Source organism: Vicia villosa, unplaced genomic scaffold (genome assembly GCF_029867415.1).
Source record: "Vicia villosa cultivar HV-30 ecotype Madison, WI unplaced genomic scaffold, Vvil1.0 ctg.001714F_1_1, whole genome shotgun sequence".
NCBI lineage: Eukaryota > Viridiplantae > Streptophyta > Magnoliopsida > Fabales > Fabaceae > Vicia > Vicia villosa.
Genome location: NW_026705708.1, coordinates 75,325 through 142,500, shown reverse-complemented (window position 1 = coordinate 142,500; position 67,176 = coordinate 75,325). Strand labels below are relative to the sequence as shown.

General features: G+C 36.7%; 2 protein-coding genes across 2 annotated transcripts; one reads left to right on the top strand and one right to left on the bottom strand.

Annotated features, from left to right (window-relative positions):
* Window positions 1–15,840: 15,840 nt before the first annotated feature.
* LOC131636407 (uncharacterized) lies at window positions 15,841–18,717 on the bottom strand. The gene is made up of 3 exons (XM_058907011.1): window positions 17,183–18,717; window positions 16,198–16,906; window positions 15,841–16,119 (listed from the first exon to the last, which is right to left on the bottom strand). Exons 1-3 carry the CDS (start codon window positions 18,715–18,717, stop codon window positions 15,841–15,843), a joined length of 2,523 nt encoding a protein of 840 aa, XP_058762994.1.
* A 32,934-nt stretch (window positions 18,718–51,651) lies between these two features.
* Window positions 51,652–54,408, top strand: LOC131636406 (probable prolyl 4-hydroxylase 8). The gene is made up of 10 exons (XM_058907010.1): window positions 51,652–51,655; window positions 51,738–51,766; window positions 52,067–52,213; window positions 52,417–52,477; window positions 52,563–52,695; window positions 53,104–53,136; window positions 53,219–53,270; window positions 53,390–53,479; window positions 53,957–54,049; window positions 54,156–54,408. The coding sequence occupies exons 1-10, from the start codon at window positions 51,652–51,654 to the stop codon at window positions 54,258–54,260; spliced, it is 747 nt and encodes a 248-aa protein (XP_058762993.1). The 3' UTR covers window positions 54,261–54,408.
* The last annotated feature ends 12,768 nt before the right edge of the window (window positions 54,409–67,176 follow it).

The window sequence follows — 67,176 nt, the reverse complement described above, 5'->3', positions numbered from 1 at the left end:
AGCCATAGCTACAAGTTCCTGAAACGTGATTTCTTTAGCTTTAATAACCTCTAAAGTTTCAGAATTGTCCAACATGGACTCATCAAACTTTCTCCAATTTCCTGCCCATGAATTATCCAAATGAAAAACAAAAGTGGGTATTGATAACAATATATGAATTATCCAAATGAAAAACACATTGTCAAAGAGAAGTGGGGATCGATGGCAATATATAAGATTTTAAAAGCTTGTCCAACATATTTGTACACCCAATGTTATAGATATACTTATACATAGAGGTAGAATTAATCAATCTAAGTAGTGTGTCTCACTCCTGATAAAAGTTAACATTAATAGAAAAACGTAAGCAAGATAAGAATACCTCTCCATATTATGTGAGGATCGATGGCAAGACTAGCGGGGCCACAGTAATTTCGTATTTTTGGAAAAAAAATTAATTTTCCGTTTTTTAAAAAACACTCAATTTTCGAAATAGAACTTGATTTAAAATTAGTTGATAAAAATTAATAATGAAACTAGAAAAAAAAAAGACTCACAAACAAACCATTATATATATATATATATATACTTGGTTAAATGTAACTCTGTGGTATAATGATACCAGATGATGGTCCTTGGAACTGGTACTCTCGATGATATAATTATGAAAATCCTGAATGGTGTTTTCAGTAGCCGGAAATGCATCAATTCTGACTCCAATACATCGAGCCATAGCTACAAGTTCCTGAAACGTGATTTCTTTAGCTTTAATAACCTCTAAAGTTTCAGAATTGTCCAACATGGACTCATCAAACTTTCTCCAATTTCCTGCCCATGAATTATCCAAATGAAAAACAAAAGTGGGTATTGATAACAATATATGAATTATCCAAATGAAAAACACATTGTCAAAGAGAAGTGGGGATCGATGGCAATATATAAGATTTTTAAAGCTTGTCCAACATATTTGCATACCCAATATTATAGATAGAGATAGAATTAATCAATCTAAGTAGTGTGTCTCACTCCTGATAAAAGTAAATATTAATAAGAAAAAAGTAAGCAAGATAAGAATACCTCTCCATATTATGTGGGGATCGATGCAAGACTAGCGGGGCCACAATAATTTCGTATTTTTGGAAAAAAAATAAATTTTACGCTTTTTAAAAAACACTCAATTTTCGAAATAAAACTTGATTTAAAATTAGTTGATTAAAATGAATAATGAAACTAGAAAACAATAAGACTCACAAACAAACCATTATATATACTTGGTTAAATGTAACTCTCTGGTAAAATGATACCAGATGACGGTCCTTGGAACTGTTACTCTCGATGATATAACTATGAAAATCGTGAATGGTGCTTTCAGTAGCCTGAAATGCATCAACTGTGACTCCAATACATCGAGCCATAACTACAAGTTCCTGAAACGTGATTTCTTTAGTTTTAATAACCTCTAAAGTTTCAGAATTGTCCAACATGCACTCATCAAACCATCTCCAATTTCCTGCACATGAATTATCCAAATGAAAAAGGAAAGTGGGTATTGATAACAATATATGAATTATCCAAATGAATAACACATTGTCAAAGAGAAGTGGGGATCAATGGCAATATATAAGATTTTAAAAGCTAGTCCAACATATTTGTACACCCAACATTATAGATAGAGGTAGAATTAATCAATCTAAGTAGTGTGTCTCACTCCTGAAAAAAGTAAATATTAATAGAAAAATGTAAGCAAGATATGAATACCTCTCCATATTATGTTAGGATCGATGGCAAGACTAGCGGGGCCACAGTAATTTCGTATTTTTGTAAAAATAAAATTAATTTTCCGTTTTTTAAAAAACACTCAATTTTCAAAATAAAACTTGATTTTGTTCTATTCGATAAAAATACGATTTTCGTATTCCCGTTCGTGTTTCGAAAACAACTCGATTTTTTACGAATTTAGAAATGAAATTGATTTTTTTTTGTGTTTTCAAAAAAAAAATTAACTTTTGTATTTTTGAAAAATGATTTTTTTCGTATTTAAAAAAAAAATCAATTTTTTGTATTTCCGAAAAGTAAATATTAATAAGAAAAAAGTAAATATTAATAAGAAAAAAGTAAGCAAGATAAGAATACCTCTCCATATTATGTGGGGATCGATATCAAGACTAGCGGGGCCACAATAATTTCGTATTTCTGGAAAAAAAATTTTTTTTCCGTTTTTTAAAAAACACTCAATTTTCGAAATAAAACTTGATTTAAAATTAGTTGATAAAAATGAATAATGAAACTAGAAAACAAAAAGACTCACAAAGAAACCATTATATATACTTGGTTAAATGTAACTCTGTGGTATGATGATACCAGATGATGGTCCTTGGAACTGGTACTCTCGATGATATAACTATGAAAATCGTGAATGGTGCTTTCAATAGCCTGAAATGCATCAACTCTGACTCCAATACATCGAGCCATAACTACAAGTTCCGGAAACGTGATTACTTTAGCTTTAATAACCTATAAAGTTTCAAAATTGTCCAACATGGACTCATCAAACCATCTCCAATTTCGTGCACATGAATTATCCAAATGAAAAACAGAAGTGGGTATTGATAACAATATATGAATTATCCAAATGAAAAACACATTGTCAAAGTGAAGTGGGGATCGATGGCAATATATAAGATTTTAAAAGCTTGTCCAACATATTTGTACACCCAATATTATAGATAAACTTATACATAGAGGTAGAATTAATCAATCTAAGTAGTGTGTCTCACTCCTGATAAAAGTTAATATTAATAGAAAAACGTAAGCAAGATAAGAATACCTCTCCATATTATGTGAGGATCGATGGCAAGACTAGCGGGGCGACAGTAATTTCGTATTTTTGGAAAAAAAAATTAATTTTCCGTTTTTTAAAAAACACTCAATTTTCGAAATAGAACTTGATTTAAAATTAGTTGATAAAAATGAATAATGAAACTAGAAAACAAAAAGACTCACAAACAAACCATTATATATATATATATATATATTTGGCTAAATGTAACTCTGTGGTATAATGTGTAATTCCCGGTATCATACTTAATTCAATAATTGTTATTAGTTATCTTGTACAAATATTGGATAAGAATAATACATATTACTATAATTGACTTGCTTTTGGGTTAAAGAGTCAATTAGTAATAGAGAAGGGGCATTATGGTTTTATCACCACTTAATTGGACTTAGGACTTGTTTGGTCCCTCACTCTTTTACTTGGCCAATTCAGAATTGTGGAATAGAAGTGAAAGAGAGAGAAGCGTGGAATAGAAGGAGAAGAGGGGGAAGCCATCATCATCTTCAAGCTTTGCATGAACCAAGACCCAACCTCAACCTCTGATTTTCGTCTTCATTCCTGCTCCAGCTTCATCATCTTCATCTAAGGTGAGTCCCTAGATAGAAAATGGGGTTTTGATTCAATTGGGAGCTTTTGGGGTTTAAGGGTTTTGAGAGATTATGCCCAAATTCTTGCTAATAACATGTTTTAATGTTGTTTATCACTTGTTTATACCATGTGCTGGATGGATATGTATTTAATTCGTGCATGCAGGTGGATTTTAGGGGTTAGGGTACCCCAGGACATAATTGATGAGTTCTGCGTTTTTCTGCATCTGCTATGGTCCGCTGAGCGGACTAAGGCCGCTGAGCGGATGCTGAGCATTTTTCCAGAAATTCGCAATCCCGCTGAGCGGACCCACCCAGGCCGCTAAGCGGAGGATGCTGTTTGTAGAAAATTATTATCGCGAGCCCGCTAAGCGACACGAGGCCGCTAAGCGGAGGAACAGTTGAGGTTCGCCACTAGAAAGCCCACTTACAGCCCGCTAAGCGGCCAGTGCTGAACAGAATTTTATTTTTCTTTCCCTGAGAGCAGTTTTGGGTTCCTAATGGTAACCAAGCTCCTCCTTAACCATTAGTACAATTATGTATGTTTAATGTGTGTTGTTTTATGACACGCATTGCCTTTATTTCCATTCGACTGCTTACGTGGAATGTTATGCGTAATAGTGAATATGTTTATTCTATAGTTCTTGTCTATTCAATTGTGATTAACTCTGAATACTATGATGAGAACAAGTATGGAAATATGTTGATATCCAAATGTTTTGGTTAAACATTCGGATTGGTTTGGTGTATGACCTTACGCTTGTTGTATGTACGTATGCTTGAATCGAAGTGGCCGGTGGCTATATTGGGATATACCTCTTACTATGAAGTCAATGTATTTTCCCGGGCCATGGAGTCCGTAGAATAGTCCGATGATGTGATCAAAGGTCGCGCACCTGAGCTACCGTTGCAGTGTGCTCGTGAGTTTCCGTACGGGGTTTTACTCACTTGGCGTTAACACACTTGCGTGCTCGGTATGGTGGGATTATGTGGCCACGTAGGCCAATACATTTTCGGTAACTCACCTCTAGTGAAGTCATGTAGACTACTACTAGGCTTTCGCCCGGTGGGCTCATGCGTCAAGATGGAGGTTCGGTACTTGGTGTGAACACACGAGCGTACAGGTAGTTACCGGGACAATGACGCCATTTAGGCTAATGTCATCTCGCGGCCAAATAGGCTTGTGCGAACCTGCTTAACTACTCTTGCAGTGTGCTTGTACGAGTCACTTGACAATATGCATGGGTGAACTCATCGAGGGTGCGTTCATTCTATAATCTAGCCGAGGTTTGTGACACTTCTGGATTCCCCGTACATGGGTATGGGTTTTGGCATACTTGTTTGTTGATATACTTGTGTATTTGTATAAGATGAGTCCAATGGTGGATGAATCACTTGTTTACTCCGTACTTGTACCGGATGTGAGGATAAACCCTGAATCAATGGTGGATTCGGTTTTGATGCATGTACCCATTAGATCCGAGTGGACTAATAGGATAGGTGGACTCACTGAGATTTAGTAATCTCATCCCATTCCAATTCTATCTTTTTCAGGTGGTTCAAGGCAAGATCGTGGCAAAGGCAAGGCGGATTAGTCCTTTGGAGTTGTTGCTAGACATCATCTTTTGTTCGCATTTTATGCTTTTGTAGTACCTTTTTGGATACTGTACTATTTTGGATGTATTATCATTTTGGCCATGATACATTCGGCTTTTGTACTTCGTGCTTGTGATGTTTTTATTATCTTTCCGCTGCGACATTATGTAATCGTTGTCTTTATGAAACCATATTTAATACTTTATGCATATTAATCTAGATAAATATGTGTGGGGTGTTACAGTTGGTATCAGAGCAAGTCGGTTCTTGGCTTTGCTAAAGACACATCATAATGCAGTACAATTCTGCCTCATATGTGTATAGCCGGCATGATTCCGTATGTCTTACCTATGGCATTGAGCCTGATCAACTTAATTCCGTGTGTAGGACAGACAGGGAGATGGCTGAGCAACGCAGAGGTCCCGGAAGGCCTAGAACTAGGAATGTGGAACCCGAGCAAGGAGCTGGGAGTGCAGGCGTACCTTGGCAACAGATAATGCAATAGATGCAACAGCAGAATCAGATGATGATGCAGATGATGCAAGGTATGCAGGGACAACAACCTCCTGCTCCAGTTCCTGTTCCACAAGCTGCAACAGGGCCAGATTTTCGTGCTTTCTTCCGAATGGATCCTCCAGAGTTTGCAGGCGGCTTAGACCCGGTGGTAGATCATGATTGGTTGGCTAGTATGGAAAGGATATTCCAGGAAATCCAGTGTAACGAAGAGGAGAAAGTGACCTTTGCTACACAAAAGATGAAAGGACCAGCTCTTAGGTGGTGGAATACCGCATCTACCTATTTCACTACCCAAGAGATCCCTAAGGACTGGCATCATTTCAAGGCGGCATTTCTGGAGAAGTATTTTCCTAACAGTGTTCGGACCCAGAGAGAAAGAGAATTCCAGAACTTTAAGCAAGGCAACTTGTCTGTTTCTGAGTATGCTGAGAAGTTTGAAGACATGGCTGATTACTCGCGGCAGGCTGTTTATGCTCCTGATGAGTTATGGAAGATTGATTAATTCTTGATGGGATTGAGGGCCGACATTGCTCATAGTGTGTCCCAGAGGGAGTTCACTACTTATGCTGAATGTTTGAGGCAGTGCTATGTTGCCGAAAACAGCTTGAAGAGAGTTCAAGAAGAAAGGAACCAAAACAGGACTAACTTTAGAGACCAAGGAAGATCTACCCAACACTTGAAGCCCCGCATTTCTCCATCAAAGAAGAAACAAGGCCCTGGTGACCAATCCTCTCGACCTCCTTTTTGTGACAAGTGTAGGAGGAGGCATACCGGAGATTGCAGGTTCACTCCAGTTACTTGTTTCGAATGCGGCGAGCAGGGTCACATCTCTCCGCGTTGTCCTAGAAAGAAGAAGGCTCCTGAGACGACTACAGGACGTGTGTACACCTTAGATGCGAGGAAGGCTAAGGGGAACAACAATCTCATCGCAGGTACTTGTTATGTAAACAATCAACCCTTGTGTGTTTTAGTTGATTGTGGAGCTACTCATTCCTTTGTTTCAACCGAATGTGTTTGTCGACTTGGTTTGGAAGTTACTACATTACCCTATCCTATGGTCATTTCTTCGGCGACCGATGATACGGTGGAAGCCCGACTGATTTGTAAGGATTGTTCGGTATCTTTTAATGGTCGTGACTTTCCGATTGATCTAATTTGCTTACCCCTCAAGAGACTTGACGTCATTCTTGGAATGGATTGGTTATCTCTTAATTCGGTGTATATTGGTTGTAAGGAAAAGGCCATATTCATTCCGGCAGAAGAGACTTCCTCCGATGATGCAATTACCAAGTTGATAGAAGGTACGATCAACGCGGTTAACTATCTCTTTTCCCAAGAAAGATCTTTTCTTTTAGTTCTTTCCAAGGAACCATCTGTAAGAATGGCATTGTCAGAGATTCCAGTGGTGTGCGAATTTCCTGATGTGTTTCCTGAGGATATCACTTCTCTTCCTCCGGAAAGGGAAGCGGAATTCTCCATTGATCTTGTTCCTGGTACTTCCCCAGTTTCCATCACTCCATATAGGATGTCTCCTATTGAACTCAGAGAACTGAAGAACCAGTTAGAAGAACTTTTAGCTAAGCATTTTATTCAGCCCAGTGTTTCTCCATGGGGAGCTCCTGTTCTTTTGGTAAAGAAGAAAGACGGAAGTATGCGCTTGTGCATCGATTATCGTCAGCTGAATAAAGTTACCATAAAGAACAAATACCCCTTACCACGAATTGATGACCTCCTAGATCACTTGAAAGGAGCCAGTGTGTTCTCGAAGATTGATCTCAGGTTAGGGTATCATCAGATTCGGGTAAAGAGCTCAGATGTGCCTAAGACTGCATTCAGGACTCAGTATGGACATTACGAGTTTTTGGTTATGCCTTTCGGTGTGACTAATGCTCCGGCGGTTTTCATGGATTATATGAATCGAATCTTTCAACCATACTTGGATCAGTTTGTGGTGATCTTCATCGATGATATCTTGGTATATTCTCGTTCTCCCGAGGAACATGAAGAGCATTTGCGGATTGTGTTGTCTACTCTTCGAGAGAAACGATTGTACGCAAAGTTCAGTAAGTGTGAATTTTGGCTATCCGAAGTAAGTTTTCTTGGTCACGTCATCTCTGGGGGAGGCGTGGCAGTGGACCCTTCTAAAGTAGAAGCGGTGGTGAATTGGGATCGACCAAAGAGTGTGACAGAAGCCAGAAGCTTCCTAGGGTTGGCAGGCTATTATCGGAGATTTATTATGGGATTTGCTAAGTTAGCACTACCATTGACAAAGCTCACTCGAAAGGAAGTTGCCTTTGAATGGGATTCCGAATGTGAACAGAGTTTTCAGAAGCTTAAGAGGAAGTTGACTACTGCACCCGTGTTAGTAATTCCAGACCCAAACCGATCTTATGAAGTATTCTGTGATGCTTCTAAGAAGGGCTTGGGTGGGGTATTGATGCAAGACGGTCAAGTTGTGGCTTATGCATATCGACAATTGAGACCTCACGAAGAAAACTATCCTACCCATGATCTGGAACTTGCTGCAATAGTCTTTGCACTCAAGGTATGGCGTCACTACTTGTATGGAGTTCACTTTGAGATGTTCAGTGATCATAAAAGCTTGAAGTACCTTTTTGATCAGAAAGAGTTGAACATGCGACAAAGGAGATGGATGGAGTATCTTAAAGATTATGATTTCGAATTGAAATACCATCCAGGAAAGGCTAATAAAGTAGCAGATGCCTTAAGTAGGAAGGAATTTCGGATTGCAGAGTTGATGATGTTAGAGTATGGATTATTAGAGAAGTTTCGAAATCTCAACCTCCAGTTCGATTGGACACCCAATGGTGTACTAATTAGTAACTTGAGTATTCAGAACGAACTGCGAGAGAGGATTCAAGTGGCTCAAGGATATGACGAGCAATTGCAAACAAGTGAGAACATGCCTGACTTCACTAGAGCACCCGACAGAATCCATATTTTAAGAAAAGGATGTGTATACCAAATGATTTAGAACTGAAGCGTTTGATTCTCGATGAAGCCCACAAGAGTAAATTTTCTATTCATCCTGGATCGACCAAAATGTATCAAGATTTGAAGAAACACTTTTGGTGGCCAGGAATGAAGAAGGAGATTGCAGAATATGTGGCACAGTGTCCTATCTGCCAACAGGTTAAGATTGAACATCAGCGACCAGGCGGAATGTTGCAGCCGTTGGAGATACCTGTGTGGAAGTGGGATTCTATCTCCATGGACTTCATTGTGGGATTACCTCGTGCTCGAGGAGGATATGATTCTATATGGGTAATAGTGGACAGGTTGACTAAGTCTGCTCACTTTTTGCCTGTAAAGACGACTCACAAGGTGATACATCTCGCGAGACTTTTCATAGCGGAGATTGTGCGGTTACATGGTGTGCCATCCAGTATAGTGTCTGATCGAGATCCAAAGTTCACTTCAAGATTCTGGAAGGCGTTCCATAAGGAAATGGGGACTAGACTGGATATGAGTACTTCTAATCATCCTCAAACTGACGGACAAACGGAAAGAACCATTCAGACGATTGAAGATATGTTAAGAGCTTGTATTCTGGAAGAAGGTGGGAGTTGGAAGGATCATTTACCCTTGGTAGAGTTCGCATATAATAACAGTTACCATGCCAGTATGGGTATGGCTCCCTATGAGGCTCTACATGGGAGAAAGTGTCGATCTCCTGTGTGTTGGGCTGAAGTGGGAGAAAAGAGCATTCTTGGACCGGAGATTATACAAGAGACCACTGAGAAGGTCAAAGTGATTCAAGATAACCTTAAGAAAGCTCAAGACCGACAGAAAAATTATGCGGACAAGCGAAGGAGGCCTTTGGAATTCGATGTTGGAGACCATGTGTATTTGAAGGTTACCCCGAGATTAAGATTGGGAGGACCGTTCAAAATGCGCAAGCTTAGTCCGAGATATGTGAGACCATACCAGATTTTGAATCGGGTGGGCGAAGTGGCTTATCAGTTGGCATTGCCACCTTCACTATCCGGGCTGCATGATGTGTTCCATGTATCTCAGCTCCGAAGGTTCGTGCCTAACGCTTTTCACCCTATCCTCCCGGATTCTGTTGAAGTAGAACCAGATCTCTCCTATGATCCCCAACCTTGCGGTATTTTGGAGTATGCTAGCAAGTCTCTAAGAAACAAAGAGATACCTCTCGTAAAAGTGTTGTGGGATGAGACGCGTCCTGAGGAAGCTACGTGGGAGCTTGAGTCAGAGATGCGGGAATCCTACCCTCACTTGTTCTGGTAAGTTCGAATTCGACGACGAATTCTAATTAAGGGGGGGGAGAATGTGATGCCCGGTATCATACTTAATTCAATAATTGTTATTAGTTATCTTGTACAAATATTGGATAAGAATAATACATATTACTATAATTGGCTTGCTTTTGGGTTAAAGAGTCAATTAGTAATAGAGAAGGGGCATTATGGTCTTATCACCACTTAATTAGACTTAGGACTTGTTTGGTCCCTCACTCTTTTACTTGGCCAATTCAGAATTGTGGAACAGAAGTGAAAGAGAGAGGAGCGTGGAATAGAAGGAGAAGAGGGGGGAAGCCATCATCATCTTCAAGCTTTGCATGAACCAAGACCCAACCTCAACCTCTGATTTTCGTCTTCATTCCTGCTCCAGCTTCATCGTCTTCATCTAAGGTGAGTCCCTAGATAGAAAATGGAATTTTGATTCAATTGGGAGCTTTTGGGGTTTAAGGGTTTTGAGAGATTATGCCCAAATTCTTGCTAATAACATGTTTTAATGTTGTTTATCACTTGTTTATACCATATGCTGGCTGGATATGTATTTAATTCGTGCATGCAGGTGGATTTAAGGGGTTAGGGTACCCCAGGACAGAACTGATGAGTTCTGCGTTTTTCTGCATCTGCTATGGTCCGCTGAGCAGACTAAGGCCGCTGAGCGGATGCTGAGCATTTTTCCAGAAATTCGCAATCCCGCTGAGCGGACCCACCCAGGCCGCTAAGCGGAGGATGCTGTTTGTAGAAAATTATTATCGCGAGCCAGCTAAGCGACGCGAGGCCGCTAAGCGGAGGAACAGTTGAGGTTCGACACTGGAAAGCCCGCTTACAGCCCGCTAAGCGGCCAGTGCTGAACAGAATTTTATTTTTCTTTCCCTGAGAGCAGTTTTGGGTTCCTAATGGTAACCAAGATCCTCCTTAACCATTAGTACAATTATGTATGTTTAATGTGTGTTGTTTTATGACACGCATTGCCTTTATTTCCATTCGACTGCTTACGTGGAATGTTATGCGTAATAGTGAATATGTTTATTCTATAGTTCTTGTCTATTCAATTGTGATTAATTCTGAATACTATGATGAGAACAAGTATGGAAATATGTTGATATCCAAATGTTTTGGTTAAACATTTGGATTGGTTTGGTTTATGACCTTACGCTTGTTGTATGTACGTATGCTGGAATCGAAGTGGCCGGTGGCTAGATTGGGATATACCTCTTACTATGAAGTCAAGGTATTTTCCCGGGCCATGGAGTCCGTAGAATAGTCCGATGATGTGATCAAAGGTCGCGCACCTGAGCTACCGTTGCAGTGTGCTCGTGAGTTTCCGTACGGGGTTTTACTCACTTGGCGTTAACACACTTGCGTGCTCGGTATGGTGGGATTATGTGGCCACGTAGGCCAATACATTTTCGGTAACTCACCTCTAGTGAAGTCATGTAGACTACTACTAGGCTTTCGCCCGGTGGGCTCATGCGTCAAGATGGCGGTTCGGTACTTGGTGTGAACACACGAGCGTACAGGTAGTTACCGGGACAATGACGCCATTTAGGCTAATGTCATCTCGCGGCCAAATAGGCTTGTGCGAACCTGCTTAACTACTCTTGCAGTGTGCTTGTACGAGTCACTTGACAATATGCATGGGTGAACTCATCGAGGGTGCGTTCATTCTATAATCTAGCCGAGGTTTGTGACACTTCTGGATTCCCCGTACATGGGTATGGGTTTTGGCATACTTGTTTGTTGATATACTTGTGTATTTGTATAAGATGAGTCCAATGGTGGATGAATCACTTGTTTACTCCGTACTTGTACCGGATGTGAGGATAAACCCTGAATCAATGGTGGATTCGGTTTTGATGCATGTACCCATTAGATCCGAGTGGACTAATAGGATAGGTGGACTCACTGAGATTTAGTAATCTCATCCCATTCCAATTCTATCTTTTTCAGGTGGTTCAAGGCAAGATCGTGGCAAAGGCAAGGCGGATTAGTCCTTTGGCGTTGTTGCTAGACATCATCTTTTGTTTGCATTTTATGCTTTTGTAGTACCTTTTTGGATACCGTACTATTTTGGATGTATTATCATTTTGGCCATGATACATTCGGCTTTTGTACTTCGTGCTTGTGATGTTTTTATTATCTTTCCGCTGCGACATTATGTAATCGTTGTCTTTATGAAACCATATTTAATACTTTATGCATATTAATCTAGATAAATATGTGTGGGGTGTTACATAATGATACCAGATGATGGTCCTTGGAACTGGTACTCTCGATGATATAATTATGAAAATCGTGAATGGTGTTTTCAGTAGCCGGAAATGCATCAATTCTGACTCCAATACATCGAGCCATAGCTACAAGTTCCTGAAACATGATTTCTTTAGCTTTAATAACCTCTAAAGTTTCAGAATTGTCCAACATGGACTCAACAAACTTTCTCCAATTTCCTGCCCATGAATTATTGTAACACCCCATACATACATTGCCTAGGATATACGTATATGGCATTAAAATGGTACTCGAAAATCATAAACATAAGCAGCGGAATAGATAATGTATGAGTACAAGTACAAAAGCCTAAACTGTCATGGCCAAAATACATGAGTTCCAACTGGTACAAATACATATCCATAGTACAAAAGGTGGAGATACAAGAGATCATAAACTATGACAAAACGCATCGCCAAGAAACATCAACTCGAAGCTAAGCCATCTTACCCTTGCCTCGATCCTTCCTCGAACCACCTGTAAAAAGAATAATTGGAATGGGGTGAGATTACTAAATCTCAGTGAGTCTCCCTATCTTACGGGTTCACTCAGTTCTACAGGGAACATGCAATCAACGGATCCACCGAGGATCCGGGTTACCTCACGGCCAGGTATAAATACAAACAAGGGTACACCATCGATGGAAGTCCCATAACTATCCAAGATGGCATCAACAACAACGGGCTCAACGCCACCACAAACAAGTGTGCAGACCCGTACCCATGTACGAGGAATCCAGGAGAAGAATCTGCCTGTCTACCTAGGTTGCCAAACCACACCCTCGGTGAGTTACTCCTGTACATCGCATCAAGAGACTCGCACAAGACCACCGCACTATGAGTCAGATGAATCCCATGTGAATTACACCTACTTGGCTACACAATCTCATCTGTGATGAGTTACCGTAATGACTTCCTAAGTGGTGTCACTACCCCATCAATCATGTATATACGCAGGTGGTTATCCAAATGCGAAGACGCCTACATGACAGTACAAGCCCACCGGGCGAAAGCCTAGTGATTATCTATGTGACATCACTAGAGGTGAGTCTGAAGTGATGTAGCCTACGTGGCATCACGACCCCACCATACCAAGCACGCCAATATGTTACATCAAGGTGGGAAACGCCTTTCAAGACCCTCACCTTCATATTGCAATGGTAGCTCAGGTGCATAAACATACCGAGCACGCATGTGTGTCACATCAAGGTGGGAAACGCCATTCAAGACCCTCACCTTCACACCGCAACGGTAAATGATGGACTAAGTCCATAAACAGGACTTACCACCTAGTAGCTTAGGCTTACTCCGATTCAAGCACACACACAGTATCAGCCATCACACAGGCAATCACATCCAAGTGTTCAACCGGAACAAGTGGAAACATCAATAATTATGCCACAATATAATCCACACAATTTGTATTTCACAACATACAAGCATATTCAAGGGATTACGGTCATATCATGGTCTTATACAAATAAAACACTTATCAGAATGTTATACAAGTCATAAGAGGCCTTCGATTCCGATACGAAGCGAAACTGCACTCATATGGGAGAATTATTAATTATGTATCAAACTAGTTCGCTACAGCGAACTCAAACAGAAGCTAAACTTCTCTAAATCCAGGTCAGTTCGCTACAGCGAACTCCAGCGAAGCCCCGATTCGCTACAGCGAAGGAAAGTTCGCTACAGCGAATAAATCAATTCAACTCCCAAGTTTATTCGCTACACAGTTCGCTACAGCGAATCATTCGCTACAGCGAATGAAAGTTCGCTGCAGCGAACTCTGCAAAATCAGCAAAAATGCAGAACGCGTTTGGGGTCCCCAAACCCCAAAATCTCACATGCAATCATTCCTAATGGAGTAATAAGGCATGGTAATTGTACATACACGAATTACTACTAGAATAGAGGCTAAAAACATGCATGAGTAAGAATTATAGAACACATACTCTCAATCCCTTAATCCCTCACATTGACATAAACCCCAAAAGTTTCCCCAAAGTCTCTATCTATGAGACTCACCTTGAAATCAGAGTAGAAGAAGCTGCTAACAGGTTGCTTGAAGATGGATTAGAGCTGAGATGATGATCTTCTAAACATGCAAGGTGAATGATGAAGTTTTGATTTGGGTTCTCTTCTTCCTTCTTCCTTGTTTCACGTTCTCTTCTTCTCCCTCCACAAAATTCTGTTTTGTTCAAAGTGGTTAGAAATGTTTCAAGCCAAACAATCCCTTATGAACTCCATATCTAGTGCATTGTCTTAAGTGCCCTTCAACTAAACTTCAATTACCAAAGTGCCACTTAGTCATAATCCAACTATATAGAATTTCTTTAATAGTAATCTCTTGAAATAAACGTTGGGATATTACATTCTCCCCCCTTAAATAGAATTCGTCCTCGAATTCGAAAACTTACCAGAATAAGTGAGGATACAACTCCCGCATCTCTGATTCGAGCTCCCAAGTAGCTTCGTCAGGTCGCGACTCTTTCCACAACACCTTGACAAGAGGTATCTCCTTGCTCCTCAAAGACTTACTAGCATACTCCAGAATACGACACAGTTTCGGTTGGTATGAAAGATCTGGTTCTACTTCAATCGTATCTGGTAGGATAGGATGAAACGAATTCGGCACGAACTTCCGCAGCTGAGACACATGGAATACGTCATGCAGCCCGGATAGTGAAGGAGGCAACGCTAACTGGTATGCGACTTCACCTATCCGTCTCATGATCTGGTAAGGTCCCACGTATCTCGGGCTAAGTTTGCGTGTCCTAAACGGTCCTTTCAACCTCCATCAAACTCATGATCTCCTACATCAAACTCCAACGGTATTCTTCGTTTGTCCGCATAACTCTTCTGTCGATCTTGAGCTTGTTTCATCTTATCTCGGATCATCTTAACCTTCTCTGTGGTTTCTTGAATTATCTCGGGTCCAAGGATTCCCTTCTCACCAACTTCAGACCAACACAACGGTGATCGACACTTCCTTCCATATAAGGCTTCGTATGGGGCCATACCGATACTCGCATGATAACTGTTGTTATACGCGAATTCTATCAAAGGTAAGTTATCTTTCCAACTTCCACCAGTTTCTAAGATACATGCCCTCAGCATATCCTCAATGGTCTGAATGGTCCTTTCTGTTTGTCCATCTGTCTGAGGGTGGTTAGAAGTGCTCAAATTCAGATTGGTACCCATCTCTTGATGAAAAGCTTTCCAAAATCGGGAAGTGAACTTCGGATCTCTATCCGACACAATGCTAGAAGGTACACCGTGCAATCTCACAATCTCCACTACAAAAAGCCTCGCAAGGTGAGAAACCTTGTGAGTCGTCTTAACCGGTAAGAAATGCGCGGACTTAGTCAAACGGTTCACTATCACCCATATCGAGTCATGCCCACCTAATACCCGTGGTAGTCCCACAATGAAGTCCATGGATATACTGTCCCATTTCCAAATAGGAATATCCAATGGTTGCAACATACCACCGGGCCTTTGGTGCTCTATCTTCACTTGTTGGCAAATCACGCACTGCTCTACATAATCAGCTACATCTCTCTTCATACCAGGCCACCAAAAATTCCCTTTCAAGTCTTGGTACATCTTGGTTGATCCGGGATGAATGGTGAATTTGCTCTTGTGAGCCCCGTCCAGAATTAACCTCCTTAACTCCGTGTCATTTGGCACACACATCCTCCGTCCAAAAAGAATGAGTCCATCAGATGTACGAACGAAATCTGGAAGGTTTGCTTTAGCTTGCAATTCTACATCATTCCACTGTGCTTGACGGATCTTTCCCGCAACTCATTCTCAATACACAAGTTACTTATCAACACACCCGTTGGTGCCCACTCAAATTGCAAATCCAAATTTATGAACTTCTCCATAAGGCCAAATTCTAACATCATCAGCTCTGCAACCTTAATCTCCTTTCTACTCAAGGCATTTGCTACCTTATTAGCTTTACCGGGATGGTACTTTAAATCAAAGTCAAAGTCCTTCAAGTACTCCATCCATCTCCTCTGACGCATGTTGAGTTCCTTCTGATCAAAGAGATACTTCAAGCTCTTATGATCGCTAAACATCTCAAAGTGAACTCCATACAAATAATGTCGCCACACCTTGAGTGCGAAGACAATTGCAGCGAGTTCAAGGTCATGAGTAGGATAATTCTCTTCATGGGGTCTCAACTGTCTAGATGCATAAGCTACAACCTGTCCATCTTGCATCAACACTCCACCCAAACCTTTCTTAGAAGCATCACAAAACACTTCGTAGGATCGGTTTGGATCTGGGATCACCAACACTAGAGCTGTAGTTAATTTCTCCTTGAGTTTCTGAAAACTCTTCTCACATTCTGAATTCCAACTAAACGAAACCTCCTTCCTTGTAAGCCTGGTCAAAGGTAATGCAAGCTTGGAAAATCCCATGATGAACCTCCGATAGTAACCTGCCAAGCCTAGGAAACTACGGACCTCAGTTGCATTCTTGGGTCGTTCCCAATTTATCACTGCTTCTACCTTTGAAGGGTCTACAGCTACGCCGTCGCAAGATATGACATGTCCAAGAAACTTAAATTCGGACATCCAGAACTCACACTTACTAAACTTCGCAAACAACTGCTTTTCTCTAAGAACCGACAACACAATCCTCAAATGCTCCATGTGCTCTTCAATAGTCCGAGAGTAGATCAAGATGTCATTTATGAAGATCACCACGAACTGATCCAAATATGGTTGAAACACCCGGTTCATGTAATCCATAAAGACAGCAGGAGCATTGGTTACCCCGAATGGCATAACCAAGAACTCATAATGACCGTATCTCGTCCTAAAAGCAGTCTTAGATACATTCGAACTCTTAACCCGAATTTGATGATATCCCGACCCGAGGTCAATCTTCGAGAACACACATGCTCCTTTCAATTGATCCAGGAGGTCATCAATCCGTGGTAGAGGATACTTGTTCTTTATGGTTACCTTGTTCAGCTGACGATAGTCGATGTACAAACGCATACTACCATCCTTCTTCTTCACTAACAAGACTGGGGCTCCCCATGGAGAAACACTAGGACGAATGAAGTGTTTCGCCAACAACTCTTCTAACTGGCTCTTCAACTCTCTTAGCTCTGCAGGAGACATCCTATAAGGGGAAACTGAAACTGGAGCGGTACCCGAAACAAGATCAATAGAGAATTCAACTTCCCTCTCCGGCGGAAGAGAAGTAACATCCTCCAGAAATACATCAGAAAATTCACACACAACCGGAATCTCCAAAATACTCCTCTTATCTTTGGAGTCCGACGTAAGAACCAAAAGGAAAGACTTCTCTTGAGCAAAAAGGTAATTGATCATGTTAACTGTACCTTCAAGAAGACGTTCAATGGCATCGGTTGATGTAGTCTCCTTAACAGGAATGAAAATAGCCTTCTCTTTACAACCGATGTACACCGAGTTAGCTGACAACCAGTCCATACCAAGTACTACATCGATCTTCTTAAGAGGTAGACAAATGATATCAATCACGAATTTACGACCATTGAAGGTAATAGAACACTCCTTGCAAAATTCTCGAGCTTCTACTACATCATCCATAGCCGTCGAGATAATCATAGGATTAGGAAGAAGACTCGTCTCAAAACCAAGCCTCCGTACACAAGGATAAGAAATAAAGGAATGTGTTGCTCCACAATCAACTAGCACAAACAAAGGTTGGTTATTGACATAGCACGTACTAGCAACAAGATTAGTGTTCCCTTGGGCCTTCCTAGCGTCCAAGGTGTAAACACGACCTGGAGTCCTTTCGGGAGCATCTCGCACAGGACAATCCTTCCTAAAATGACCGAACTCTTGACACTTGTAGCATTTCACCGAGGCTGTCTTACAATCTCCATAATGCTTCCTGTTACACTTGCCACACCAAGGAGGTTGAGTAGAGCGATCACCATGAACTTGTTTCTTCATAGGCGGAAAATTGCGAGTTTTTAGATTCTGCCCCGACCTTCCTTGTTCCCTACGAACCGGCTTATTCTGTTCTCTTTCATCTTGGACTCTCTTCAATGTGTTCTCGGCAACATAGCATTGCCTCAAACACTCAGCATAGGTGGTAAACTCCCTTTGAGACACACTGCGCACAATATCAACATTCAGCCCCATGAGGAACTGATCAATCTTCCACAACTCATCTGGTGCATAAGCTGCTTGTCTGGAATAGGCAACCATGTCCTCAAACTTCTCAGCATATTCAGATACCGACATGTTGCCTTGTTTGAAGGACTGAAACTCACGCTCCTTCAAAGCACGCACACTGTTGGGGTAGTACTTCTCCAAGAAAGCTGTCTTGAAATGTTGCCAATCCTTTGGAATTCCCCGGTTAGTGAAATACGTAGACTCCGTATTCCACCATCTACCTGCTGGTCCCTTCATTTTCTGAGCAGCAAAGATCACCTTCTCTTCTTCTGTGCACTGAATAGCCTGGAATATCATCTCCATAGCATATAGCCAATCATGCGCAATCACAGGGTCTAAGCCACCCAATAACTCTGGCGGATCCATCCGAAAGAAGGCACGAAAGTCAGGCCCTGCTGCAGCCTGAGGAGTAGGAGCAGGAGCGGTTGGTTGTTGCCCTTGCATGCCTTGCATCATTTGCATCATCATCTGATTCTGTTGTTGCATCTGTTGCATTATCTGCACCCAAGGCACACCCGCATTCTCGGTTTCAGGCTCAGTCTCCACATTCCTCGTCCTGGGCCTTCCGGGACCTCTGCGTTGTTCAGCCATCTTCCTGTTTGTCCTACACACGGAATCAAGTTGATCAGGCTTAACGCCATAAGTAAGACATAAGGAATCATGCCGACACTACACATATGAGGCAGAATTATGCTGACCTATGATGTTTCGTGGCAAAGCCGAGGTTCGACCTGCTCTGATACCAACTGTAACACCCCATACATACATTGCCTAGGATATACGTATATGGCATTAAAATGGTACTCGAAAATCATAAACATAAGCAGCGGAATAGATAATGTATGAGTACAAGTACAAAAGCCCAAACTGTCATGGCCAAAATACATGAGTTCCAACTGGTACAAATACATATCCATAGTACAAAAGGTGGAGATACAAGAGATCATAAACTATGACAAAACGCATCGCCAAGAAACATCAACTCGAAGCTAAGCCATCTTACCCTTGCCTCGATCCTTCCTCGAACCACCTGTAAAAAGAATAATTGGAATGGGGTGAGATTACTAAATCTCAGTGAGTTTCCCTATCTTACGGGTTCACTCAGTTCTACAGGGAACATGCAATCAACGGATCCACCGAGGATCCGGGTTACCTCACGGCCAGGTACAAATACAAATAAGGGTACACCATCGATGGAAGTCCCATAACTATCCAAGATGGCATCAACAACAACGGGCTCAACGCCACCACAAACAAGTGTGCAGACCCGTACCCATGTACGAGGAATCCAGGAGTAGAATCTGCCTGTCTACCTAGGTTACCAAACCACACCCTCGGTGAGTTACTCCTGTACATCGCATCAAGAGACTCGTACAAGACCACCGCACTATGAGTCAGATGAATCCCATGTGAATTACACCTACTTGGCTACACAATCTCATCTGTGATGAGTTACCGTAATGACTTCTTAAGTGGTGTCACTACCCCATCAATCATGTATATACGCAGGTGGTTATCCAAATGCGAAGACGCCTACATGACAGTACAAGCCCACCGGGCGAAAGCCTAGTGATTATCTACGTGACATCACTAGAGGTGAGTCTGAAGTGATGTAGCCTACGTGGCATCACGACCCCACCATACCAAGCACGCCAATATGTTACATCAAGGTGGGAAACGCCTTTCAAGACCCTCCTCACCTTCATATTGCAATGGTAGCTTAGGTGCATAAACATACCGAGCACGCATGTGTGTCACATCAAGGTGGGAAACGCCAGTCAAGACCCTCACCTTCACACCGCAACGGTAAATGATGGACTAAGTCCATAAACAGGACTTACCACCTAGTAGCTTAGGCTTACTCCGATTCAAGCACACACACAGTATCAGCCATCACACAGGCAATCACATCCAAGTGTTCAACCGGAACAAGTGGAAACATCAATAATTATGCCACAATATAATCCACACAATTTGTATTTCACAACATACAAGCATATTCAAGGGATTACGGTCATATCATGGTCTTATACAAATAAAACACTTATCAGAATGTTATACAAGTCATAAGAGGCCTTCGATTCCGATACGAAGCGAAACTGCACTCATATGGGAGAATTATTAATTCTGTATCAGACTAGTTCGCTACAGCGAATTTCTGTTCGCTACAGCGAACTCAAACAGAAGCTAAACTTCTCTAAATCCAGGTCAGTTCGCTACAGCGAACTCCAGCGAAGCCCCGATTCGCTACAGCGAAGGAAAGTTCGCTACAGCGAATAAATCAATTCAACTCCCAAATTTATTCGCTACACAGTTCGCTACAGCGAATCATTCGCTACAGCGAATGAAAGTTCGCTGCAGCGAACTCTGCAAAATCAGCAAAAATGCAGAACGCGTTTGGGGTCCCCAAACCCCAAAATCTCACATGCAATCATTCCTAATGGAGTAATAAGGCATGGTAATTGTACATACACGAATTACTACTAGAATAGAGGCTAAAAACATGCATGAGTAAGAATTATAGAACACATACTCTCAATCCCTTAATCCCTCACATTGACATAAGCCCCAAAAGTTTCCCCAAAGTCTCTATCTATGAGACTCACCTTGAAATCAGAGTAGAAGAAGCTGCTAACAGGTTGCTTGAAGATGGATTAGAGCTGAGATGATGATCTTCTAAACATGCAAGGTGAATGATGAAGTTTTGATTTGGGTTCTCTTCTTCCTTCTTCCTTGTTTCACGTTCTCTTCTTCTCCCTCCACAAAATTCTGTTTTGTTCAAAGTGGTTAGAAATGTTTCAAGCCAAACAATCCCTTATGAACTCCATATCTAGTGCATTGTCTTAAGTGCCCTTCAACTAAACTTCAATTACCAAAGTGCCACTTAGTCATAATCCAACTATACAGAATTTCTTTAATTTTCTGTACTTAAAAAAGAAATTGTTTTTTAAAATTTTGGTAGTGTGTCTTACTCCTGATAAAAGTAAATATTAATAGAAAAATGTAAGCAAGATAAGAATACCTCTCCATATTATGTGGGGATCGATAGCAAGACTAGCGGGGCCACAATAATTTCGTATTTCTGGAATACAAAATAAATTTTCCGTTTTTTAAAAAACACCCAATATTCGAAATAAAACTTGATTTAAAATTAGTTGATAAAAATGAATAATGAAACTAGAAAACAAAAAGACTCACAAACAAACCATTATATATACTTGGTTAAATGTAACTCTGTGGTACGATGATACCAGATGATGGTCCTTGGAACTGGTACTCTCGATGATATAACTATGAAAATCGTGAATGGTGCTTTCAGTAGCCTGAAATACATCAACTCTGACTCCAATACATCGAGCCATAACTACAAGTTCCTGAAACGTGATTACTTTAGCTTTAATAACCTATAAAGTTTCAAAATTGTCCAATATGGACTCATCAAACCATCTCCAATTTCGTGCACATGAATTATCCAAATGAAAAACAGAAGTGGGTATTGATAACAATATATGAATTATCCAAATGAAAAACACATTGTCAAAGAGAAGTGGGGATCGATGACAATATATATGATTTTAAAAGTTTGTCCAACATATTTGTACACCCAATATTATAGATAAACTTATACATAGAGGTAGAATTAATCAATCTAAGTAGTGTGTCTCACTCCTGATAAAAGTTAATATTAATAGAAAAACGTAAGCAAGATAAGAATACCTCTCCATATTATGTGAGGATCGATAGCAAGACTAGCGGGGCCACAATAATTTCGTATTTCTGGAATACAAAATAAATTTTCCGTTTTTTAAAAAACACCCAATATTCGAAATAAAACTTGATTTAAAATTAGTTGATAAAAATGAATAATGAAACTAGAAAACAAAAAGACTCACAAACAAACCATTATATATACTTGGTTAAATGTAACTCTGTGGTACGATGATACCAGATGATGGTCCTTGGAACTGGTACTCTCGATGATATAACTATGAAAATCGTGAATGGTGCTTTCAGTAGCCTGAAATACATCAACTCTGACTCCAATACATCGAGCCATAACTACAAGTTCCTGAAACGTGATTTCTTTAGTTTTAATAACCTCTAAAGTTTCAGAATTGTCCAACATGGACTCATCAAACCATTTCCAATTTCCTGCACATGAATTATCCAAATGAAAAAGGAAAGTGGGTATTGATAACAATATATGAATTATCCAAATGAATAACACATTGTCAAAGAGAAGTGGGGATCAATGGCAATATATAAGATTTTAAAAGCTTGTCCAACATATTTGTACACCCAACATTATAGATAGAGGTAGAATTAATCAATTTAAGTAGTGTGTCTCACTCCTGAAAAAAGTAAATATTAATAGAAAAATGTAAGCAAGATATGAATACCTCTCCATATTATGTTAGGATCGATGGCAAGACTAGCGGGGCCACAGTAATTTCGTATTTTTGGAAAAAAAAATTAATTTTCCGTTTTTTAAAAAACACTCAATTTTCGAAATAAAACTTGATTTTGTTCTATTCGATAAAATACGATTTTCGTATTCCCGTTCGTGTTTCGAAAACAACTCGATTGTTTACGAATTTAGAAATGAAATTGATTTTTTTTTTGTATTTTCAAAAAAAAAAAATTAACTTTTGTATTTTTGAAAAATGATTTTTTTCGTATTTAAAAAAAATCAATTTTTTGTAATTCCGAAAAAATTGACGTTTCATATTTCCAAAAAAAACATCGATAAAAATCGATTTTTAATATTTTCGGAAAAACTCGATTTTTTTGTATTTCCTAAAAAAATTAATTTTCTGTACTTAAAAAAGAAATTGTTTTTTAAAATTTTGGTAGTGTGTCTCACTCCTGATAAAAGTAAATATTAATAGAAAAATGTAAGCAAGATAAGAATACCTCTCCATATTATGTGGGGATCGATAGCAAGACTAGCGGGGCCACAATAATTTTGTATTTCCGGAATAAATAAATAAATTTTCCGTTTTTTAAAAAACACTCAATTTTCAAAATAAAACTTGATTTAAAATTTGTTGATAAAAATGAATAATGAAACTAGAAAACAAAAAGACTCACAAACAAACCATTATATATACTTGGTTAAATGTAACTCTGTGGTATGATGATACCTGATGATGGTCCTTGGAACTGGTACTCTCGATGATATAACTATGAAAATCGTGAATGGTGCTTTCAGTAGCCTGAAATGCATCAACTCTGACTCCAATACATCGAGCCATAACTACAAGTTCCTGAAACGTGATTACTTTAGCTTTAATAACCTATAAAGTTTCAAAATTGTCCATGGACTCAGCTAACCATCTCCAATTTCGTGCACATGAATTATCCAAATGAAAAACAGAAGTGGGTATTGATAACAATATATGAATTATCCAAATGAAAAACACATTGTCAAAGAGAAGTGGGGATCGATGGCAATATATAAGATTTTAAAAGCTTGTCCAACATATTTGTACACCCAATATTATAGATAAACTTATACATAGAGGTAGAATTAATCAATCTAAGTAGTGTGTCTCACTCCTGATAAAAGTTAATATTAATAGAAAAACGTAAGCAAGATAAGAATACCTCTCCATATTATGTGAGGATCGATGGCAACACTAGCTGGGCGACAGTAATTTCGTATTTTTGGAAAAAAAAAATTAATTTTCCGTTTTTTAAAAAACACTCAATTTTTGAAATAGAACTTGATTTAAAATTAGTTGATAAAAATGAATAATGAAACTAGAAAACAAAAAGACTCACAAACAAACCATTATATATATATATATATATATATATATATATATATATACTTGGCTAAATGTAACTCTGTGGTATAATGATACCAGATGATGGTCCTTGGAACTCGTACTCTCGATGATATAATTATGAAAATCGTGAATGGTGTTTTCAGTAGCCGGAAAAGCATCAATTCTGACACCAATACATCGAGCCATAGCTACAAGTTCCTGAAACGTGATTTCTTTAGCTTTAATAACCTCTAAAGTTTCAGAATTGTCCAACATGGACTCATCAAACCATCTCCAATTTCCTGCACATGAATTATCCGAATGAAAAAGGAAAGTGGGTATTGATAACAATATATGAATTATCTAAATGAATAACACATTGTCAAAGAGAAGTGGGGATCAATGGCAATATATAAGATTTTATAAGCTTGTCCAACATATTTGTACACCCAACATTATAGATAGAGGTAGAATTAATCAATCTAAGTAGTGTGTCTCACTCCTAAAAAAAGTAAATATTAATAGAAAAATGTAAGCAAGATATGAATACCTCTCCATATTATGTTAGGATCGATGGCAAGACTAGCGGGGCCACAGTAATTTCGTATTTTTGGAAAAAAAATTAATTTTCCGTTTTTTAAAAAACACTCCATTTTCGAAATAAAACTTGATTTTGTTCTATTCGATAAAATACGATTTTCGTATTCCCGTTCGTGTTTCGAAAACAACTCGATTTTTTACGAGTTTAGAAATGAAATTGATTTTTTTTTTGTATTTAAAAAAAAAATATTAACTTTTGTATTTTTGAAAAATGATTTTTTTCGTATTTAAAAAAAATCAATTTTTTGTATTTCCGAAAAAATTGACGTTTCATTTTTCCAAAAAAAACATCGATAAAAATTGATTTTTAATATTTTCAGAAAAACTCGATTTTTTTGTATTTCCTAAAAAAATTAATTTTCTGTACTTAAAAAAGAAATTGTTTTTTTAAATTTTGGTAGTGTGTCTCACTCCTGATAAAAGTAAATATTAATAGAAAAATGTAAGCAAGATAAGAATACCTCTCCATATTATGTGGGGATCGATAGCAAGACTAGCGGGGTCACAATAATTTCGTATTTCTGGAATAAAAAAATAAATTTTCCGTTTTTTAAAAAACACTCAATTTTCGAAATAAAACTTGATTTAAAATTAGTTGATAAAAATGAATAATGAAACTAGAAAACAAAAAGACTCACAAACAAACCATTATATATTTTTGGTTAAATGTAACTCTGTGGTATGATGATACCAGATAATGGTCCTTGGAACTGGTACTCTCGATGATATAACTATGAAAATCGTGAATGGTGCTTTCAGTAGTCTGAAATGCATCAACTCTGACTCCAATACATCGAGCCATAACTACAAGTTCCTGAAACGTGATTACTTTAGCTTTAATAACCTATAAAGTTTCAAAATTGTCCAACATGGACTCATCAAACCATCTCCAATTTCGTGCACATGAATTATCCAAATGAAAAACAGAAGTGGGTATTGATAACAATATATGAATTATCCAAATGAAAAACACATTGTCAAAGAGAAGTGGGGATCGATGGCAATATATAAGATTTTAAAAGCTTGTCCAACATATTTGTACACCCAATATTATAGATAAAGTTATACATAGAGGTAGAATTAATCAATCTAAGTAGTGTATCTCACTCCTGATAAAAGTTAATATTAATAGAAAAACGTAAGCAAGATAAGAATACCTCTCCATATTATGTGAGGATCGATGGCAAGACTAGCGGGGCGACAGTAATTTTGTACTTTTGGAAAAAAAAATTAATTTTCCGTTTTTTAAAAAACACTCAATTTTCGTAATAGAACTTGATTTAAAATTAGTTGATAAAAATGAATAATGAAACTAGAAAACAAAAAGACTCACAAACAAACCATTATATATATATATATATATATATATATATATATATATATATATATATATATATATATATATATATATATATATATATATATATATATATATATATATATATATATATATATATATATATATATATATATATATATATATATATATATATATACTTGGTTAAATGTAACTCTGTGGTATAATGATACCGGATGATGGTCCTTGGAACTGGTACTCTCGATGATATAATTATGAAAATCGTGAATGGTGTTTTCAGTAGCCGGAAATGCATCAATTCTGACTCCAATACATCGAGCCATAGCTACAAGTTCCTGAAACGTGATTTCTTTAGCTTTAATAACCTCTAAAGTTTCAGAATTGTCCAACATAGACTCATCAAACTTTCTCCAATTTCCTGCACATGAATTATCCAAATGATAAACAAAAGTGGGTATTGATAACAATATATGAATTATCCAATTGAAAAACACATTGTCAAAGAGAACTGGGGATCGATGGCAATATATAAGATTTTTAAAGCTTGTCCAACATATTTGTATACCCAATATTATAGATAGACTTATAGATAGAGATAGAATTATAGATAGAGATAGAATTAATCAATCTAAGTAGTGTGTCTCACTCCTGATAAAAGTAAATATTAATAAGAAAAAAGTAAGCAAGATAAGAATACCTCTTCATATTATGTGGGAATCGATGCAAGACTAGCGGGGCCACAATAATTTCGTATTTTTGAAAAAAAATAAATTTTACGTTTTTTTAAAAAAAAACTCAATTTTCGAAATAAAACTTGATTTAAAATTAGTTGATAAAAATGAATAATGAAACTAGAAAACAAAAAGACTCACAAACAAACCATTATATATATATATATATATATATATATATATATATATATATATATATATATATATATATATATATATATATATATATATATATATATATATATATATATATATATATATTTGGTTAAATGTAACTCTGTGGTATAATGATACCGGATGATGGTCCTTGGAACTGGTACTCTCGATGATATAATTATGAAAATCGTGAATGGTGCTTTCAGTAGCCTGAAATGCATCAACTGTGACTCCAATACATCGAGCCATTGCTACAAGTTCCTGAAACGTGATTTCTTTAGCTTTAATAACCTCTAAAGTTTCAGAATTGTCCAACACGGACTCATCAAACCATCTCCAATTTCCTGCACATGAATTATCCGAATGAAAAAGGAAAGTGGGTATTGATAACAATATATGAATTATCTAAATGAATAACACATTGTCAAAGAGAAGTGGGGATCAATGGCAATATATAAGATTTTAAAAGCTTGTCCAACATATTTGTACATCCAACATTATAGATAGAAGTAGAATTAATCAATCTAAGTAGTGTGTCTCACTCCTGAAAAAAAAGTAAATATTAATAGAAAAATGTAAGCAAGATATGAATACTTCTCAATATTATGTTAGGATCGATGGCAAGACTAGCGGGGCCACAATAATTTCGTATTTTTGGAAAAAAAAAATTAATTTTCCGTTTTTTAAAAAACACTCCATTTTCGAAATAAAACTTGATTTTGTTCTATTCGATAAAATACGATTTTCGTATTCCCGTTCGTGTTTCGAAAACAACTCGATTTTTTACGAATTTTGAAATGAAATTGATTTTTTTTTGTATTTTCAAAAAAAAAAATTAACTTTTGTATTTTTGAAAAATGTTTTTTTTCGTATTTAAAAAAAATCAATTTTTTGTATTTCCGAAAAAATTGACGTTTCATATTTCCAAAAAAAAACATCGATAAAAATCGATTTTTAATATTTTCGAAAAAACTTGATTTTTTTGTATTTCCTAAAAAAATTAATTTTCTGTACTTAAAAAAGAAATTGTTTTTTAAAATTTTGGTAGTGTGTCTCACTCCTGATAAAAGTAAATATTAATAGAAAAATGTAAGCAAGATAAGAATAACTCTCCATATTATGTGGGGATCGATAGCTAGACTAGCGGGGCCACAATAATTTCGTATTTTTGGAAAAAAAATTTTCCGTTTTTTAAAAAACACTCAATTTTCGAAATAAAACTTGATTTAAAATTAGTTGATAAAAATGAATAATAAAACTAGAAAACAATAAGACTCACAAACAAACCATTATATATATATACTTCGTTAAATGTAACTCTGTGGTATAATGATATCAAATGATGGTCCTTGGAAGTGGTCCTTGGAAATGGTGCTTTCAGTAGCTTGAAATGCATCAATTCTGACTCCAATACATCGAGCCATAGCTACAAGTTCCTGAAACGTGATTTCTTTAACTTTAATAAGCTCTTAAATTTCAGAATTGTCCAACCTGCACTCATCAAACCATCTCCAATTTCCTGCACATGAATTATCCAAATGAAAAAGAGAAGTGGCTATTGATAACAATATATGAATTATCCAAATGAAAAAGAGAAGTGGCTATTGATAACAATATATGAATTATCCAAATGAAAAACACATTGTCAAAGAGAATTGGGGATCGATGTCAATATATAAGATTTTAAAAGCTTGTCCAACATATTTGTACACCCAACATTATCGATAGACTTATAGATAGAGGTAGAATTAATCAATCTAAGTAGTGTGTCTCACTCCTGATAAAAGTTAATATTAATAGAAAAACGTAAGCAAGATAAGAATACCTCTCCATATTATGTGAGGATCGATGGCAAGACTAGCGGGGCCACAATAGTTTCGTATTTTTGGAAAAAAAATTAATTTTCCGTTTTTTTAAAAACACTCAATTTTCGAAATAAAACTTGATTTTGTTCTATTCGATAAAATATGATTTTCGTCTTTATTTGAAAAATTCAATTTTTTCGTATTTCCGTTTGTATTTCGAAAACAACTCAATTTTTTACGAATTTAGAAATGAAATTGATTTTTTTTTGTATTTTCAAAAAAAAAAGTTAACTTTTGTATTTTTGAAAAATGATTTTTTCCGTATTTAAAAAAAATAAATTTTTTTGTATTTCCGAAAAAGTTGACGTTTCATATTTCCAAAAAAAAACATCGATAAAAATCGATTTTTAATATTTTCGGAAAAACTCGATTTTTCGTTTTTTTTAAAAAAACTCGATTTTTTTGTATTTCCTAAAAAAATTAATTTTCTGTACTTAAAAAAGAAATTCTTTTTTAAAATTTTGGTAGTGTGGCTCACTCCTGATAAAAGTAAATATTAATAGAAAAATATAAGCAAGATAAGAATACCTCTCCATATTCTGTGAGGATCGATGACAAGACTAGCAGGGCCACAATAATTTGGTTCAATTTGGGTTTAGAAATAAGGAATCAAGCTAAAAAAACCCTTCCATTGTTCCCTTTAGAAGGGCTTCCACAAAAAGTTGTTGTTGACATTAAAACTTGCCCAGTTTGAACAACATAGGCCCTTCATAAGCCATAAGGTGATGCAAAAAGAAGGGAATAAAACAACGGAATAACGTATCTATACTTTAAGTTTTAAATTTAATTTGTCTAATTATTGACTTGCTAATTCTGTATTTGAAATTGAACCTTTAACCTCTAAGTGTATCAATTTATTACCCGGTCCAATTCTACCTTGCTTGTTATACACACTCCTAATTCTAATAAATTTATCATGATTAAAGAACCAACTATTTGTTACACACTCCTAATTCTAATAAATTTATCATGATTAAAGAACCAACTATAAAATAATAATTTTTTTGAACCAACTATAAAATAGGTGGTTCTCCCTACCAAATCTAGTGCCAATCACCAGTAAACCAACTAACGGTTGGTATAAAATAACAATTTTAATCACAAAGGACACTTCAGTCATCTATACTCCAATTAAATGACATTATAGGTCTAATTAAGAGTAATGGACCATGTTTAAAGAGATATTTAAGTATGAAGTTATGGAAACGTGGATAACTGTTAAACCCCAAAATGAATATATATAATGTAAATGATGAAATAGCACTTGCTCTGAGTGCAATTTTGGCACAATACACTTATAAAATGTATATTTAAATTAGACGTCTACCTGTGCGATGGACGGTAAATTCTATTAAATTTTTATTTATAATTATTATAATTTAAAGACATTGTGTCGAATATATTGCTATAAATATTTTCAAGAATAATTATACTTTTGATTAGAATATAAAATAATTGTTTTGAAGTTTATAAATTTTATATAATATTTGTCACACTTTTGATTGAAAGGTAAATGAAATAAAATAGAGGTAAGTAAATGTAAATAAATAATTGTAATATACCACTAATACCTATTTTATATTTTGAAATACTTCTTTATAAATGGTAAATTTAAGTAGTGTTTATATCTCGACATTTATTCTTAGTTATCAATAATTTTAAATTATTTTTTATGTAATTTTTGAAATTACAACATATAATTGTGCATGTGAGAAAATAAATTGCGCAAGATAAATAAATTGTGTTGGTTCATTCCACCACAAATTGCTCTAATGACCACCCTTAAAAAATTGGATAAAGTGCAAGGAAGTCTAAACTATTTGTGCACATATTCAAAATCATTAAGGGTTGACTTCAGAAAATATCTTCAACCATTTCTTTACCAAAATGTACGGTTTGTGATAACTTAAAAATTGTACCTACAAAAAAAATATGATAAAAATTAACAAACAACAATAAAATTAAGAATTGAAGAAATAAGAAATCAAATTTCTTTATCAAAAAGTACCGTATGTGATAACTTAAAATTTGTGCCTAAAAAAAATTAGCAAACAACAATAAAATAAAAAATAGAAGGAATAAGGAATTAAAAATATAGACAAATCACAATAATAATAATAAAGAAGAGAAATAATGAAGAATAAAATTCAACAAAGAAAAACATAATAATGTTATAAATAACATATTGTAAGCTATATAAGATAGTACAAATTTGTTAGTTGTGTTGAAAATACTAATTGAATAATCAAAGAAAGGAAATAATGAAGAATACATATGCAAAAAGAAAATTGTGTGGACAACTCTCATACGAGAAAATAATGAATAGTGAATTTGCACACAAAAAATTGTGTGAACAACTCTCATACGAGAAAAATAATGAATAATGAATTTGCACAAAGAAAATTGTGTGAACAACTCCCATTGAGATGAATTAGAATCGTTTTCCGAATAGAGAAACAATCAATCAACTAGAATCATTTTCTGAATATGGTAATGAATTAGTAAAAAGTAAAAGCAATAGACTAGAACAAGAGAAATGGAAATTAATACAAAAGTGAGAATCACTTTCACAGTGGTCTAGTGGTGGAGCTTGGGCCTCAAGGGCGTGCTTCCCTTGAGGTCCTGAGTTTGAAGGAGCCCGGGGCCAACTTTCGGAGGCTACGTGGGGGAGCTTAAAAAACTCCTCTCGGGTGGATTAGATGGCAGGGAAGGAAAATAAATCAACACTGCAACTATGGTGCTAAGGAGATCAATGAACAAGGTTCCAAAAATGTTAAAAACAGGTCTACCCACCACTGGCCCGAAGAAACGATTCCGATTTTGCAAGAATGAAAAAACACAAGATGTAATGCAACAATGGTGTTGAAAAATAAAAGATCAAACAAATTTTGTTGTTGAAAAATAAAATATCAAACAAAATTTGTTGTTGAAAGATAAAAGATGAAACAAATTTTGTTCAAGTAGCAATACCGTTCAGAGCTTGTATTTGAGAAAAAGAATTTTCTCTGAGAAAATTGTTGGTGACAAAATTTGTGGAACGAAAATCTATTATACGTGAAATGCAATATGAACAGTGATAATGATTACAGTACTACTTCCTCCGTCCCACAATGAGTGATCCATTTGGAATAAAATGGTGTCCCAAAATGAATGACCCATTTCAATTTCCAACACACTTTTTCCAATTCTACCCTCTAATTATTAAAAAGTTCACCATTTTCAATACAAAATAAGGGTACTATAGTAAAAACAATATTATCTCTCTTACTTTTTCACACTTTTCTTAATCTGTGTGAAATGGTGTGATGGGTCACTCATTGTGGGACGGAGGGAGTATTATCTTTTTCCCATTAAATTACCAAAAAAAACCCAGCCTCATTACTATTTAAGTATGAAAGAAATGCACAGCCTCGCTTCAAAATCAAAATTCAGCTTGCCTCAAACTTTCAATTTTAAAAACATTGTACGAATGAAAAAAATTGAAACTTGTTATTTTATTTGTAATCATATTAAAATTTTGGATAGACTAATAACAAACTTTACATAAAATAATTATGTAGCTCTACACATTTTCAATTTTGCACAACTTATAAAATAATTATGTAGCTCTACACATTTTCAATTTTTCACAACTTATTACGTGCCAATAATTTTTTTTACTATTTGATTCTTAATAAAGTTGACTTTTATAGTGAATATATATTTTTCATTTTGAATATGATACTTCACGTATGATTTATTGTTATTTTATAGAATGATTTTTGTGTGCAATATATCAAGTTAAACTTATTTGAAATATGTGTGAATTAATAAGATTTTTTAATGAAAATTATTGAGACAAAGTGTAGTGTGTATACATGCAAAATTCTAAGTCACTTATTTTTCAACACCAAATAGCACTGTAGAATGACTGCGCATGAGGATCTGAAAAAGGGTCCCGCCTCGTTGGAAAGTTTTTCCTTTTTCGACATCATTAGAGAATGAGGCGCGTGTTGTGTGTTGTTGTGTGTGATATTTTGTGCAACGAGTATATTATATGAAATCGATGAGAGAGAAACATACAAAATCTTGAGCAGCAAACAAACACCACCACTCTCCTTCGAAATCTGCGATTTTTTTCCTGTAATGCCACAGCCATGAAAATAATTTTCCTCAATGCCACAGTTTGGAAAATAATTCCCAGTATGCCACGGAATGGAATCATGTCGCCAAATGGAGTGGCGTAAACCTTTTTTTTTGTTTTTTTAATTTAAATACTTTTTTATTAATATATTTATAACTTATAAATCAAATAAATATTTTTAATTATTACAAATTAGTTTTAATTAGTTTTAAATAATAAAAAATAAAATAATTTTTTAAAAATATAATATAAATAATAAAAAAACAAAATACTAATTTAAAAAAATATATTATTATACATAATATTAATACAACTTAATATTTGTAGTAGACAACAATGCTTAACTAGTTAGAGGTTCTGCAGTATTTGGTCGATGCGGACATTTTTTGCGTATATATTTTTCTTGACAGATTCCACAACGTCTTTTTATTTTTTCAACTGTGTCCATTTAAGTCCTAATGCGAGTGTTGTTCGGGGGATCTTCTTTAGGAATATCGGTGAAGCTCTGTTCGTATTAGGGCTGAAATAGACACCTTTGAGAAAATAAAAAGACGATGTGGAATATGTCAAGGAAAATGTAGATGCGCTAAAAATATTCGCATCGGCCAAATGCAACAGGCAGTTTTTTAAAAACCAGACCGGACATCAAACCGGTGAGGGTACTGAGTCATTGGTTCATTGGTTGAACCACTGGGTCAGTGGTAGAACCGCATGAATAAATCGGATTAAACTGAATAACTCGGTTAAATAAATCGGTCTCTATACAATACTATATATTTATTAAATTGATCGAACCGGGTGACTTAGTCTCTAAAAAATATCACAACACCTACAAAATTTTAAAATCTTAAAATATCATAATTTCATATATTTATTCTTTACATTCAAATTCAAAATATAATCATTACTCCCAATAAAATAATATAAAATATAAATAAATTTTAAATCAGGTTTTATTACAAACAGAAAAAAATTTGTTTCAAATAAGGTTTGAATAAAAGTCTAATTATATTTTAATTATATATATTTTTTTAAAAAAAAATATGAAAACGACATCGTTTTGTACGGAAAAAAAAAAACATGCATTTGAACCACCAGTTTTTTAAAATCGCCGGTTCACCGGTTTTTCTAGTTTTGAGTGGTTTTGGCCGGTTCAATAGCATACCTGATCCAACAATCAGACTAGACCGGTGATTCCTCCAGTTCCAGATCTGACCGGTCCGACCGACCGATCTGGCCCAATTTTTAAAATACTGGTTGCATGTCCTTCTAACTAGTTACGCATTGTTGTCTGCTACAAATATTAAATTGTATTAATACCATGTTTAATAATTTTTTAAAAAAATTAATATTTTGTTTTTATTATTTATATTAAATTTTAAAAAAATTATTTTATTTTATTATTATTTAAAATTAATTAAAACTAATTTGTAGTCAATTAAAAATATTTATTAAATTTATAAGATATAAATATATTAATCAAAAATCATTTAAATAGAAGAAAAAAAAAAGCCTTACGCTACACCATTTGGCGACATTATTCAATTCTGTGGCATATTGGGAATTTTTTTCCAAACTGTGGCATTGAGGGAAATTGTTTTCATGGCTGTGGCATTGGAGGAAAAAATTCGAAATCTGCACCAACAACATCGAAGATGGTAAAAAAGAAAAAAAAAACAACAACAATTAAATTAACAAAGTAGTAATGTGCATGGATAAATAAATTAATTCTCCTCATGTTAACCTATACAAGAACACATCAATCAAGTGGTATCGTTTTCTGAATATAATAATGAAATAAAAAGTAAAAGGAATAGAAAAACAATCGGAAATTTCTTTACCCACCTCCCTACTTTCTTGGTCACCTCTGGCGAAAAACCCAAAATACCCCTTATTTCGGAAATGCATTTCCAAGAAAATGATGTCTTCGGAGATGCATCTTCGAAAACGCCTTTTTTTAAAAAAAAAATTGTCTTATTATGCATTTTCGAAAACAACATTTCGGAAGTGCATTTCCGGAAGTGCATTTCGACAATAGTCTTCGTCTCTTGGTGAACCTTCTTATTCTTGGCGTACTACTTGATGTTCCCTTCTCAAATGAGTATCTCAATCGCATCTTTCAGATGGATGCAGTCTCCCATGTTGTGCCCGTGGCTCTTGTGGAACCGACATAACTTGGATTTATCCATGTTGGGTCGAGCAAGCATTTTCTTAGGGAAGTGTACCCATACTGTCTTGAATTCTGAATTGACACACTCTGTCAGAATGCGCTCACGGGATGGGTTTAGCGGGGTTAGTCTCAAAACTTTCCTAGAGAACCTTTGTAATCCTGGGTGTTATGGTTGTGTCCTCTCTCTTCTTCTCGGATACTCGACGGGACCCATCTTCTTGTTTTTCGCTCTTGGTATTCTCCTAGTGCCTAGAGTCTCGAGCTGCGTAGGCAACCTCCTTCTCTTCGTATTGAATATAAGTTAAAGCTTTGAGGAAGAAAGCGCCAAGCGTGGCAGGCGTCTTCATGCCCACAGCTTTAACAAAATCAGAACGGGGTCGATGTCCTTGCTCCAGCAAACACTTCTTCATATCAACAGCGGTTGACACTAGCACGACCTCTTTGTTGAATCTTTCAATGTAGGCCTGTTAGGAGTAAATTAATGGTAAATTCATGTGTTAAAATAAGTAAATTTTGGTTTAAACTAATGCAAATTGTGATAGATCCATAGGTTTTTATGAAGAATTGAACTGAATAAGTTTAGTTCGTGTATAAAGCAAATCGAATCACTTGTGGGTGTTATTGTTGCAGGTTTAGAGCTGAACTGGAGCTTTATGAGAACATGAAGAGGAAAAGAAGCTAGAAGTATCAAAGGCAAAGCAAAAAGATGAAGTTTGACAAGGGCGCGCCGCGGGAGTTCTAGCCAGCGCCGCGCCAAAGTTTCTGTTTTGAAGCGCGCCACGCCAATCCGATGCCGCGCCGCGGCCTCGGCGTTAAAAGCCCAAAACTTCTATTTAAGAAGCCCTAGCTTCCAAGAGAAAAAACAACTTGGTAGAGATCTTTTGTGAGCGAAATTCAGAGAGCAATCCTAATCCAGAACAGCAGACAACATCCGACGGAGAATTCAACATCAATTGAAGATATTCCCTTGATGAAGATGAATCCATCCATGAAACCTTGTGTGTTCTTCATGTCTATGGAGAGCTAAATCCCTCTTGTTGAGTTTAAGGTAGTAGTTAACCTATGAATATACAACACCATTGATTCTTTCCTATGAACAATTGTTTGAATTTTATTATCAATAAGAAACCTTGCTTTTAATTTACATCATTGTTGAATCCTTGATCGAAAGAGAGGATTTTTACTTTTGCCCTAGGTTACTATATTGATTCAATTGCAATTTGCAGAGATGGAATTGTGATTGGGTTTTCATAATTATCGTTCCTAATTACTATTATCGTTATTGATATTTGGAGAGATCGAATCTCATACCGGTAAAAGTTATCTAATTTGGTTTGCAGACATGGAATCATATTTGAGGATAAGTGAAGATAATAGTTCAAATGATTGTTCAATTGTGAATTAATCCATAAGTTGTATAGGAATAGGTTGATGAACCCTAACGCTCAACATATTTCCTTAATCGTTAACAAATTCTCATTATTTGCATTCTTATTGTTATTTATATTTTACAATATTAGAATCATAACACAAATCCAATTACTTTTTCTAACTCAAAATAATTAACTATAGAACGGCAGTGATATTAACCAATCCCTGTGGATACGATATATTACCGAAAATATTTACCCACAAATACTTTCAACAAATTGGCGCCGTTGCCGGGGATTGGTGTCAATATTGCACGCATTGCAATAGTTCTTATTTTGAGTTTTAAGTTTTATTTTCTCTATTTGGTTGTTTCACGTGTTTGCTAGTTTTTGCAGAAGATTGTGTATGCGCAGCAAAGTTTCTAGCGATCAACTTCTTTTTGATCCCGAGATCGAAAGGACTGCTAGGAGGCTAAATAGCAAAGCACGAAGAAGAGCAAACATAGCAAAAGCAAGAGACAACGCAACCGCGACATCGTCACAACAACTGGAAACCATTGACGAATCGCAAGAAGGATTCTTCTTTCACGAACTATTCACGGAGGAAGAACCGGAAGTTTTTATACAACCTACTATGGTCAACATGGCTGCTAATGGTCCATGTGCTAATAGTCCAAGACTCAATCCTCAGTTCGCTAGAACTGCCGCCAACGGGCGACCGACAGAACTGAAGACCGGTATCATACAATTGATTTGTGCAAGTCCTTTCGCCGGATTGGACCATGAAGACCCGTACACGCATCTTACTCGATTCTATGAGTTAGCAGGTACTACGGGTGTCGCTCAAGCTGATGAGGAAGCATTATTCAAGAGGTTGTTCCCACACTCTTTGTTATCTAAGGCAAAAGATTGGTATCTGGATCAACCCGAAGCAGTGATGACTAATTGGAACACATTGGAAGAAAAATTTCTGGAAAGGTTTTACTCTCAAAACCGATTCTTTGAAGCAAAAACAGCAATAACAGTATTTTCTCAAGGTAGTAATGAATCTTTAAATGAAGCATGGGAAAGGTATAAAGCTATGTTGAGAAAGTGCAAAGGACACGGCTTTACAGACGTCGATCAAATCCATATGTTCCGTAACGGTCTCACAGCCACAAACAAGACACTTTTGGACGCCACAGCTGGTGGCTCTCTCATGTCCAAAACACCTGAAGAAGCTACTCAGATAATAGAGCGAATGGCTCTAAATGATCGTCAAGGCAATCATGATCGAACAGTAAGAGATAAGAAACCCGGAATGTTAGAGTTGAACAACAGTGATGCTCTACTTGCTCAGAACAAATTGCTAACTTCACAAGTGGAACTTTTGACACAACAAATGTCTAAATTACCACAACAGATCAAGGAGCTGAACGGGGTATCTAATTCATATCAAGTTGCTAGGTGCGAATTGTGCAAGGGAGATCATCAAACAGGATTCTGTCCACCAGTGCAAGAAGAAGAAGTGAATTACATGAATAATAACCAAGGACAAAGGCAGAATCAATATCAGAATCAGCCATACCAACAAGGTTATCCACCAAGATACAACAACCAAGGGTACCAACAAAGACCACCGAATCAAGGGTATCAACAACAAGCATTCCAACCATACACTCAACCACCACAACAACAGCAAGGAGGACAATCCAAGTTGGAGGAGACAGTGAATCAGTTCATTCAAACATCAGTGATAAATCAAAAGAATCAAGAAGCAGCTATAAAGAGTTTAGAGACTCAAGTGGGCCAACTTGCTAAGCAGATTGCAACTAATCAATCAAATGCAACTTTCTCGGCCAACACTCAAGAGAACCCAAGGGAACATTGCAAAGCAGTGGTAACAAGGTCTGGACAAAAAGGTGGCAAGGATGAGACGGAAACTAATGAGGTCGAAGACGATAAAGAAAAGGAAGATGAAAAACATGATGGAGAAGATGAAGAATACGAAATTATTAACAAGGGGGCTGAAGAGGAAGATATGAGTAGAGAAGTCAAGAAGGAGAAATTAAAAAGAAGGAGTGCTAAAGATAAGATGGCGAACAACACGATTCCAAGTCAACATCTGCCATATCCTCATGCTCCTTCAAAGAAAGACAACGCTAGACAATATGCCAGGTTTATGGAAATTTTTAAGCAGCTACAAATTAATATTCCATTCTCTGAAGCTATTGCCCAAATGCCAAAATACGCGAAATTTATGAAAGATATCTTGACAAAGAAGAAAAGACCGGAAGAAGAAGAGGTTGTTATACTTGATGCACAATGTAGTGCTATCATATCACGCCTCCCTCAAAAGGCGAGAGATCCTGGAAGAGTTACTTTACCGGTCACAATAGGAAATCAAAATATTGGGAATGGATTGATTGATCTCGGATCAAGCATAAATTTAATTCCTTTATCAATAGTAAAGCGGCTGGGAAATATTGAGATGAAAGCAACAAGAATGACTTTGCAACTAGCAGACAAGTCTACCACTCTCCCATATGGAATTGCACAAGACATGTTAGTAAAAGTTGACAAATTTTTGTTTCCGGTAGATTTTGTGGTGATTGATATGGAAGAAGATAAAGATTCACCTATCATTCTTGGAAGACCATTCATGAAAACAGCCCGGATGATGATTGACATCGACGACGGTATAATGAAGCTAAGAGTCCAAGATGAAGAGGTATGTTTTAACCTTTTTGATGCTATGAAACAACCCAAAGACAAGAATGATTGTTTTCGCATGGATGTAACTGAAGCAAGTGTCGAAGGAGTGGCGAGCCAAATTCATCTCTCTAACCCTTTAGAGAGGTCTCTTGTTGATTCAGTTAATGTACTCACTCAAGAAGAAGAAAAAGAAATTGAGTTGTTTCTAAAAGAATTAGAGAAAGGTGGCAACATATCCAACAAAGAAGACAAAGTGGAGGATTTGGAGCTAAAAAAAGAAGTCAAAGAATCAAAGCTAGAATTAAAATTGCTCCCAACTCATTTGAAATATGTATTTTTAGATGAAGAGGGAAGTAAGCCGGTCATTATTAGCTCAAAGTTAAATGTTACAGAAGAGGCAAGACTTATACAAATCCTTCAAAAGAATAAAGCAGCAATCGGATGGGTATTGGCAGATTTGAAAGGTATCAGCCCTGCATATTGCATGCACAATATTATGTTAGAAGAAGACTTCAAACCAGTGGCCCAACCACAAAGAAGGCTAAATCCAACAATGAAAGAGGTAGTAAGGAAAGAGGTGATCAAACTCCTAGAAGCAGGAATGATTTACCCAATTTCTGATAGTGCATGGGTAAGTCCAGTACAAGTTGTTCCAAAGAAGGGAGGCATGACGGTAATCCGGAATGACAAGAATGAACTCATACCAACTAGAACTGTGACCGGGTGGCGCATGTGCATAGATTACCGGAGACTCAACAAAGCAACGAGAAAAGACCACTTTCCATTACCATTCATGGATCAAATGCTTGAGAGATTATCGGGGCAGAACTACTATTGCTTTCTGGATGGATATTCCGGATACAATCAAATCGTAGTCAACCCAGAGGATCATGAGAAGACAGCATTTACATGTCCATTTGGAATCTTTGCATATAGGAGGATGCCATTTGGACTATGCAATGCCCCAGCAACCTTTCAACGATGCATGCAAGCCATATTTTCGGACCTTATTGAAAAGAGTATTGAGGTATTCATGGATGACTTTTCAGTGTTCGGAAAGACGTTTGATACATGCTTGAACAATCTGGACGTGGCACTTGAAAGGTGTATTGAGACCAATTTGATACTTAATTGGGAGAAGTGTCATTTTATGGTAACAGAAGGAATTGTACTCGGACACAAAGTATCTTCAAGAGGACTTGAAGTAGACCAAGCCAAGGTGGAGGTAATTTCAAAGCTACCACCTCCAATAAATGTCAAAGGAGTACGAAGCTTTTTAGGTCATGCAGGATTTTACAGAAGGTTTGTTAAAGATTTTTCCAAGATTGCCAAGCCTTTGAGTAATTTACTCAATCAAGGTACGTGTTTTAATTTTGATGAATCTTGTGTTAAAGCCTTCAATGACCTGAAAGAACGGCTAGCTACCGCACCTGTGATAGTAGCACCAGATTGGAACAACCATTTTGAACTAATGTGTGATGCTAGCGACTATGCCATAGGTGCGGTGTTAGGCCAACGGAAAGGAAAAGTTTTTCATGTCATACACTATGCAAGCAAGGTATTAAATGACGCTCAAGTCAATTATGCTACCACAGAAAAAGAATTTTTAGCTATAGTGTATGCTCTTGAAAAATTCAGATCCTATCTCATTGGGTCAAAAGTGGTGAGTTATACTGACCATGCAGCAATAAAATATTTGCTTACCAAACCGGATTCGAAGCAAAGACTCATTCGTTGGGTCCTTCTTTTACAAGAATTTGACATAGAAATCCGGGATAAAAAAGGGTCAGAAAATGTAGTAGCAGATCATTTATCCCGGTTGGTCAATGTAAATGTCACCAACCAAGAAGCTGAAATAAATGAGACATTCCCGGATGAACAACTTTTTGAAATACAAACAAGACCTTGGTTCGCCGACTTAGCGAATCATAAAGCAACCGGTATGATACCGGAGGACTTTGACTGGAACAAAAAGAAAAAGTTGTTAGCAGATGCAAAGTACTATGTGTGGGACGATCCATACTTGTTCAAGATAGGTAAGGATGGAATTCTAAGAAGATGTGTGACCGAAGAAGAAGCCCAACAAATCTTGTGGCATTGTCATAATTCACCAAGTGGTGGTCATTTTAATGGATGGAGGACGGCAACAAAGGTCCTCCAATCCGGATTTTTCTGGCCAACAATTTTCAAAGACGCCCATCACCATGCAAAGAGTTGTGACAAATGTCAAAGAGTTGGTGGGATAAGTAAACGGGATGAGATGCCACTTCAAACCATCATTGAAGTAGAAGTTTTTGATTGTTGGGGGATCGATTTTATGGGACCATTTCTTCCTTCTTTTACTAACGAATATATTTTAGTGGCAGTGGATTATGTTTCCAAGTGGGTTGAAGCCATCGCTACACCAAAGGCGGATGCCAAAACGGTGCTAAAATTTTTAAACCGTAACATATTCACACGTTTTGGCATGCCTAGAGTGATCATAAGCGATGGTGGATCTCATTTTGTCAATGAACAGGTGGCAAAGGTGTTGGACAAATATCATATCAACCACAAGATAGCTTCACCTTATCATCCCCAAACCAACGGGCAAGCAGAAATTTCAAACCGGGCAATCAAGAATATTCTCGAGAAGACGGTGTCAGAGTCCCGTAAAGACTGGTCGGTAAGGATAGACGATGCCTTGTGGGCATATAGGACAGCATACAAAGCACCAACTGGTGCATCACCTTTTCAAATGGTTTATGGTAAGGCATGTCATTTACCGGTGGAGGTGGAGCATAAAGCACTATGGGCCTTACGTTTCTTCAATAGAGATGATAGTTTGGCGTATAAGAAGAGGAAGAATCAACTACATGAACTTGAGGAATTCAGGTACCTAGCATATGAATCTAATAAAATGTATAAGGAAAATATGAAAAGGTACCATGATAAGAGAATCAAAAAGAAAGAGTTCAAGGTGGGCGACCTTGTATTACTATTCACCTCCAGGCTCAGGCTCTTCCCAGGAAAATTGAAGTCTAAGTGGTCAGGGCCGTTCATAATTAAGGAAATTAAACCTTACGGAGCCATTACTATCGAAGATGGTAAGACTAAAGACAGTTGGACCGTTAATGGAGAACGGTTGAAAAGCTACCTTGGGGGAGAGTTTGATAGAGAAGTGTGCACAATCTCACTGTTGAACTCCTAGTCAAAGGAGTTTAACCGTCGAGCCATGCGACGTTAAACGAAGCACTTTGTGGGAGGTAACCCACACTTCTAATGTTTTGTTTTGTTTAGTTTTTATTTCAGGAAATAATCAGGGAACCCGTCTGGTGAAAGCTAGGAGGCAGCAATTGATATTGCGTTACTCTCTGTAAGTCACCCTCTCGGACTTGTTACGAAACATTGAGGTCAATGTTTAGTTCAAGTTTGGGGGGTGGAGTTATTTATTTTTGAATTGTTCAAATTTTCTGTTTTTATTTAATTATGTACTCCCAGTTAGAGTAAGTAGTCCCATAACAAAACGAGAATCTCAAGCGAAGTATCAACAATGAAGCAACATGTATGAAAGTGGTAGGAAGTGAATGTTCAAAAATTTTCAGTTTTCACTTTCTTTTTCAATAAGTAACAAAGCAGGTATGAATTTTCAAACTCAAACTCTTAATGTGTGCAATGAAACTTAAGGTGTTAGTAAATACTGTCAGAAGTTCTTTATGGTACATTGTTTATTGGATCAGCTTAGCCTTAACCATTGTGAGGAAAGCTTTCCATTGTTTACTATATGCAGGAGACCATCAATTATTTTGACTTGTTTGTATCATGCTAAACCGGTTGTTGCATCGTCTGTGGAAATCTGTGGAAGTGATTTAGGCAATTGTTTGAATTTGAGAGTTCTTTGAGCCGACTCCACCGTAAAAATTATTTTCTTCTGTGAGAGTGTGATCCTTTGCTAACCATTCTTTGAGCCTGAGGTCAAGGTAAGCATCATAATATGCACCAAGGAAAATACCTGGTGAGTTTTGATCTCAATAAAAAGTTTTGTTTTAGACCATCAACCATAAAATTTGGTGATGTGTTTTCTCTTTGACCTTTTTAGAAAGTAGGGGAGCATTCATATAATCTGAATACAGGTTGATCTCCAAGTTGGGGAGAGTCACATTCAAAAGAAGAGTAAGTACTTATGGTAATCGGTGAAAGATAAAAGAAGTCGTAGCTTGAAAAAAGAAGAAGAAGAGTTTATGGAAAAAGAACAACGTTTGAATATAACGGTTGTTGAAAAAAAAGAGTGAAAAAGAAAAACCGAGCTACGAATGAGAAAAGATGGACAGGTAAAAGAATTAGAGTTTTAGAGAAAAAGAAATAAGTTATGAATTGGATGCTTCCCTATATTAGGAACAACCCTTGATTATCTTCTTTTCTTTGAATCTAAACCACATTACAACCATAGAAAGACCTTTTGATTCTCAGATTCCACAAGACTTGATGCGAGCAATTTGGTGAACGTATGATATGGATCTTTGTTGATTTAATTGTTTGGATGAGTGTTTAACCCCTCTTTTAGTCATCATACTTTTTGATGAGAGTGATTAGTGCTGATTCAATTACAATTGTGTAGTGTTTTGAACTTCTGGAGGTAATTTGCTTTCAAAATTTGTTTCGTGTGTATGTTCTGACTTTGCAGGAAGAGGAGGAGTATTTTGACTTGGTTACTAAATTGAACCACTTGAGAAATTTTTTTTGAAAAACTTGTTGCATGACTGTTGGTATGTTTTATTTGAGGTAAGTGATTTTGTTTAGGGACAAACAAAGCTCTAAGTTGGGGAGAGTTTGTTAGGAGTAAATTAATGGTAAATTCATGTGTTAAAATAAGTAAATTTTGGTTTAAACTAATGCAAATTGTGATAGATCCATAGGTTTTTATGAAGAATTGAACTGAATAAGTTTAGTTCGTGTATAAAGCAAATCGAATCACTTGTGGGTGTTATTGTTGCAGGTTTAGAGCTGAACTGGAGCTTTAGGAGAACATGAAGAGGAAAAGAAGCTAGAAGTATCAAAGGCAAAGCAAAAAGATGAAGTTTGACAAGGGCGCGCCGCGGGAGTTCTAGCCAGCGCCGCGCCAAAGTTTCTGTTTTGAAGCGCGCCGCGCCAATCCGATGCCGCGCCGCGGCCTCGGCGTTAAAAGCCCAAAACTTCTATTTAAGAAGCCCTAGCTTCCAAGAGAAAAAACAACTTGGTAGAGATCTTTTGTGAGCGAAATTCAGAGAGCAATCCTAATCCAGAACAGCAAACAACATCCGACGGAGAATTCAACATCAATTGAAGATATTCCCTTGATGAAGATGAATCCATCCATGAAACCTTGTGTGTTCTTCATGTCTATGGAGAGCTAAATCCCTCTTGTTGAGTTTAAGGTAGTAGTTAACCTATGAATATACAACACCATTGATTCTTTCCTATGAACAATTGTTTGAATTTTATTATCAATAAGAAACCTTGCTTTTAATTTACATCATTGTTGAATCCTTGATCGAAAGAGAGGATTTTTACTTTTGCCCTAGGTTACTATATTGATTCAATTGCAATTTGCAGAGATGGAATTGTGATTGGGTTTTCATAATTATCGTTCCTAATTACTATTATCGTTATTGATATTTGGAGAGATCGAATCTCATACCGGTAAAAGTTATCTAATTTGGTTTGCAGACATGGAATCATATTTGAGGATAAGTGAAGATAATAGTTCAAATGATTGTTCAATTGTGAATTAATCCATAAGTTGTATAGGAATAGGTTGATGAACCCTAACGCTCAACATATTTCCTTAATCGTTAACAAATTCTCATTATTTGCATTCTTATTGTTATTTATATTTTACAATATTAGAATCATAACACAAATCCAATTACTTTTTCTAACTCAAAATAATTAACTATAGAACGGCAGTGATATTAACCAATCCCTGTGGATACGATATATTACCGAAAATATTTACCCACAAATACTTTCAACAAGGCCCTGAGTGACTCATCTTTTCCTTGGATGATGGCTTCCAAGGAGGCTTCGGATTTAGGGTGTCTACGTGAGGAAGTAAAGTGCTGTGAGAACAGTTGACCAAGACCCTTCTAGGAAATAATAGATACATCCGACAGGCTCTTGTACCAAGCCATTTCTCCTTTGCATAATATTGTTGGGAATAGTCTGCACTTGATCGCCCCTGAAACTCTACGGTAGTCGAGGAGAGCGTCAATGTTTTCAATATGCTTGTCTAGGTTCGTGGTGCCATCGTAGGTACCTAGAGGAGGCGGTTTTTCGAGACTGACGGGTAGAAGCGTCTTCAATACAACTCTAGATAGGGGCCGCGGTGTCCCTTTTCCTCGTCACTATTTCCAGGTTATGGGGAAGGAGTGTAACTTCACCTCCTATGCCGAGGCCGATCAGCCGGTCGAGGGGAAGGTATCCTAGCATGTTCCATTGGCATGGGTGATAGAGTACGCCAGTGAGAGTGGAGGTCCTCGTTGCTTTTCTTGGCAAGGGTAGAATGAGACTCGTGTTTGGGAGGAGAACATTGGCGCTTCTTGGTCTCTAAATTTTCCTTCTCGGGACAAGAGTGTTAGCGAGGAGGAATCCTAGAATGACGCGTCTGCTCCAAGGCTCCAATCTTCCCGTTTTGTTGACAGATTAAGGCATTTGTCTGGTTCAGGGTTGCGAATAGGGAAATCTTGGTCGGATCATTATTGGGCAGCGTTGCGACCAGAGGGATGTCTGATAAGTGCAGAAATATCGTTATTTTGTGTATATAATTTATGGCACTTGTCGTGCTTTTTGTTAATACCGTTTGAATAATTCCCCGTTTTGTTTGTAAATTCGTATACTTTGTGAATAGTTGTATTTTCAAATACTTTTATACCGTTTGATAGTTTTTGTGTCTTTTTGTAGTTATTGATGCGTATTTGGAGCACGAGCAATAAAGTGTCGAAGACACGGCTTCAAACGCGCGATTTTGAGCAGCTTGTCAATGGATAAGGCTAAAAACAAATATGATAAAATTCATCAATTTTGTTGATGTTTATTCATTATTAGATAAGAAATTTAATAATTTTTCCAACGCTTCAAACCTGATGCAAATCGGAGTTACGGTTCTCAAGTTATGCCCAAAATAAGATTTCAAGTTCTGGTGTAGCACGCTAAGCGGGCTTAGCGCGTTAAGCGCGGTCTGGGCGGTTTGGAAAGTCATTAAATAGAAAAAAAACTGATTTTTTAGGGTTATGCTTTGGGGTATTTGTTCCCAAAGTCATCACAACCATTTTTTAGTAGGGAGAGCTTGAAAACAACAATGGAGCATGCATCTTGATTATCGGAGGTCGAATTTCTCATTGATTGGTGTTGACAAAACAAGAAATGTTTGGTTCATCTTCTTCTCTTCTCTTTGTATTTCTCTTTTGTTAAGTTTGTATACAAGCTCGAAACCGTAGAAACCGTTGAATGACATTCTAACGACCATCTCCGTGGACACGATTATTCCCGGATAAATATTTCCAAATCTTTTGTTGCCTTCCCTCTACCGCTTCAACAAAATGGCGCCATTGCCGGGGATTGGTGTTTTTATTGAATTCACATTGCGATAACTTCTTTGTTTTTGAGTTTTGTGAATATCGTATATTTGTGAATTCCCTAATACTTGTATACTTTTGTATAGTGAATTGCATATATGTTTTAATTTTGTTTGGTGGACTTATTAAACAAGTTGATCTCGGATTGTTCTTTAATTTCAAATCTTCACTTTTCAACTTGTTTAGTTAGTTTCACCAAACTTTTGTAAAAATCGTGTGCTTTCTTATCGTTACGTGTTTGTTAATACATATTGTTTACGTATTGTTATAAATTATATTGTTTTCTAACGTTTGTTCAAGTGCATGGTTAGGACATTTTCTTTAGGTTGCGTTGAGGCGAGAGCGTTGGCGTTTCGTGGAGGAAGTTACTACCTGAGCACAATAAAGGCGTCGAGCAAACGACGTAAAATAAGCGCTTGTTGGGAGGCATCCCAACCACTGTAAATTCTGTTTAATTTTTTTGTAAATAAGTTGTGTAGGTGAGAAGTGGAGAGTGGCTGGGACTGCATTGCTGCTGTACTGGTTTTTGCCCAACAAGTATAGCGTGCTTTGCGCGTTAGCCCACGCGTAGCGTGCCCTGTAACTTTTGGCCAGTGAGCTTTTTTTAATGGTCCACTCGGCTCGCCTTTTTCCCACTTACACCAAGACTTTATAGTATAATATTTTATAGTTTTTTTATAATTATTTTGTTGTTTTTTAAACTCAAATTTTGGCCCGATTACTTGGAGTCGCAATTTGTAATTCTCCAATTGTGATAGATTCAACATGCCGGCTGTGCGGTAATGATTTTTCAAATTTGTACGTAGCAAGGTACTCGTTTATGGCTTTCTATAGCATCACATTTTTAGGAGACATTTCATTTGTACAAATTTCATTTACTCATTTTTTTCATTACTTGCTTATGACTTGAATCACAATTAGTTTTCCCTTTTTACCATAAATGTGAGGTGGCTTTCCATTGTGTATATATGCGAGAGACCGTCATTTCTTGTTTTAACATGATATTATAATGTTTAATCTTTTGTTTGTATTGATTTTATGAATGCACGAAAGTGATCAAGGCACTTGCTTGATTTTGAGCACAGCTACCATAGCCAAATATCAATTCACCATGTGAATGTGTGACCATTAGTAACCCCCTTTGAGCCTTTTTGTCAATGTCCATAATATTTTTTCTTAATGCTATCTATGAGCATTTGGTTTTCATTTGTGTATGGATGTTGATTCTTTGTTTTCTTGAACCCTCGACTATGATTTATAGTTTGAATTTTTTCTTTGACTTAGAAAGTATGGAGTACTTATATTATAATGATGGTTGTATTCAAGTTGGGGAGAGGATGTTTGTCCATTTATGTTGTGGTTGGTATGAGGTTGTGAAAAGAAAAGAAAAAAATGTGAAAAAGAAAGAAAAGGAAAAGAAAAAAGAGAAAAAGTTTGAAAAAGAAAATAACAAAATGAGTATGGAATAAGGTGTGCTAATAAGTATTTTGTTTTGTGTGAAACGTGTGGTTAGGAAGAAAGTTTTAATCGAGATTTTACTGCATAGAACTTTGTGGAATGACCGCTCCCTTAGGTTTAGGCAAGTTTTTGTTTCGATAAGCTTTAGGACTTATCACTTGTTTGTTAACCGAGCCGCATTACAACCTTGAAAGCCCTTGTGATTCGTGTTGTTTCATTTTCAATACTATTTTTGGATGAACGCATAATTTTGTTAATTGTTTGCAAGATTGTTGGGTGTGTGTCAAAGTCCTCACCTTTCGGTGTTTTTCATCTACCAATGAGTTTTTGCTAGGCGTGACTCGTGATTGAGCATGTTTTTTTTATAATATTTTGTATGATTTTTGTACTTAGGATTTGTTTCATTTTCATGTGTTGTTGTAGGATTGTGGTAAGTTTTTACTTTGTTTGTGTGTTTTTGTTTGAACCGTGCAATTGTTTTGTTTTTCTAAACTTTGTTGATTCTTGATTCTTTGGATTTTTTACATTTGATTCTTTGAGTGTGTGGCCTTGTTTGAGGACAAACATGTTTATGTTGGGGAGAGTTTGATAAGTGCAAAAATATCGTTATTTTGTGTATATAATTTATGGCACTTATCGTACTTTTTGTTAATACCGTTTGATTAATTCCCTATTTTGTTTGTAAATCTGTATACTTTGTGAATAGTTGTATTTTCATATACTTTTATACCGTTTGATAGTTTTTGTATCTTTTTGTAGGTATTGATGCGTATTTGGAGCACGAGCAATAAAGTGTCGAAGACACAGCTTCAAACGCGCGATTTTGAGCAGCTCGTCAACGGATAAGGCTCAAAACAAATATGATAAAATTCATCAATTTTGTTGATATTTATTCATTATTAGATAGTAAATTTAATAAGTTTTCCAACGCTTCGAACCGGGCGCAATCGGAGTTACGGTTCTCAAGTTATGCGCAAAATAAGATTTCAAGTTCTGGTATAGCACGCTAAGCGGGCTTAGCGCGCTAAGCGCAGTCTGGGCGGTTTGGAAAGTCATTAAATAGGAAAAAATCATATTTTTTAGGGTTATGCTTTGGCGTATTTATTTCCAAAGTCATCACAACCATTTTTTAGTAGGGAGAGCTTGAAAACAACAATAGTCAAATTTCTCATTGATTGGTGTTGATAAACCAAGAAATGTTTGGTTCCTCTTCTTCTCTTCTCTTTGTATTTCTCTTTTGTTAATTTTGCATGTAAATTACTATAAACCCAAGCTCGAAACCGTAGAAAACGATGAACGACATTCTAACAACCATCTCGATGGACACGAAAATTCCTGGATAAATATTTCCAAATCTTTTGTTGCCTGGCCTCTACCGCTTCAACAATGTCCTCAGGGGTAGGATCTTGATGGTTCTTGCTGCTGGTAGTCCCGCGATGAAAAGTAGGGGTGTCTCGTGCATCTTCTAAGGAGGGAGATGCGGCCAGGCCATCCCGGGGACGCATGTTGTTGTCGTTTGGGGGAGGCACAATCAATTCAACATCGGTATTGTCGAACTGACTGAGAGCGACATTCTAAGTAGAAAGATTCTCGTTATTGCTGGCCATTGAATATGAAAGTTGATAGTTTTTGTTTCTGATTTCTTGGATGTGAAAGAAAACAATCAAGAAAGTGTAAGAAAAAGAAACGGGGAAGCCAAGGTTCCCACATACGACGCCACTGATCTTGGAGAGTCAGAACAAGTGGGCTAGCAGCGACAGCGTGATCTTCAGTGATGGTTGAAAAAAATAGGGTTGTACTTGCAAGTCACTTTGATGCCAAAGTAATGAAGAGAGCAAAGGTACAACAGAAAGTGTAAGATTTTGGGTGAGAGAGTCCATATCTTGCTCTCTCGATGGAGAGGGCTATTTATAGTGTTTTCCTTAGTGTGTGACCAGGTAATGATATCTTTGGGTTGGACGCGATTCCAGGGCCCAAAATATAGGTGACAGTTGAAGTAGTCTTCGTCCATCCGGGCAGAGTGAACTAGACGTTAGCGGGGACAAGAGAGTTATCGTGCTCGGATGGTCCATTATCATGAAAAGACCACCGTCCATGTGTGCTTGGTAAGCAAGTAAAAGAAAATGTAGTCCTAACTTGCACAAGAGTACGGACCAAGGCGTATTGGGCCGATTTCCACTTATGAGTGGATTGGGCCAATTCTAATACTTGGGCTAGTCCAGAACAACAACAATCTTGGGTTTTTATACTAACACCAAAATTCAAATGAAACTTAAATACAAAACCAAATTCAAAGTCCAGTACAAATGAAAGCTAAATACTAATGTTATTTACAATGCTAAATTTGAATTACAACTAACAATGAATAGTAGTAACCTTAGCATGGTAGAAGAAATAATGAAAAAGGAAATTGATGAATCGTTTGCTGAGAATATTGCATATTATACCCGTTTGCTGAGTAAAAAATTAAAAATTTGCTCTGTTGTGCATCCACATCGCCTAACTTAACATTTTTCTCAGGATTTGATGGAAAAGACTAAGTTCTCTAACAAAACTATTTTTATGAAACTTAAATATAACGTTTATTAATTAAAGGGCTAAAGTAAAATTTAAAATTAAGTTAAAGAACTTTAACACTAACTAAATCTAAATTTATCATAGACAGTAAAAATTTGATGAGATTAATAAAGAATTCTAATAAATCACTCAGAGTTATTTGAAATTTTAAAATAAACAACATTTAAAGAGGCAAGTATAAAGTTGGTGATGCGACCAGGGAGCTTAAATCGCGGAATATGAACTATAATCTTTTGAAGGCAATTGTGAAGACAACTCCAACTCTTTTGGAAGTTGGAAAATGGGTTGTTGGTAATAGAGCAAGTATTGATGCTTGGAGGGGCAATTGGGTGAGTAGAGGAGCTAGTATCATCACTACTAGAAATTTGGTCTACGGCCACGCTAAAATTGTCCACAGCTCAGAAACTGTGGCCACATATATGATTTGGCCATGGTTATCAAAGCGTAGACGTATGTTATAGAATATTGAATCCGGAGTATGAAACTGTGGCCTTTACTTCAATTGCCACGGTTAGACAACTGAAGATATTTTTAGCCGCAAAGGAAAACCGCGGCCTTATAATTTTCACTTCAAACTGTGGCCCAAATCCAAAAAAATATATCCCTCCAAAATTTCCCTCTTCTTTTTTAGTTTCCCTCTCATAATTATTTTTTTTCTAAATTTTTTTAATTAAAAAAATTGAAAAGGTAAATACATCTATCACCTCCTCCACCGAATCAGTTCCTTTCTTCAGGTTTTCCAAACCCTAAAATCTCTCTCACACCTCACGTCTCTTCTCATTTCAACTTCTCTCACCCTAAATTTTCTCTCACACCTCACGCCGCTGTGTGTTGCTTCAAATCCCTAACCACAAATCTCTCTCACACCTCACGCCGCTGTGAAAGCACTCTCCGCTTCACTAAGATCTCTCCAACGACTGCGATTGAAACGAGGATTCAGCAGAGAATTCGTTATCGCAATCATGGGTAAGTTAAATCACATTTTAATGTGATTCTTCTATTTTCCTTTGTTCATAATCAATATCGATTTATGGAATCAAATTTTCAGGCAAGGTTCATGGATCATTGCTCGTTCCGGTAAGGTGAGAGGCCAAATAGGACAAGAAGAAGAAGTTCCATGGTCGTGCCCACAAGCGCTTGCAGTATAATTGTAGATTCGTCACTGCTGGTATGCATCGAAACCCTAATTTGTGTCTTTAATTTTTTGAGATTTGCAAACCCTAGCAAATAGTTTTGTGTTGGTTTTTACATGCTTTGCATCCCGTGATATTTTCCCGTTTGCGTTTTCACGCTTTGAACCGGAATGAGTTTGATGTTGCGTTTTCAAAACATTGATAAATCTTATTATATATTTCTGTTTTTGTGCTATTTTGCTAGCTGCACGGCCTTGACGGTGAACTTGAATGCAGAACAATGACCTATACTTTGTTGAACCAATCGGCAACAAAAACAGATAATAAAGGCTGGCTTCCTATTACCTTCAGCTATGCAAATGTTGGTCCTCGAAAGATAAAGGAAATAAAGGTTATCTTTTGGTTTCTCATACATCAGCAAAACAATTTTCTAATGTTTGTTGAAGTGATTACATGTTTTTGTGCAACTATTTTCTTTTCCTCATGTTTTTTTAATTTAAAACAGGACATCAGCCATGTTTATTATGAGACAGAGTACCGGACAGAATGGTGTCACAGCAATTCAACCTCTGTTTCATGTTTTTCGTTTGCTAGGAAATTCTCTCGGGGTGCAGCTATGCGCTTGTTGATCACTTTGAACTTTCTGCATTACTAGGCAATGGCCTTTAAGACATGAGACTTGTGATTCTTTAATTTTGGCGTGCTTTTAGATTTAACAAGTTTGTTGCTTCGTCATACAGGTGGAAGGGAGAAGGCTCCTGCTGCTTTTTGTCGGAAAGCCATCACGTCTACTGACAAATTTGAGAGGTGGGGAGATGGTTTGCAAACACGATCATTGACATTCATTGATGAGTGTGTTGAAGATGTACTTAGGTACGTCTTGGCTGATTGTGTGGCCTATCCTGCTTTATTCATGTGCTATTTGTTGGGTTTCTCTGTCGGATTTAGAATTTTGAGCTTTTGTTAACAAAACACCTTGTGAAGAATTAAAACAACTGCCATTTTTCAAGATTAAATGAAGCTTACTGAGAAACTAAAGTTTTTTTAAAGTTACTGGGTATAAGTGGCTGTTATGTAACTACAGTTTTAGTCTTGAGGTTATTTCGACAATTTGTAACCTTTCAGAATAAGTACTTTTATTTGTAGTATTGTATTAGCATGTGAAGGTCATTAACATCTCGGGACATGCATTTCTTCATAAACCATAATGAAATTTCTATCTTCCACAGGGAGTCCAGAGTGATGGCAGAACAAGCTCTGGTATGTTTTTGAATGGTGCAGAGTTGAAAATGGAGAGCTTATACAAGTCCTAAGGTGAGGATATGACTTATTGTTTTAATAAGATCTGAACTTGGCGGGTTTTGCGAGTATCAATCTAACATCTGCCGTAGCACAGGTATGAAAAGAATCAGTTTTACAGGGCTCATCATGACTACTTTGCTGATATTGTAAGTTGTATTCCTGTCTTTGTTATATTTCATTATTATAGATTCATAGTAAGCATGAGAATCACCTCAGTTGCTTCAATAAATCATTCTCACCCATGTGCCTTTCTTTATGGTGACAGTACAACTTGAAGCGTGGTGGGCAGCGAATAGCTACATTGCTTAAGTATTTAGGTGACAATGTTAAGGGAGGAGAAACACATTTCCCAATGGTAAGCTTCTCATTTTCTGAACTATCATGTTGGCATGTTTAGGTAGATGCCGTAGACACTGATTTGAAGCATATATTAAGTGACATGCTGATCCCACAATTGTGTATGGATATTAACTCTAGGATCTAACTGAGAATAAACTGTGTTTCATTTTGACGAATAACAAGATGCATGTATCTTCTGTTTATTGTTTTGTCCCCGTAGTCCGAATCTCATTCCAAATTCCTCTCATTGATAGAGTTAAACTTATGTTTCACTGCTCGGACTAGTAATGCTCAGACAAATCTTACTCCACATTCCTCTTAGTGATTTGTTTCTTCCTGAATATCGATGTTCATTGATTTCTTGACTATATTTTTGGATTTACCTATAACCTGGAAAACATGCCTGATGTGTAAAATGCAAGCATTAGCTATCTACCATGTGGTGTGATAATATTATCAAACACTCTAGTTGATAATATGCAATGTGTTTCAGGCTGGTTCTGACGAATGTAGCTGTGGTGGAAAAATGTCGAAAGGGATTTGTGTGAAACCAATAAAAGGAAACTCAGTGCTCTTCTGGAGTATGGTTAGTATAACTTTTCCTTAAAAAGAAATCATTCATGGGATTATAAAATATGAACAATAATTTTCTTAAATGCTCTACACAATATGTTTGTGGTTGGTATTCGCAGGGACTGGATGGAAAGTCCGATCCGGAAAGTGTTCATGGAGGATATCTGGTACACTCTGGGGAGAAGTGGTCATATAATATCATTAGTTGTCTATGTTTCATATAATATAATATTTCCAACGACATACACAATGGTCTTATTTATTCTGTCACTTTCAAAAGTCTTATTCTTGTTTTCCACTACTATGAATGCATCAAAGAGGTTTTTATTTGCTGTCCACATGAAATCAAAGTAAATATTCAGTTTCTTTTCATATTCACCTTTTATCTATTCCAATTTATTGCCTAAAAAGGTTTTTTTTAATGATCTCTCACTATATGATGTGAGATATCATCATCACATTGATTCATTTCACACTGTAATCAATGATTTGATGAAAAATACTTATGTTTTTCTTATAAAGAATACAAATTAAATACTAATAAATTATCACATAAACAATAGATATTTAGATTTACTAACAATGGTTTAATCCTTAGCTATTAAATTATCACACTAACAATATTATTGTTAATTATATATATATATATATATATATATATATATATATATATATATATATATATAATGACATATTTATGTCATTATACAAAAATAAACCGTGGCAAGATAAATGGTTTAGAATGCATAACATATAACAACGGTTTTAAATAGGTGGTCATAATCAAACCGTGGCTATATCTTGAACTAATACTGTGTCGTAAACGTTAAAATGAAACCGTGGCTTTACCATATAGCCACAGTTTTTAAGTCATGGCAAGTACAAACCGCGGCCTTAATCAAGCTATCTAGACCGTGGCCTAAAAGAGCCACGGTTGTAAAAAAGGCGTGGTCTATACCAAAAAACCGTGGACTTTACTTTAGGCCACGGCCGTATACTCCACAGTTGGATTTCCGTGGCCAAACCGTGGCCTCAGCGTTACGCCACCGTTATTTTGCATATAGCCTCGGTTTTCTGGGCGTGGCAGGAGGCATTTTTTCCTGTAGTGCATGGATTGCAATGTGAGTATTTCTCCGAAGTTATTAAATGCTAAAGTATGCAATCTTGTTGGGAGTGATGGTGACTAGAACTAGGAAATTCTCGATTGGAGGCCACAGGATATCCATCTTCGTATTGCTACTATACACCCTCTGATAATGGATAACATATTGGATAAGTTTGAGGTAGCCACTAAAGAAGATGGTTCATTTACAGTTAACATCTTTATAAATATTTGATGGAGGTTAATGATCCAGATTCCAATAAAGTGTGGAGAAGAGTTTGGGCTTTGAAGGTTCCCGAAAGAGTTAGATGTTTTGTTTGGTTGCTTCGGCATGATAGGTTGCTAACTGACGAACGAATGCATCATTTTGGGATTGGTAGCGATAGTTGTGGTCGGTGTGGGCGCTATAACGAAAGCACGCTGCATGTTTTACAGGACTGTAGTTATGTGAAAACGGTTTGGGAGAACACCATTCCTAACCATTTGCGGCAAGGCTTTTCTGATTATAATTTGCAGGATTGGCTAGACTTGAATTTGGACAATTTAGCTAATGAAGATGGAAGGAAGATTGGTGCAGATATTGGGCCACTGCTTGCCATGCTATATGGGAGTGGAGAAATTGAGAGCGGCATGATGATAGCTTTATCAGACTGTATGGCATGCACGGTATGATTGCAGCCATAGTGCATACACGGTCGGTCCTTTGAATTTGGGTACTTTGGGCGAATTAAAAAGTGGTGCCCCTATAATTTTTTAACAATAAATACATAAGGATAAAAAAAATAATTGAATAAAAAAACATTTTCATTTGACATTGTGCAAAAAGAATAGAAATATAGATCTTTGAATCAATGTTTATACTACATCAAAACATTAACCACTATAAAGAGACTTATTATTCCTCTTCTTTAAAGAATTCAATATCATATAGCTTGATTTTGATTCAACTGTTAAAACTTCTCTAATAACTTTCAATTCTTCAAACAAAATTTCACCAACAAGATCAAGAGAATCGTCATGTTTTAAACAAGTTTCAAGGTGTTTACAATATGCTTTCAAGTTCCTATCAAATAATGATCTAAGCTTTTCAATACTAAACAAGAATCCAAAAATATTTTCATATGTGCTATACTGCTCAAATCTTCTATCAAGTGAGCCAAATTTTTGATCTATATTATATAAGAAATAATGATTTCGAAAAGACTCTTCAGTAGACTCAGGATTCAGATGTGTGGGTTGAGATAGATTTTCATCATGGTGTTGTTTTCTATTAATTTGATATTTTTAAATAAACACACATTCAATCTATATTTCATTCTCAATCTTTTCAGCACTAGCCTTAGCATTTACAAATCCAGATTCTCTATATTGTTTCAAATACTTGATCAAACCTTTTACTAGTTTTATAGCCACATCAATACACGTGTCTTTTTTTGCAAACTTTTGCTAATTTTATTAACAACAGTTAACAATTCAAACCAAATAATCATAGCTACTAAAAAAAACTTTTGCTATTTTTATTAACAACAGTTTCCAATTTCATGAGTTGCTAAAGATTTGACTTCACTCTTATTTTAGGGATCATTATCTTGTTCAGCTAGTTGAAGTAGTGCTTCACTCATAATGTTGCGATCAATAATATAAAATATTTTCTATATCATTGTTTTAATTTAGTGTCTCAATTAAACTCTTTAGTTGCTAAAATTATAGATATATTAATTGATTTTATTCTACTCTATATTTTATTTATGAGAAATTACATTCTATTATTAAGTAGTGCCTCTATAATTTTGTTAACCAATATTTTTTTTAAAAAAAAATTTTTAGCTAGTACTTTTGTAATAAAAATTCTCTTTTAATATATATATATATATATATATATATATATATATATATATATATATATATATATATATATATATATATATATATATAGGGGTAAGAAATACTTTTTTTGGTGCCCCTAAAATTATGGGGCCTTAGGCTCCCGCCCCGCGAGCCTGTGCTCAGGGTCACCCCTGAGTGCATAACTACAATGTTGCGGCTATCAATGCTCAAATCATGGAGAGGGATAAAGTGGAAAAGCTGATAAAGTGGAATATGCCTAGGAAAGATTTTATCAAGATAAATGTGGATGGAGCTCATTCTTCTAAGGGTGTGTCAGGCTGGGGAGGGATTATAAGGAATGAAGATGGTAATTGGTGTGGTGGCTTTGCGAAGTGTGTTGGGCAAAGTAGTCCCCTTATGACGGAGTTATGGGGTATTCATGATGGGCTGAAGATAGTGTTAGATCATGGTTATCAAAGGGTGATTGTAGAATTGGATTCTAAGGAAGTGGTGGACATTAGTATTAATGTCGGGCCTAATAAGTTACTTTCGTGTAATTTGGTTCATAACATTCATAATCAGTTGAGTAGGGTGGAGGATGTGGAGATCCTTCATGTCTGTAGGGAAGCTAATGGTTGTGCCAATCATGTGGCTTTGTATGGGAAGGAGTCTAGATCTAGAAGTATCTTTTATCGAGATATATCTACCTGGATTTTAGAGTTTTTTGATAGGAATAAAAAGGGTGTTTCATACCCTAAGACTGATTTTGTTTAGTTTTCTTGTTGTTTTGGGTTTAGGTCTTCCTTGATAGTATAATTATCCATACATTCATTTTTAGAGTTCCTGTTGTTTAGCTTTTTGTTGTTTTGGGCTTAGGCCCTCTCTACCAAAAAAAAAAAATCATAATTGTCCATATGAAGAAATAAATTGTAAAAGATAAATTCCAATAAGAAATTCGTGTATGGCATCTAAAGTCATCAAATATGGACTCACACAATATTTTTTACTAATTGCAAATATGTGTCTGCTACAAATTTAGATTGTTGAAGTATGAGAAAATGGTAAAGCGCATTGAAAATGTATTTTACATGAGATATGATAAGAATTATAAAAGAAAGTTTAATTAATAAATTATAAATAATTATAAATTATAAATTAAGCATTAACTTTATTAATGTTTAAAGAATTTCAAATAGAAGTTGCATATGAAAGTTGAGGTACTTTTAGTGCCATATAGTAATCATGTATTATGTATTTTATTTTTAATTAGTTAGTAAAATTAGTATTAAGTATTAATTTTTTTAATAAGTAATTTGTATCTAGCGTGATTCAAATTTGAGACTTTGAGATGAACATACTCTCAAGACCAAAGTGTTTCACCACTAAACCACACACGCACACATTATTTTTAAGTATTAATATTCTATAAAAAAAGTTGACTTCTTGTGACACTAAAAAGTTGTCACTGAAAAGCCATTAAATCAACACTTAACATAAATGTCAACATAAAAATTATAGCAATATAATCCTCCCCCTATCTAAATTTTTCGAGCTTGACTCAGTTTCCATCTTTCTTTTTCCTTGGAAATTACTTTAAAAACTTAAATAAATTCAACCCAATATAATTCAAAGAAAAAACATAGTAACTTTACAACGAGAAGAAGCATGAGGCTTCACACTACAGCAAGGGAAAAAAACAAAGTCTAGATGATAAGTAGAAAAACCAGAAACTGTAAACAACAATAATTAGAAAAACCAAAGTTAAATGTGACTTACATTGTGTAAGTTTTCGAAACACTTTAGAGTTTATGATAACTAATATGGAGCCAAACACACAAATGAGCTCCCTTTAACTTAGGGAAGTCAAGTTCCAAAGTACAAATGCAGTATCATTGTCGCGCCAGAAAGAAAAAGCATTGTGGAGATTATATTAGCAGTATCGTTCTGTCATCATTGACACAAAAGTGAATACATACGAGCATGGAAAATTGTCAATTTTTCTTTTACATAAAACCACGTCTGCTTATGTCCGTTCCACCCATTGTCGGGACCATTACTATTGTTATTCAAATTTTGAAAAATTTGTCATGGAGGAAGTTATTGGCTGAGTTGCGAAACAATATGTAATGAATTAAGGCCCAAGTTCCATAGGCCCATTAGGATTAATAGTGATGAGTCATTACTATTTAGAAGGATCTAGATAGTGGTTAATTAATGGATTGCAATGTTATAAATAGATGTCTTTTGAATGTAATGGATCATCAAGAAAATGAATGAAGAAGTTAGTTTTATAATTGTTAGTATTTTTTAGTAGTATTTCTCTATTTCTCTTAGCCCCAAAGTTATGTTCATAACAAATGGTGCTTTCATTGCCATGAATTCTCCTCCACATGATTACTATCATCACTATTCATATGATCCTACAACTATCAACACCCATACTTTGTTGAATCTACAAACATATGAACATCCCATTCTCACTAACAACAACCCACCTTTCCAGCCACAATCAACCATTCAGAAAAACAATTTCAATATTTCAATATACAATGGAGATGATGATTGCTATTGGTGGATTCTTTGTACGGAAAAATGTTTTGTTGCAAATAGAATATCAGACTCAGAAAAACTAGCCAGGGTTGTTTCAAGATTGAGAGGCCGAGCTCTCCATTGGTGGTTGCAATGGTCTCAAAAGCGTCCGTTAGCAAGCTGGGAAGCCTTTACTACCGCTATTCTATGGTGTTTCAAACCTGAATTTAGAGAGGTTATGCCAGAGTCAGATGAAGCAGGGGAGCCATATTCGGAATTTTCAAACTCTGTTTTCACAAAGCCAGATCTGGAACCAACGAAACCCATACAAGAAACTTCTATTCTTGAAGATTTCATCTCTGATCCAGAACTTGTTTTTGATGACCAAAGAGTTGCTTACCCGACACTCATTGTGAAGCAGCAACAAACTCAGCGGTTTTTTTCCGCAGTACCTCCGACCACTGCTAAAATCACTGATATGATTCCTACCATCAAGCCTCATTCCAACTATAATGATATTGTTTTCCCTCTCGTACCAGATGGGTCAATTTCCAACACACCTTTCGATCCAGGTCCGCCGAAACCACCATATTTCAGCTTTGAACATGTCAATTCCGTCATACCTTCACCACCTCCGCCCAAGGTATACTCTCCTTATGAATCTCAACAAAATTCACTAAACATCTTAGATATAAGCTCATCTCATACCATACTTAATTCCAAAATCTTAAGTATTGATTCTCAATTATTGATGAAGTTGTGGAAAGAATCAACTAGAGATGAATCCATTGTTGTTCATGTATTTCTTCCTGCATGGATTGCTTGTCTTATTAAGAATTTTATAAGTGGTATTGCTCGGTTTTTGTGTTGCCGAACAAGTAAATCAAGAAAGTATAGTAATATTGGATTCTCATATGCTACCCACCACCTATTTGTTAAAATACCTCTACCAGATATTCCTTCATTTTATTTTAACACCATACTCTTCCAAGACTTAGAAACAATTTTTACTCTCCTTCAAAGTTCTTCTTTACAACCAGGTTGTTTCACCATGAGTGGTACTTCATATTATTGTGGTATTCTTGAAAGCTTGCATTGCAAAATCATTGAATTAAGAATTGCTTGGCCTTCGTTGCATGGCGGATATACACATAATGAATTAGTTCAATTTATCTTGTGGCTTTTCATATCTAGATGTAGAGATGGTTCACATCAAGATAATTTCATAATGGAAGATGTGTTGAGTATCTTTGCATACTTAGATTCTTTGGATCATGGTTGGCATATTCACATATTCTTAAATGGCTTGGAAGTTTCAAATTCAGTGGGGCTTCCTCCTAAGATAACAAAGACTGTTTATGTTGAGCTTACATGCGAAGAACATAAATTCTATGAGGAGGTTAAAGTTGAATTTAAGTTGTTTTGCAGTTGGGAAACGCTTCTCATTCTTTCTCATACTTGGTATACCAAAGCGTCCTACACCTACTCATTCAATCAAGCAAGTAAGACACTGTTTACCACAGTTTCAAAATTGATTCATGGTGACAATTATGTTTTTGTTGGTTTCACTATTTCAATTAGTTTACTACCTGTCCTTGTTTCATTTTTCAAAGCTAAATGCTCCTTGTTCTTCAAATTATGGGATCCATATATATGGTTTTATTGTGCTAATTACAAGCTTATGATGGAATGGAATACTTGTAAGATTCTTGAGGATAATTTTGGAGCAAATGCACTCATTTCTTTTTACTTCAAACAATGGGATCCAGGATAGTACTACGTAGCGAAAAGGCTTTACAACCTTGAGGACAAGGTTGTTTTTCAAGATCGGTGGAATGTAATGAATTAAGGCCCAAGTTCCATAGGCCCATTAGGATTAATAGTGATGCGTCATTACTATTTAGAAGGATCTAGATAGTGGTTAATTAATGGATTGCAATGTTATAAATAGATGTCTTTTGAATGTAATGGATCATCAAGAAAATGAATGAAGAAGTTAGTTTTATAATTGTTAGTATTTTTTAGTAGTATTTCTCTATTTCTCTTAGCCCCAAAGTTATGTTCATAACACAATACGTTTTCATTAAGACGTTTCGCGATACTGCCAAAATTATGCATAACAGTTCTTAATAACAACGACGCCTCTAGGATAAAACAACTCGTTCAAAAAAGGGTTACGATTATCACTTGCACTGTGATGAAGCGTTAAAATAAATAAACCTTCAGATGTTGTTTAAACCACTCGTAGTATCTGAAACAATTTCAGTCGTTGATGGTGCACAAGGCCCTCGAAAAAAATAAAAAAGAAAGAAATTGTTTTGAGATTAAGAGAAGAAAATTTCTTTACCCACCTCCTTATGGGGGTCACCCCCAGCGAAAAACCAAAACTGCCCCTGCTTCGGAGATTCATCTCCGAAGTTATTTTTTTTTTGAATTTTTTTTAACTTCGGAAATGCATCTCCGAAAACACCCAAAAAGTGGTGTTTTCGGAGATGCATCTCCGAAGTTAAAAAAATTTAAAAACGTGAATATTTTCGGAAGTTCATTTCCGAAAATATTCCTGCATATACAAATTTCCTTCCTTCACTATTTCATCATTTTTCTCCAAAACATCTCAAAACCCTCTCCAAAACCCAATCAATCTCCATCCATTTTTCGCCCTAAAATCAAGTTTCAAACCGTTGATCACGTTAAAGGGAGCATAGAAAGCTACAATTTCAGGTAAACATCACTCATTTCATCCCCTATTTCACTACATTGATTGATAAATTTTATGCTGAAACTGATATGGTTCGTTAGTTCATTTCCGAAATATATTACCTAATAAATTTCGGAAATGAACTTCCGAAATATGCCCTGGCAGTTAAAAAAAAACAGTTTTGGCCAATTTTGCTAATTTATTCATTTGTTAGGTATGGTGCATCCGGACAACATTGTGCAAGACGATGGAGTATTAGTTCCGGAAATTGTCAACGTTAATAACGATCCGGTAATTGACGTTACTCCTATGATCAATGCGGTCGATGTTCGGCAATATTTTACAAATGATCAGAGCTTCGGTAGTCGCGAACAATTGATTGATTGGGTTCGGAAGGAAGCTAACAAACATGGATTTGGAATTGTTATTTTAAGGTCGGACAACGGAAATAGTAGGCGGAAAGCTTTCGTTGTTTTGAATTGCGAACGGGGTGGTAGTTATGTACAATCAAACCGGGTGCTAAAACACGAGGACACGGGATCGAGAAAGTGCGGGTGTCCGTTTAAGTTGCGTGCTACTCGGAGGGTTGATGATTTGTGGCGGTTAACCGTAATTTGTGGAATTCATAATCATGCCTTGGATGTCAAGTTACACAGACATCCAATGGCGTGTCGTTTGTCCTGCGAAGAGAGGAATGTGATATCGGACCTAACGATAGTCAAAGTGGCGCCTCGCAACATACTTGCCGATTTGAAGCGTAAGAATCCGGATAACGTTTCAAATATCAAGCAAGTTTACAATGAACGGCACAATCTCAAAGTATTGAATATGGGCCCTCGGTCGGAAATGCAACAACTTTTGAAACTACTAGGCGATAACAAATATGTTTCAAGCTTCCGAACCTCCGAGGATAAAGTTACGGTGCGTGATATTTTTTGGACTCATCCCAAAAGTATCAAATTATTCAACACATTTCCAACCGTTTTAGTCATGGATTCGACGTACAAGACAAACAAATATAGGCTTCCGCTTCTAGAGATAGTCGGTGTGACCTCGACGGACAAGACTTATTCGGTGGGGTTTGCTTTTTTGGAGTGTGAAAAAGAAGACAACTTTACGTGGGCCTTGGGAATTTGCAAGTCTTTGTTACTTGATCAAGAAGTTATGCCAAACGTCATTGTCACCGATCGGGACAATGCTTTGATGAATGCGGTTGATACCGTCTTCCCGACATCTACCGCTTTACTTTGCCGGTATCACATAACTTGCAACGTGAGAAGCAAGTTGAAACCCGCGGTTGGGACAAAAGATAGGCCGGATGAAAATGGTAAAGTTGTCAAAGCCGGTGTTGTGGTTGATAGGATAATGGCGGCATGGAGGGAAATTTTGGATGCATACTCCGAAGAGGTGTATACCGAGAAATTGGTACACTTTAGGTCTTTGTGTGGTTCCATTAAGACTTTTTGTCATTACGTCGAATCCACCATTCTTGACAAAGTTAAAGAAAAAGTCGTGTGCGCTTGGACAAATCGGGTTAGACATCTTGGTTGCACCACGACTAACCGAGTTGAATCCGCACATGCGGTCTTCAAGAGGTGGTTGGGTGATAGCAAGGGAGATTTGTGTCGGGGATGGGACACCGTCAACCAAATGCTCCAAAATCAACACAATGAAATTCAAACATCGTTCGGTCGGAGCAAGACGGTTATGGAACACCGGTATAAGGGCCAAATTCTATTCTCCCAATTGATTTACAACATATCTCGAACGGGTTTGAATTTTTTGTTTCATGAAGCTAAGCGGTCGGAGACCACGGGGACGGATAGTTCATTATGTGGGTGCACCATTAGAAAGACATACGGCCTTCCATGTGCTTGTATACTTGCAAAAAAGAAAAAGTTGAATTCACCCATACGCATGGATGAGGTAGCCGACCATTGGAAGAAACTTCATTTTGATGATTTTGACCCGCCGAAAGAAAAATGACTCCAAAATCACCATCTCCGACGAGTTGGAAGTGCTAATGGAGAAGTTTGCTAAAGCGGACGACACAACAAAAATGCATATAAAAGAACAATTGCGAAAGATCGCATTTCCGGAGACCACCGATTTGAAACCGCCATCTCAACCGGTTAAGACGAAAGGTGCACCGAAAAAGTCCAAAATTACACAAGATGACACGTCAACAAAACGATCTCCTTCCTACTTTTAACAGGTTGATGCATCGTTCCCGGAAATTCATGAGACACCTAAGTCCAAGTGTAGTGGTAACAAAGGTGCTCGTATTTCGAAGCCACCTCGCACACCGCCGATAAAAAAATCACCCATTGTCTACATTGATGAGATGCCACTTTTTATGCACAAATATATCGATAACATCGTTGATGTTGGAGGCGACGACAATTGTGGATATCGGGCCGTTGCGGGTTTGCTCGGTAAAGGGGAAAATAATCACACTTTAGTCCGACGGGAACTTATTGCGGAGTTGACTTCGTATCGGGACATCTACGGCCGACTATATGAAAATCAAGAAAAGTTTGCGAAAATTCATGATTCACTTGTTCCATCACTTACCGGTATCGCTCCGGTCTCGAAGTGGATGTCATTCTCCGATATGGGTCATCTAATAGCAAGTGCATATGATATTGTATGCGTCGATTTGACGAGGTTTGGACTAAGTGAGAATTTCTTTCCACTTCATAGTCGACCGCCATTGGACTCGTCGGGCCGGATCATATGCAACGGGTATCTACGATCGCGGCACTTCGTCCAAGTGTTTTTGAAACCGGGGTGTCCTATACCGGCTACTTGTTGTCAATGGACCGCACATCATTCAAATGAGGCGGAGACTTGGCCGGATCCTTTCGTTTCAAGATTGGCGGAGTTTGAAGAAATGATGAGCCAAGAGCGCGAGCAAAATAGAGAGCCGTCGAAGAACGTGCCTATTTTGGACTTAGGATCCACCGATTGGTTCGGTGAATTTTAGTTCGTTCCTATTCGTTTTTTGTTTGTAATGACCATTTTTGTATGTATTGTTGTTTATCATGTAAAATCGGACCGATTCAATACATATATAATATAAGTATGTTTTATGTCATCTTTGTCTAATTTATGTTTAATGTCAATTCCATTTGTTCAATTTACACAACACACTAAGCAATCAACAAAATGTAAAATTTATGTCTGTTTCTGCATAATTCGGAAATGAACTTCCGAAATATACATGTCTGCCTCCAATTTTCGGAAGTTCATTTCCGAAAGGTCCCCTGAGGCAGGATAAGGTTTGTTGGGCCATCAATGCTCCAATAAGTCTATAAATACTACACACTCTTCTTCATCCTCTTCACACCACAAAACACAAATGACACAAACCTACCCCCACCTAGCATTCGTCTACTTTGAAACCGGCTACCCGATGCCGTTCCAATTTCGCTTCTCGCGCGACACGCCGTTTGCGGAGTTGATACCGTCGCTTAACACGCTTTTGCACTATCCCGAGAATCGAAAGGTTGTCAAGCTCGAGTACCTCTCGCCATCGCTTAACGACGAGGGAGGCATTAAGTTCACACCTTTTGAGATCAAGAACGACGAAGATTTAGCGGTTTTGTGGACAACGTTCGACCGATTTTCTTCGAAAGGCCCGATCGAGTTGGACGCGAAACTTCAAAGATCGGCGGACGACGTTATCAAAATGTTGACCCATCCCCACCTACCCGTGTTCAACAATATGTAACTTTAATTTTCAGTAATATTATCGTTGTAATCTTCACCCGATAAATAAAGCGAATCGTTGTTGTTTTTCATTTTTCTTCTGTCCAGACATAAATTCGGAGGTTCATTTCTGAATTCCGTCAAGGGGGGTGCGTTCGGAGATGAACTTCCGAAAACACCACATTTTCTGAAAAGTAACTTTATTTCGGAGATGCATCTCCGAAATCAATATTTTATATTAAAAAAAACACGTTTTCGGAGATACATTTCCGAAAACACCTTTTTTTACAAAAAAAGTACCTTTTCGGAAATGAACTTCCGAAACAAGGGGTAGTATGGTAAATTCACCAGGGGTGGGCAAGAAGGTTAGGAGGTGGGTGAAGAAATTTTCTTAAGAGAATAGAGAGGGAGAAGAGAGATTTCAAAAATTTAAAAATCTGGCCTACCTTTCCAAAAAGCTTAAGAATCATATTGATAGGTAAATGATTCAACTAAGTGGAGAGAAAATAGTGGGAGAGTGGAGAGAAAATATTGGGAGGGAGTTATTTAGTCAAAACTAAGTTTTGATGAGTGACTCATTATTAATTAATAATTAATTAATATTAATAATTAATTCTACTAAAATTAACTCTCATAAAAATAGGATGACCCTTTCAATTCACGTTAAGTTTCCAACAATCCCTCACTTGAATTTAAAGGTGATATTAAAAGTAACGTCAAAATGTTTCTAAGATTGTGCATAACTAAAGGTGTCTAAGACTTGAACCTTTGCGTAGTAAGTAGGATTCCGATTCAACAAGAGTGACATAAATGTCTTGAAATCAGTCTCAGACATCAGACTCACACACCACACAAACTTTCTTAAGGTGTATTCTAATAGCCTGTGCTTTCATGGCCATGCACGTGTATCCCAGTTTAGTGAAGGCTCTAGGAACTCTGCCTTGAAATTCCATAGGAACCGGCCTCAGTTCCACAATCACATAGGTGAGTCAATCAAGAGTACTTCTGTAGCCTAGGTACTCCCTCATGTAGAGTATATATCTCATTAAGAGTTTCTATTATCTCATCCTCTTATCGCTTCAGGATTCATGATTTTCTTATTTACTTCAACATGATCGCCTCATATTACTCACAACTTATTATTACCCATTGAACCTATTTTTTTAGGATCTCCAGTCATTTAGACCGGGTTACGATCATGAGCAACTCATATACCTATAGGCATTAGTACCATCTTATATGATGTATTATAAACTTTTTCTCTAGCTAATCC

Bases quoted from the DNA above. Each gene is read 5' to 3' on its own strand.
- LOC131636406 (XM_058907010.1), top strand. The intron at 52,696-53,103 runs GTACGTCTTGGC...TGAATGGTGCAG, and splicing joins TGTGTTGAAGATGTACTTAG to AGTTGAAAATGGAGAGCTTA. The intron at 54,050-54,155 runs GTTAGTATAACT...TGGTATTCGCAG, and splicing joins CAGTGCTCTTCTGGAGTATG to GGACTGGATGGAAAGTCCGA.
- LOC131636407 (XM_058907011.1), bottom strand. From the start codon at position 18,717: ATGCAAGGCATGCAAGGGCAACAACCAACCGCTCCTGCTCCTACTCCT. The intron at 16,907-17,182 runs GTTAGAAGAGTT...GACTGCTTTTAG, and splicing joins CTAAGAGAGTTGAAGAGCCA to GACGAGATACGGTCATTATG. The intron at 16,120-16,197 runs GTGTGGCGACAT...CTCTTTGATCAG, and splicing joins CAATTGTCTTCGCACTCAAG to AAGGAACTCAACATGCGTCA.